The 67773-nt window shown below is 36.7% G+C and overlaps 2 protein-coding genes, 1 long non-coding RNA gene and 1 pseudogene across 7 annotated transcripts; 3 read left to right on the forward strand and 1 right to left on the reverse strand.

Annotated features, from left to right (window-relative positions):
- The first annotated feature begins 34584 nt into the window (after positions 1–34584).
- On the forward strand, positions 34585–37329 carry LOC131606368 (WEB family protein At2g38370-like). Of its 2 annotated transcripts, none has more exons than XM_058878605.1 (2): positions 34585–34939; positions 35650–37329. In XM_058878605.1, the coding sequence occupies exons 1-2, from the start codon at positions 34763–34765 to the stop codon at positions 37129–37131; spliced, it is 1659 nt and encodes a 552-aa protein (XP_058734588.1). In that variant the 5' UTR covers positions 34585–34762; the 3' UTR covers positions 37132–37329. The 2 variants fall into 2 exon arrangements, with proteins under 2 accessions (XP_058734588.1, XP_058734587.1); XM_058878604.1 differs by having other exon boundaries at positions 34586–34939; positions 35647–37326.
- A 7427-nt stretch (positions 37330–44756) lies between these two features.
- Positions 44757–49653, reverse strand: LOC131601442 (uncharacterized; annotated as a pseudogene).
- A 1492-nt stretch (positions 49654–51145) lies between these two features.
- Positions 51146–54373, forward strand: LOC131601443 (uncharacterized). Of its 2 annotated transcripts, none has more exons than XM_058873251.1 (6): positions 51146–51299; positions 51583–51669; positions 52960–53105; positions 53327–53521; positions 53818–53877; positions 53985–54373. In XM_058873251.1, exons 2-6 carry the CDS (start codon positions 51588–51590, stop codon positions 54147–54149), a joined length of 648 nt encoding a protein of 215 aa, XP_058729234.1. In that variant the 5' UTR covers positions 51146–51299; positions 51583–51587; the 3' UTR covers positions 54150–54373. The 2 variants fall into 2 exon arrangements, with proteins under 2 accessions (XP_058729234.1, XP_058729235.1); XM_058873252.1 differs by lacking the exon at positions 51146–51299 and adding an exon at positions 51336–51406.
- A 942-nt stretch (positions 54374–55315) lies between these two features.
- On the forward strand, positions 55316–58285 carry LOC131606370 (uncharacterized). Of its 3 annotated transcripts, XR_009284826.1 has the most exons (7): positions 55316–55820; positions 55914–56074; positions 56168–56328; positions 56422–56564; positions 56741–57183; positions 57278–57696; positions 57794–58285. It is a non-coding gene; the product is annotated as an uncharacterized LOC131606370 (long non-coding RNA). The 3 variants fall into 3 exon arrangements; XR_009284825.1 differs by having other exon boundaries at positions 56422–56576; positions 56741–57696; XR_009284824.1 differs by having other exon boundaries at positions 56741–57696; positions 57794–58284.
- Positions 58286–67773: the final 9488 nt, after the last annotated feature.

The following is a 67773-nucleotide window of genomic DNA, read 5'->3' on the forward strand; positions in this document are numbered from 1 at the left end:
ATTTTTGCGCTGAGTCCAAATCTGATTTTAGTTTTCATTGATTATTCTTCTAACTCATAAACCGCACAGATCTAAAAGATCCCTAACTTTGTAACTCTTCGCAAAGCACACGCTAATGACGACGAAATGATCCTCACGCCATACACACCTCAAATATACCATCCAATCATTCAGTCATACATCATTCAAAGCACAAACGAGAATCAATTTCAAAACTCTATAAGCTTCACGTAGATGCAGCACACACAATGAATACATGGTGGTTCTAATTGTCCTAACCCAATCCCTGATGACGGGTTCCAGGCCTATACATGCTTCTAATGCAAGGAAAAAGAATCTTACTTGGAAAGGTCTTGATCAAGATTTGAAGAAGAATCCGATTGTTTCCTTTGTTCTTTGAAGATGATGCTGGTGTCAACAATAGCCTCTTCGCTGTATAAGTCTTCCACTGAGAAATAAACTCAGTGTGCAATGGTTCTTGGAACTTGTAGTAAGATGATGGTGATGAAGTTCCTTGAAGTGTTGAAGATGTGGATGAAGGTTTGTGAAGGTTGTTGGGGTTGATGAAGATGGTGGAGGTGAAGGTTTATGATGGTTGTTGGGGAGAAAGTGAAGAGAGATTGAGAAGAAGAATGAGTGTGAAAGAGAGAGAGAGAGAGGACTCTTTGAAATTGTGCAAAAATGAAAAATCCCTTTGATTTGTGAAGAATGTGTGTTTATATATGGTAAGGGTGCACAGTGGTGTATTGTGGGTGCAAGTGCAGTGGATTGTTACTCTCATGCTTAATGAACAAGTTTGGTATATGAGGTAAGTTTTGGTGAGCTTTCCACGTTCAGTTCTATGCATGGTCATTTACGGCAAGCTGCATGGTAAGACCTTATGAAACGATTGCCGAAAGACTAACTTGGCTTGGCTTTACAAATACTGCGAGTGGCTTCCTTTGTGCTACCATAACTCCTCCAATGGGTCACTATTAGACTCAAACTCATGACCAGTGTGAATAGGGCATAGGATAGATTAACATTCATGTTTAGGCTCTATTGAGATAATGCCTGGAAGTGTAGTAAAATAGCTTGCAAACATGTTGACATACAATTGTGTGAATACTTGTGCGTGTGATTCGCTCCGGCTAGTTATGTTGACACATCCCATTGCCTCACTTTAAGGTTCCATAACTTGCTAAATGCATGATCAGATGACATGAGACCAATGCCAAATGAAAGATGGCGTAAGATAGAACATATCTCTTGTTGGATTAATCTTGAGATGAAGCTAGTGGTAGTGAGAGAAATGACCACAAACATGTGGAATCACAACTTAACTTGGCCTATGCGCGTGACATACTCCTGGCCTGGGATTTTTCACCAAAACGAGCCTTTGTAAGAGTGCCACTTCAAGACTCCATATCTCAATAATCATTCGACCAAAATCAAAGGTATTTAGCTTATCGGATAGAGGGAATGGAGAAAAACACGCTGGCATTAGGCTTGTCTCAATTAGATTCTTGAAACTCCCTAAATACTGACTTGAAAATGGCATGCCATGTGTTCGTGAAAATGCATACGCGTGACTTGGAAATTTTGCCCAGCAATATGACTTGCACAAATGAATTTCTTCAAACTTCTTTCCTTTATATGTCTCTATTCACACCTCTTTTGACAAAACTCCCAACTACAATATTGTAGAGGGCTATGAAATGAACATTTTTTATATTGACCTTGTTTTGAATTGAGGCCTAGAATTGCGTGTAAACTGGGGTCAAAGTCAGCTGCTTGACAATTTTCAAACTCTCAAGATTTTTCTAAGTATGGAATATGGTTTCCATGTGATTCTTCCAACTTTCTCGTCTTTTATCTCTTTAACCAGGCCTCGAATGAGAAAACTCCCAACTAGAGAATTGTAGAGGACCATGATTTGAGCAACTTTCATGTTGAGACTTTCTTGAAAAAATGTCTTGAGATGCATGCAATATCTGCATGAAGTGAGCTAGTCAACCAAATCTTCAACCTTTCAAGAATTTTTCTAAGTTTAGAAACTTCCACTTTTGGAAATTTCACATTTCAACTACTTTCCATTTTTGGTAACTTTGACATTTTCTTGATTTTATTTCATTCCATTGACTTTCTTTGACCGATTTTCCACCAAAAGTCAACATTTGACAACTGACTTTGACTTTGACCAAAAGTCGACATTTTCTGATTTTTCTGATTTTTGATGAATTTCCCGATTAATCTGCTTCTGCTCTAATTCTCAATCAGCTTTTAACCAAATAAACTCCGGTGAACGATATCTCTTCAAGACAGCCATATTTTGCATCCACATCCATTTTTCTGATTAATCAACGACCCGAAAGTCAACAGGGTTGGCTTTGGTCAGAAAAACCCTAATTTGACGATCCTGATGGATCTGAAGCCTGTATCATTTAATATGAACCCTGTCTTGGAGAGAGTGAAATCCTGATCTTTAGGGGAACTTCCATGAGAATAGTATTGTGCAGTCAAGTCCTCAATCTTTCTCTTTTGCTCACAGATACCCCACACATTGAACCTCTTTTTCTCCGGTTTTTCTTGGATAGTGACAGTGATATGCCTTGGATGAATGGCCTATATGAAGTATGTGTATGAATGTGATGTGAAAGCCATTTGGGAATAAATAAGTGGGCAAATTTTGGGGTGCAACAGGTAAGTTATACAAAGGGAAGGTGTAAGGCACCCTTTGCATCCATGGTTATCCATGGGCTCTTAATTGCTTAGCTGGCTTTTGTATTGTTTGAAATGTTTGAAAATGAGGTGTGAAAAGAAAAGATTCGTTTAAGGACTTTTGCTTGTAAATAAGCGTAGCCTTTTTGAAAATATTCTTTGAAAAGAAGTGGGAAAAGGTTTTGAAATTTTGAATTTGAATTGAGCTAGCAATTAAAAGCTACCTACTCTAAGTTTGAAAAATCGTTCTTTTAGCTTTTCGGGTGAAAGGGTCTATCCATACCATGAGAGGGCAGGAAGTCTTTCGGTTGGATGTTGAAGGGTCATCGAGAAATTATCGTTCGCCACAAGACTGTCCCTTACCATAAAGAAGGCAGGTAGTCTAAGGGAAGGATATAATAGTCATTTAAGGCATCATGCGAGGATACCTTAGCAATTGGGACAATCATCTTTTACCGAGGCAACTTCGAGGGACAAGATGATTTTTAATCTCTGTAGGCAACCTTGCTTTAGGTATCCTCGGAATCGAGGGACTTGACTATTTAGTACAATTTAGAGGCAACAGGCAACAATAATAAGGCAACAAGAGGGATTACCCTAAAGGTGTGTGTGTGGCACAATCACGTGGTTAAATTTAGATAATTTATCTTGTAATTATTGGTGATTCTATGTTCAATTCAAGGCTTGCACTCCCTAGGATTACTAACCACGCAGTTTAAAATGAGCAGAAATTAAAGGCAGAAATTAAAGTTCCTACGCTATTACAATAAACACCTGCGGGGATGGGGGAAATTAACAAACGGAAAAAATAAGAAGGATCAATAATTAGTTTTAAACATTGAATGCTTTGATCTTCGATTAACCCTGAAAATTAAAATGAAAATAATAGGGGTTAGTGTATTACAGATTCAATTACTATTGAGGTAAACCTATTAAAAGTCAAAAATAACGATAAAAAATAAAATGATATTTAAACAAAAGGAATTTAGAAACTTAGCTTTTGATTGGTAGGGCGCGTAGTCGGAAGATCTTGAGGTAACCCTGAAAAGTAGGCGCGAAGAAAAGAAGTGTTAGTGCATTTAAGATTCGTTAACTATGGGTACAAACCCTAATAGAATAAATAAATGGGATTGAACAAACCCTAAAAGGTTAATGAAATCGAAAGTTTGATCAGATATAACAAATAATTAAAATAAACATAAGATTAATCCTAATTATCAATTAATTAAAAGTGTATTCGAATTTTAATAATGTATATAGAAAAAACAATTATTCGTGAAAAATCGGGTTTTCGATAATAACAATTATAAAATTTTTATAAAAAAAACTAATTCACCAAAAACATATATAAAATACAAAAAAGAAAAAAAAAAGGAAAAGAATAAGAATATAAATAAACAAAATTAATTAAAACTAAATAATAAAAGTTAAAAGAAAAAGGCTTAGCTCTGATTAAGTGTGGATGGCCTGTGGAGGTCCACCATAGGGCGCTGCCTTCTGGTCCTTTGGATGATGCGCCAGTGTTGATCAGTGGTTGATGTAAGGAGAGTGCATAGTGAGCCTTCATAGGAGGGGCGCATGGGATTCACGAGTAAATGCTTTGAAAAATAAAATGCGTGGCCTTAGACTTCTAGGGGATGCGATTGTGCGTGCTTTAGGCTTGATCAATGATTGGATGATGTTCCTGGAGGTTGCAAGAAGTTGATAGAACGCTTCAAATTGATTGAAGATGGCTGGGATTGGGAAAACGAATATTCACTTCTTTTGGAGACTTGAGAAAATCGAGGGATGATTCTTGAGGCTAGGTTTTTCGTGTCCTAATGGCCTGAATACCTTCTCTACATATAGAGTGAGAGATTAGGTTAACAAATTAGCAAAGAATCCCTGATTGGAGAGAGGTGGAGATTTGATTCAAAATTTGAATAAAAAGTGTATATTTTTGCATTCAATCTTTCTCAATCAAGGGCAAACGAAATTTCCTTGATTTATATGAATATTAGGCTTAATATTTGATTGAGAAATCAACTAATATCATATCTTTTGTAATTATCATTATTTCTTTCATTAAACTTTAAATTATAATGAATATAACTTAAAAATAAAATAAATAATAATGATAATAAGGGAAGAATGGCATTATGGGCTTCTAATCATACCATGGGCATGCTTAGAAAGTCAAACCTTGGCCCATTACTAAAAAAACCAAAAATCTTCACTTTGGAATAGGTGTATTTTCTCAAAATTAACCAACTTGTACCAAGCATATCTCCCTCATTTTTTAAGGTATGGAAGAGTTCTAGTATTTTTTGGAAACCTCAAGATGTCCTCTACAAGCTAATTTGGAAGCTTTTTTTCCTTTGAAGAATTTATCTTAATGATATTGCTCCTGACAAAAAGCAGCTTTTTTGCGATTTTCTAGAAGGACCTGTAATGTATTGGCTCATATCTCTTAAATGGTGCATTTTTAGCCTTGGCATGTGAGAGACAAAGTTGTAGAGAATTCAATTTCCTTCAAATTGAGCTTTGAATGGGAAATTTCTGATGTTCCATGTGAAATTTATGCCTGGTCAAAGTTCAGTTGACTTTTCCTAGGAAAACCCTAATTTAGAAACTTTTGGATTTGTTGATTTCTGATCTTTCCTTGATGGACCATGATCAATTCTTGATCAAATGTTGAATGATACTTCATAATGAAGATGTTGACCAAACATCAGAAGTTTTGACTGTGGTTTGACCATAGTTTGATTTTTAGGTCAACTAGTCGATCATTGATTATTTGGGTCATTGAATGAGCAATCTTTTGAATCAGAGTCTGAAACTTGGCTTGAGGATCCTTTGAGGCATATGAGAGATTATGAGGTCCACTTGAATTGTCAGAAATTGATTTTACTTTGAAAAGATCAAAACCCTAATTTGAGGGTTGTTGTTTAGGAGAGTGTACAGTCAGTCGAGTCTTGAGCTTCTGATACTCAAATGAGCTTGAGTATAAAAATGTGGTGGGCAAATTTTGGGGTATGACAGTAGAGAAATCCGGAAAACTTTGTGCAAGCTAGCATCAACAACAACAAAAGTCAGAAGTCTAATCGTCCGACATAGGCATCAAAGCATCATCGATGTGAAAGTAAATCACAATCTGAACATATCGAATACATCCGAATATCCCACAATAAACTTGCATAGAAACTTAAATCCTGATAAAACATAAGCAATATATATCTCATGGAATGATACAAAATCGCATCGGAAGTGAAATCGAATCCACATATGAAGTGGAATGCAAATGCTTTTCAATCGAAATAAACGATCGAAAGCTCTCTGGAAATGCCTTGCACAAGTCAACAAACGCATTTGTAATAACAAGGAAGCATGAACAGAATCAATTATCTTATCCACAAATTAAATCAAAAGTAAATTACGAAGAATAGCAATCCAAACAAGCATTGGATCATTAACATTAAAAACGGGACAACATTGCATCGAATTTAAGGTGCACGAAAAGTCAGAATAAAACCACCGCACATGGTGCCGGTAACCACCAAAAGTGCCAACAAACTCAAATAATCGATCAAACGCAATTAAATCTCCACACAAGCGCCACTTACCAAGTCCGGACAGCAAATAATGTGTCCGAAAAGTCGGAATAAAAACAAGCAAAAGTGGTACCAATCTCCACCGAATATGCTAGCAAGTTCAAATAGCCATTGTCTGCAAATTAAATCGAAGTTTAAGACACATTTGTAAACTCCGGGAAGCAATGAACAAATGTCGGTGTTCTCCCACAAAAGGTTTGAAATCATGGTTTTATCGTACAAGAAACGAACAATAGACATATGACATTTCTAGTGAAGTTCATAAATTCGATGCGACAATTAAATCCATATCGGTAACACGGTTTCCAAAACGATATTGGTGGCCGACATTTCTTAGATGGGTCCTGATATGATTTTAAATTATGTAACCTTTGGATGTACAACTGCGAGGGTTCATCCTTCATTTGCCTTATTGAGCTTAATCTCTCCACCAATTCTGGTTGCCTTCGTGGATCGTAAAATTAGCAGTGAACCACATGTTCACCGTTCGTTATGTGTCGACAGATTCATGTCTCAAACCTCAGGACCATGCCATGGTTTTGGTTTTCTAGGTAAAAATAGCAGCTTACACTTCTCTGACCCTCTTGCCCCATTGAAGTTTAAGAGGACATCTACAAGTTCCAAATAGACATCTAAATCTATTGTTCTATCGTATGTCCCCACCCTCAATGGTTTATAAAACTCTTTATGAGTGTGGTACTCTTTTATCCTTTTTCTGAAGGCATTTTTGAAAGGAATATCTTTTCCTCCTTCTGAACCATTAGATGGAAAGGAGGGTGAGATATGTTGACGAGATTGATCAATGTGTCTAAGGTGATTCCCTCGTGATTTAGATATGGGGGGTAAGCGCTTAAAGTGTGTAAGAGAACGAGTCATATGTCTCTTATGAGCGTGTGGTCAATGGTGGCGAGATGATTTTGCCTAATCTTCATTGTAATATGTTACTACTTCACTATCTACCCAAATCAAACCTCTCACGGGTCTCCTGGGTTTTGGTGGGATTTGATGGCTTGGATTTACATTCTCAATCCATATAAGTTTTTTGTTATGTAGTTCTACAATTGTTGACTGCCTTTGGATGTCCACCAACAAACCCTTCAATAATTCATGTGTTTCTTCATTTTCCACTAAAGTTGATGGGCGTCAGATTAGATATAGGTAGTACGTTTTCGTACTCTTATGCGTTTGGAGGTGGTAGCATATTTTTTTCATTTGGCAAGAAGATTACTATACATATTTAGAATGTTTAGGCCGATCAGGCAAGCCGAACCAAAGTAAAAGGATACGGTCGGTCTAGAAAGGTTCTCATTCGGTAATAACTAGTAGCCCGGAGTAAAATCCTCACCCTAATTTGAGACCCTTAGCCGGCCCAGACAGTTACCACATGTCGGCAGATATAGACCCAAACAAGTCAGGAGTCGTCTAACCTGGGACATTCGTAACTATCATATACACATCAATAGCCTTCGCCGTTATGGAATTTATAACTCTTTAAGAGCCAGACGGCAGAAGTTATGATAGTTCACCCATTATGGAGGGAATCCTAAGTTCCTCCATTAATGAGGGTGATTATGGCTCCAACAATTATAAATAGGGCTCCCAGCCGAGGAATAAGTAAGACGTATATTTTTTTGAGCTCGCATCAGTTGTGCTGCTTAAATTCCTAAAGCTAACACCACAAACTCTTGTGTGACCTCACTGGAATCTTCTTCCGGGAGGTAATCAAAAGTGTTCTACAGGAATAATTATCAAAGGTGGTAGTTTTCGAGATTCAAGGGAAAGGATGAGAATGTCTTGATTGGTGGTGGTGGTGAGTTTGACGTTCCATGGTGAGGAGACAAATATGTGAGTTTGTCTCTAGAGCTATGGTTTACTCGAACAATCTCGCTAGCCATAAATCAACGAGGTTAAATGAAGGATGGTGCGATTTTTTCCCTCGATTCACCATTCTCACGTTGATTGATGTGGTGGAAAAGTTGACGAACAAATTTCACACAGATGGTGACAATGATCTTATAAAGATAAGATATGCTCACAAGCGTGGTAGTGAGCTAAATTATGTGTTAAAACCTAAGTGTGTTGGTGATATCTTCAAACTTTAGTGTGGTGTCAGAAATGATAACTACAAACACTAATGTTTAAGTCAGAGACTATCAATAACAAAAGGTATTTTAGAATTAAAATATGTGTGCCTTGCTTGATATAATATTGTACTTGTGTTTTTATAGCAAAGTTTAAGGGTTAAGAACCTAGAACCTTTGTTTCGAGGAACAAATTTTCAAGAGTGTGATGTTGTATTTGTCTTTTTTTAAAGCCATCACTTTCCCTCTCTTTCAAATTCTCAAACTAAGTATAAATTGACATGATAAATATGAATGAATCAATTTTGTATAAACATGAAGAAAAAAATAATATCAAAACATCACTTAAGTTTTTGGAAATTTCTTTATCCACCCCCATGTCTTCTTGGTCACCTCTGGTGAAAAACCCAAAATACCCCTTACTTCGGAAATGCATTTCCGAAATGCAAAAAAATGCTGTTTTCAGAGATGCATCTCCGAAAACGCCTTTTTTTTTCAAAATTTGTCTTATTTTGGAAATGCATTTCCGAAATACTGCGCGTTTTGCAGATTAAGCAAAACAGCCCCCTCCCCCATTCATTTTTACCCTAAATCTTAAATAAACTTCCTCTCTTCAGAATTTTTGCATAACCAAGTTTGAATCCTACAGTTAACCATTCCAAAAGCTACTCAATCTCAACCTAAAGCTACTCAATCTCTTCAATTGGTAAGTTTTTCAAACTTTAGATCTATGATTCAAATCTCTGTTAGGGTGTTTAGAAATTGCAAAAATGATATAGGGGTAGGTTGGTAGTGGTATTTAGGTTGTTTAGAATCATTAGAAGTTGTTTTAATGTTGGATTTTGGGGTCTTCCATGGAAGTTGCAGAAGTGAGCTTCGCAGGGGTGTTTCGGAAGTTCATTTCCGAAAACACCTCCATTCCCAGTTTCGGAAATGAACTTCCGAAGTGGTCCATAATTTCTTTTTTTTTGTTTTTTCAATTGTTTCGCATTCTTATTGATTGCAATTGTTTTCAGGAACATGGCAGGCAACCCAGCACGCATCAGACAGGGGAGAGAGACCTAGACAGCGTCGGCTAGACGCGAGCGGGCGGCGCAGCTGGCGTCGACGCAGGGACGGGGTCATGTGCGAGTACCCGTGCAGATGGACGAGGGTACTTCCTCATCTAGATCCAGGAGTCGTCTGGCTCGGGTCTCTTCTTCCCGCCAGCAAGAGGTACGAGAGGAGGAGGAGGAGGCAGTTACATACCAGGAGGCGGAGGAGGTACCTGATGTTGACCCTCCACACGGGGAGGAGGAGGAGGAGGGCTACCCGGGAGGGCCCAGTGACACGACCTTGCGGATTACCTACCACGAGCACGTCGCTCGACGTATCTGGGGGGAGAGGTATTTTTTATAATTTGCCCGGCTTTATTATTTAACCGTTTTTTATTTAGCTGTTTATTCAACATTTTCTTAACGGTCTAATTAACAGTGTTTTTTTTTGTTTTTGTTGTAACAGGAGAGACAGACTTTGAAACAGGTGAACCACGCCCGGAAGATTTTTCAGTCTCTTTAAACCAGAGGCGCAGTGGTTTAACGACGCGGTGACAGCTTCAGGGCTAGGTGGGCTGTGCATGACGGGGTATACCACCATCAGCCACGACATGCAGGGGGCCTTTGTGGAGAGGTGGCACAGGGAGACGTCTTCTTTCCACTTACCGGTTCGGGAGATGACGATCACCTTGCACGATGTGCAGTGTCTTCTCCACTTGCCGATTAAAGGGATGCTGCTGGACCATTCCCGGATCCAGAGGATCGAAGCCAGTGAGTGGATGGCGCTCTATCTGGGTATGGATCCAGATATGGCTGACTTTGAGTGCCAGACGACAAATGGGCCTCATATCCGGTTCACCACACTGAGCGTTTATTTCGAGAACCACCTGGTGGCGGCGGTCGAATCCGAGGAGGCGGATAACGCCCTATTTGTGGACTATCATCGTGACTGCGCTCTCCGGTGCTGGTTCATGTTTGTGGTAGGCGCTGCACTCTTTGTGGACAAGAGTGCAAGATATGTCGACGTGACCTACCTCCGCTACTTCATGGACTTGACTACCGTTCACTAGTGGAACTGGGGGTCAGCTATTCTGGTATACCTATACCAGAAGCTGAATGAGGCCTCCAACTGGAGGACCAGGCAGTTGACAGGATCCTGCACACTATTGACGGTACGTTTCATTTTAATTGTTTCACATTTATTTATGTTTCGTATTTATTTTTAATACATTATCGTGTTTGTGTTTCAGAGCTGGATCATCTCCTACTTCCCCCGCATCCACGGCTTCCGCGTTGATCCTGAGTACGAGGACGCCATGCCCAGGGCCACCCGATATGTTCTCCAGAGGGGGAATAATGCAGTGGGACCATACCATGGGTACCTCGACCGCACGATGCACAATGACATTAGTTGGAGGCCATTCAACGACTACACTAATGTTGTCGCCTTTGACAACATCTCGTTATATTCTGACTGGTTGGCATGCGGGACCAACACCATGGTGAGGTATCTCCCTGAGCGGTGCATGCGGCAGTTTGGATTTGTGCAGATGATACCCAGGTCACCTTTTGAGGCTGCTTCCGAAACAGTTACCCGAGTGCAGCTGTCATACCCCAATTTTTGACCTAAGATACCACCTCATATCATTTGCATATGCATCATTTGCATCTCTAACAAATTGCATAGTTTGTGTTTGCTACTTGTGACTCAGCAAGGTTTAATCTGGAAATCACTCATCAGTACAAGTAACAAATCAATTAGGGTTTTGTTCTCCCTTCATCTCAAATGAATCATCTTCATCAACAATCAACATTTGGTCCTCAGAGATTCATTTCAACAAGCTCAACAGCTTTGAATCGACTGAATTAGGGTTTTGACTGAAGACAGCACACTCCTGACTTTTGCTCAGAATTTGACCTAATGGCTTGGGACATGATATCAAGACCTCAAGTGCATTATTTTGACCTAATCCATTGACTCAGAACATCTCCTACACAAAGATTGATCAGACAAATCCTCAGATCAGGGTTTTGAACTATCAGGGACTGAAATCAGGGATCACATTTGGGAAACCCTAAAAATCCCTAGGAAGTCAATCAAAAGCTTAAATCATCTTCAAATAATCCCTATGACAACATCCAATGGAAATTACATCTCAATTCAAGACCTACAGTCATCAATTTCATCAGGTCGACAATTAGGGTTTTTGACCTAATTCACTAAACCACTGACTTTTTGATCAGGACATGGTGCCACAACTCAAACCATGGCTCAATATCCTCTAATGCTTCAATATGATCCATTCATACCATTCATATGGTGAGGATAGCCTGTTTCATTTGAAATCTCCAGAAACGCGATTCGTTTGAAAAAGTCAACTGTACAAGATCACCATTGACTTTTGGGGAATTTTGGTCAACCATGACTTTTGAAGTTTTGAATCATCAATATATGATATATGAAGTCATTTGATCAAGAAAAATCAAGAAAAACAATCAAGAATCAAAAAGTCAAAAGTTTGACTTTCATACTTAGAAAATTTTCTAAGTGTTTTTCAATGGTTTTTTCCAAACTTTGGAAGGGAATTTCTCAAAATTTCACCTACAAACTGAAAAAAACTTCCAACATGAAAGTTGTAGATTTTGATCCAATAAACAACTTTGACACAAATAAATTTTTTCCATAAGATCAACCATTTAAGAGATATGGAGCTTCAAAGTTGGCATCTTTGGAAAATTTCACTTGAAACTTCATTTTTCTCAAAGTTCATGGATCTTTTTCACCCATTTCCTTAAAGGTCTTGAAGAAACTTCCAACTAGGGTTTTGAAGTACATAACATGAGCTTTCCAAAATGTCCAAGAGCATGAAAAAATATGGAGTGTAGCCATGGTTTTGAATTTTGCAATTAGAAGCCATTATGCATAAAATTATAAGCCATTTTCACTAAGTTCAAATACTATATGGCCTATAATTCAAGTGATGACACACCAAAGCAATGATTGAATGATATTTTTCTGATTTGAGATCAGAATGGAAAGAGATAAGAAGCTTAGAGAAATAACCATGGTTAAGTCACTTTAACCATTTTGCATTAAATGGTAAGATTCCTTTCTATCTCCAAATGCCAAATCATCACTTCTTGAAGCAAGTTGCAAAGTTCTGAGTTCAGAACTCTTGGCCTATAAATAGAGGTCATTTCCACTCTTCAATTCACACCAAAACCTCACAAAGCATAGGTTTTCTCTTTCTTTCTTGAATTACAAGTTTCATAGTTTTCAAAGAGGTAGAAAACTCAACCTCTAAACCTTGCAAGTTCTGAGCAAAGTGATGCTTCTCACAAGCCACAAACATCATATGGGATGTGTTTGATCCATTCACACACCCCAAAATACCTCAAATCTCAAAATCACCACCTCACTTCCATATATGCACATAATAAGCCTTATCATGCCAAAATCAATTCCAGGCTATTTCTGTCCAAACTAACACTTCAAACACCATCCATATACTTCATATGAACTATCCAAACACTCACTATCAACCTGTAACCTCATAATCATCAAGCTCGATCCATACTTGAAGCTTCTGCAGATCGGGTTCCATGGCCTTGCTCAAGTGAATTCAAACTGTTCCAAGCATTCAAACATGTTCCATAAGGTCCATTGATGCTGTCCAGATCAAGAAACAACAACTGGAACACCTCCTTTGCAAAATTCAATCTCCATCTTGGTCGTTTTTGAGGTAAGTGCTCATGAACTTCAAACTCTATCATACATGCATCATAAATGAAAAACTGAGTTACCATCTTGTTTCTGCACCATCACTGAATAATAACCCTCAATCAATTGCATCATATCATGATCATACACGATTTCACATTGAATTTCAGTTTTAGGGTTCTTCGTGTTCATCACAAAATTGACCCCCTTAGAGTGAAAATAAATGAATTATGAGGGCACCATCATGTTCCTCGTGAAAAACCGAGTGAGATAGACCCTTTGATTGATCAAAACAACTCAGTTTTCAGAAAATTCAAAATCAAGTTAGGGATGTGTTCTTGGCGCCATTTTTTGTTCAGAAATTCAAATGGTTCGTTTTAAAATATAATTAAATGGAAGCGTGTTACTTACAAGCTGCGCGCGCAGCTCAGTTGGCAAGTGTTTTGGTTGGTAACCTCCAGGTCGTGGGTTCAAACCCTTGTGAGACCAAACCCTCTTTTTTAACACTATTTTCTTTCATTTTCTTTTACAACTTCAATTAATTAATTAACACATCAAATTAATTCATTTTTCATTCATTTTTTGTACACTCTTTATTTAACACACATATTTCATGAATATCAAAAAAAATCACAAAAAAAAGATTTATTTAATATGTTTTTAATTAGGTTTAAAATGATACATTTTTAAGTGTTTTTTAATACTTTAAATATTGTTTTTCATTTAATTTTTAACCTAATCACTTGTAAATATTTTTTGTGATCAAACCCTAATCATTTAGGTCTTAATTAAGCATTAAAACTTGTTTTAACTTAATTGAGTTGACTTTTGTCAAATTCAAATCGTTTTAAGACGAGCGATCGCGATTCTTTTTCAAAATGATAAACCACTTCTTTTTGATTAAATCTTTTTAATTGATCAATTGATTTTCAAAATGAAGTGGGGCCTCTCGAATATTAGAGAGTATAAGACCCACTCCTTTTTCCTTTTGTACAGTTTTTTTCTTTAAACAATAAAACTTCTTCAAAATAAAACCTTTTCAAACAATTTTCAAATCATTTTCAAAACAACAAAACTTCAAAGAAAACAAAACTTTCCAAAATACCATGGGCCTCCATGTAGGTATAAGTCCCAAGCCCCTTTTGTACATACCCATTCCTGTACATGAAATTAGGTATTTCATTGTACACACACTTTTGTACATATCTCGATCAATTAAAAACTCCAAAAAATACAAAAAAAAAACAAAAATGAAGGTTTCTTTAAATCTTCCCAAAAATATCATGGGCCTCCATGTAGGTATAAGTCCCAAGCCCTTTTGTGAATACCTGTTTACATAGCTTTGAATAGACTCAAGTGGACCTCTCCCCGAGTATGAGTCCCGAGCCCCCGTGTATACACATGGATCATGCTTACAGGTATATTTCCTTCATAAACTCCATTATATACACACACTTTGTCATATATATGTGCTTGTTCATAACTTGTTCATATTTGTTCATGTACTTGTTCATATTTGTTCGTACTTGTTCATACTTGTGATTGTGTTATATATACTTGTTCAACTTAGTACAACACTAGGTTCCCCATAGCCTCCTATTGGGCTTCGTGCAAAGAATCTCCCTAGTTTAGGTTAGGACATAGAGTATGGTTTCCCGGTGAAATCGCTCTAAGAGCTCAAACCAACTATACCATGCCTCCCCTTGGGCTTTGTACAAACGAGTGACCCTCCCATAGCCTCCTCTTGGGCTTACAATGCAAGGACCCTGGATTGTCCCTCCCATAGCCTCCTCTTGGGCTTACAATGCAAGGACCCTCGGATAGCCTCCTCTTGGGCTTCGTACAAGGACCCACGGGCTTCTTATAAGCATCCCCAATATCCAAATCAAATACCCTAGGAGATTAGACATTTTTCATCCCTATGATAGGAGTATCTCTTCTATATCATCACAAACAATCAATCAATCAAACTTTTTTGCCACAAGTCTGGCTAATCAATCAAACTTCTTTTTGCCACAAGGCTGGCTAATCAATCAAACCGTTTTGCCACCGTACTGGCTGATTAATCAAAGTTTTCGTCACAAGGCTGACTTCATTGAAACTTTTGCCACAAGGCTGGCTGATTAATCAAAACTTTTTGTCACAAGGCTGACTTCATTGAAAGTTTTTGCCACAAGGCTGGTTAAACAAACAAAAACATCTTTATCATTCTAAGCGCCATAAGTGGCATGGCCCAGGGCTTATAATGAAAAGATTTTCAAACAAAAACAAACAGATGTATGTGATGATATAGATTAGATACATCGAACATTTAGATGACATTTGTCTCTTTTCCTTTGCTTCCGCTAGCATAAGTGGAAACTACGATTGCTCTGACTTTCTCAACATCCCTTTGAGAATACGTAGGCACAAGGTCGATCCTTGGCGAGCAAAACAAAACAAAAAAAACCATTCAAACCTTAGCACCCGTAGACCCCGAGCTACAGATGCTCTGATTCCCTCTAAGGGATATGTATGCAGAGGATCGCGATGATCTTTGCGAGCATAATCAAACAAACACCTTAGGTCCCACCTATTTCACAATAGAACCTCCACCATAACATGGAATGAAAAACAAAACAAAGAAACCTATAGAGTACTATAGATACGTTGGGTGCTAATACCTTCCCTTCGTATAACCAACCCTCTTACCCAAGATCTCTCCCCCACTTTTAGGTTATTGCAGCTTTTTTCCTTTTCCTCCTTTGGAAATAATAAAAAGTTTGGTCGAAACAAAGAAAAATCATTTTTTATGAGCACTCGAGCCCAAAGAAGGCATCAGGTGTCTCATCCCACAAAAAAGAGGAACAAAACGATTTTTCGCCCGCGACAGAAAAATGGCGACTTCACTGGGGACCATCTTTTTCTTGTTTCCAAAGGAAGGGTTAATTCTATTTGCTTTATTTTTCATTTCATTTTTTGTTATATGTGTGGTTCTGGTTCTGTTACTTGCGTGGTTCTGTTACAAGTGATACATTATGGACAAATCCTAACCCGGATTAAGTACACATAAGAATTAGGTGGAGGGTATAGTCATGTGCAGGCGCACGTGAGAATCCTTCCGCTCAGTGGAGGTTCCTTGTTGGTAATATATGTTTAGCATGTTTCGTAGCGAAGACATTATTACTTTCATTGAATTGTAGAAGCTGAGTTGGCCGTAGAACCCCAACCCATCCTGGCCTTATTAGGTTGTGGTGCAGAAACTATTCAGGTGAAGACCTGGATTAGTTGTCATGCGGAGAACCACACTCAGACGAGTTTTTCTTGAGAATATTGCTGGCTCATGAGTTTAATTGTGGAAAGCCGGTAATATCCGAAAGAAAAATGTAGACTCTGACGTATCAGTAGAACATGTTGTGCAGGTGATTAACTAGAACTATCCCATTTTTGGTTCTCTGACCTCATGCTCGTGACTTTGGACCTTTGAACCTATGCGTTACCATGTTTGCGTTACCATGCTTGTGTTATCATGTTTGTGTTACCATGTTTGCGCTACCATGTTTGCTTTACCATGTTTGAATATGTGGCATCCATGCATCCATGCATTCATACATTCATTAAAAAACCCATCTTTTTCCATAAAAAACATGATTTTTCCAAAAAATTTAGAGAATTTTCTTTGCAAACATTATAGGATTAAGTTATGGAAAAAAGGTATACCAAAAAGTACGGTTTCAAAGCGCCTGATGTGGAAAAACTGAGAGAGTTAGCATCTTCTGTACAAGATCCTTGTAATTTTAGGAAAAGTTATGGAAAGCTTTTGCCTATTTTGAACACTCATGTTGATGAAGGACTTCTCAAAACTCTGGTTCAGTTCTATGATCCCGTCTACCGGTGTTTCACCTTTCCAGACTACCAGTTGGTACCAACCTTGGAAGAATATGCCAATCTTTTGGGTATTCCTGTGTCTGACAAAATACCCTTCAATGGTTTGGAAGCCATTCCTAAGTCACACGTCATTGCATCAAGTATCCACATGAAAAAGTCTGAAGTAGAGAGTAATTGGACTACCAAAGGAAACCTCCCGGGTTTAACTTCACACTTCCTGGTAAAGAAAGCCTTTGATTTCATCGAAACTGGTAGCATGATAGCTTTTGAAGCTATACTAGCCTTGCTCATCTATGGGTTAGTTCTGTTTCCCAATGTCGACAACTTTGTCGATATCAATGCCATAAAAATCTTTTTGAATGGAAATCCTGTTCCGACTTTGCTTGGTGACATGTATTTCTCTGTCCATCATAGGAATCGCCAAGGCGGTGGAATCATTGTATGTTGTGCACCTCTGTTGTTCAAATGGATTGTTTCACACTTACCTGAGTCTCCTATTTTCACGGAAAACCGAGAAGGTTTGCGTTGGCCTCGAAGACTTATGTCTCTTACTAATAATGATATTCATTGGTATACCTTGGCTCGCTGTGGTACAGAAACCATTGATAGTTGTGGAGAGTTTGCCAACGTACCCCTCATTGGTACGCAAGGAGGAATTAACTATAATCCGGTCCTAGCCCGACGACAACTCGGGTATGCAAATTCAGTTAAACCTGTTGGTCCTACAGTGGAAGGTTACTTCTACCGAGAAGGGGATAATCCTAAAAGGTTGAAAGCGAGAATGGTGAGAGCTTGGTACGACGTCCGATGGAAAGAAAGAGGCGAGGAAAGAAATTGCATTGCCATGGACGCCTACACCTGCTGGGTAAAGAAAAGAGCAAAGGAGTTTCAAATGCCTTATGCTTATGAAAAACCCATGTTTCCTGCAGTATCTCAACGACCCAACATTCCCACTATGAAAGAATACCAAGACACTTTGGCTAAAATGAGGACAGAAAAAGATGCTTGGGAAGAAAAGTTTCGTAGCACTGAGATGGAAAATAGAAAGTTGAAGAAAAGAGTGAAAGATCACGAAGAAACTCTCTATTATCAAGATGGATGGCTCATGAGTAAAGATGATAAGATTCGTCAGAAAGACGCTGCAATCAAGAGGTACATCAAAGAAAGCAAGAAAAATCTTGAAGGTTCAACAAGCAACGCTCCGACTCCTGATGATTGGAAGAATGTTGTTGACAAACTGAGGACCGAAAAGGCCGAATTGAAAGCTCACTATGGGAAAGAAATCATGAAGCTCAAGCTGCACAATGCATTTGGTTCTTCGTCTGATGAAGATGCTTAGGATTTGTTTAGCTTTTTTATTTATCATTTGCTTTTGTAAGGAGCTACGCTCCAATGTTGTAACATTTTCCATTATTGCAAAAAAATAAAAAAAATGAATGAATAAAAGATTTGTTTGTGTTCAAATATTTGCAAAGAAAATAATCTTTAAAATGTTTGGAAAAATCATAAACTTCTTGTTGCATACATCATTCTGCATATCGAGTCTGTTGTATAGAGTCTCATCTTTTGGATCTTTCTCCATTAGATCGTCAAGCTGTCGCGTCTCAAAGTTTCTCGACCGCGCTCGCAATCAGATCACAGATACAATACTCGTTCAAGCAGAAGAAGAATAATGGAAAGTTCTGAACAAGAAAATATTGAGCTTCGTGGTACAGTAACCACCCTTCAGGAAAAGTTGGAAAGTCTCACTACTCTGGTTGACTCCTTAATGGCCGCACAGAATCAGCCGCCGCCACCCAACAGTCAAGCAACAGTAACATCTGAAGTCACTACTCCAGTTTCTACAGTTGCATTCGGTATTCCATCTTTCTCCATGCCAGAAGGTTGGGGCACGCCTTTCAGCTTCGGTACAGGTTTCCGCCATAATGTTTCTGGGGTTCAAACATCCACAACTGAAGCGCCTGCTGCACAAGGTTCGGCGTTTATTCCACATTCAGGGGTAACTTTTTCCCAAATCACTATGGCACTTTCTCAGCCCACTATGACAGTTCCGACCCCTACGGTTCACACTGTTCCTTATGATGGCAATGAGATTTATCATGATCAAGGTGATAGCACAAATCAGCGTAATCTTGTGGGAGATCTCCAAGAGCAGTTTAACAAGATGCAGTTGGAAGTTAAAGCTATCCGTGGAAAAGATTTGTTTGGAAAGAATGCCCAGGAGCTATGTTTGGTTCCCAGTGTACAAATACCTGCTAAATTCAAGGTCCCAGACTTTGAGAAGTACAAAGGTAGTTCTTGTCCACAAAGCCATCTTGTGATGTATGCCAGGAAGATGTCTACTTATGCAGATAATCATCAGTTGCTTATCCATTACTTTCAAGACAGTTTGACTGGTGCCGCACTGAAGTGGTACACAGGCTTGGATAGCACTAATATTCGAACATTCAATGACCTAGGTGAGGCCTTTGTCCGACAATACAAGTATAACTCGGATATGGCTCCAGACAGAGATCAGCTTCGATCCATGGCTCAGAAAGACCATGAAGATTTCAAAGAGTATGCCCAACGATGGAGAGAAACTGCTGCTCAGATTAATCCACCATTAAAAGAGAAAGAGATGACAAAGATCTTCTTGAATACTCTCAGTCCGTTTTATTATGAACGCATGATTGCTAGTGCTCCAAGTGATTTCACCGAAATGGTAAACATGGGGATGCGTCTAGAAGAAGGAGTCCGAACCGGACGTCTGACTAAAGAAGGTGGATCTTCAAGCGGAACCAAAAAGTTCGGAAGTGGTTTCCAAAAGAAGAAGGAACAAAGTGTTGACATGGTATCCCAAGGGAGGCCAAGAGGAAACGTCAATCGTCAACGACAGGTTGCTGCTATCACACCAGTCGTTAATACAGCACCGAATCCGGGATTTACCCCGCAGTTTCAACAACAACAGCCTCGACCACAGGCTCAACAGTTTAACAATAATCAGAATCGTGTACAAAGAGCTCCACAGTTCGATCCGATTCCAATGACGTACACAGAATTGTACCCTGCTTTGATTGAAAGAGGTCTTGTCCAAACTAAAGCACCACCACCAGTACCTGAAAAACTCCCATGGTGGTACAAAGCTGAGGTCTCATGCCCTTATCATCAAGGAGCACCTGGCCATGATCTTGAGCATTGCATAGCCTTGAAATATGAAGTTCAGAGGTTGGTTAGATCTAATCTTCTCTCTTTCAGAAATTTGAATCCAAATGTGCAAGCAAATCCGCTGCCCAATCATGGAGGACATGTTGTAAACATGGTGTATGGATGTCCTGGTCCGTACCGAGTCTATAATATCAATTTCTCAAGAGCCGATTTGGTACAAATGCACGCCACTCTCTGTCGAGGGCCGAGTTTTCGCCAGCATCAATACGGTTCCTGTAGCATATGTTGTGTAGATCCTCATGGATGTTCGATTGTGAGAAGAGATCTCCAAGTGCTGTTGGATAATGGTACTATTCAGATCTACAGAAATAGGGATGAAAATGAAGTTAACACGATAGGATGTTATCCGCATGAGCTTTTAGTCTCAGATATCAACTCGGAAATGCCTACAGTTAACGTCATCGTTCCTCATTTCAACATGCCTGAGCGCATGGAAGTTACCTACAACAAGCCAAAGGTTCCTGTTACTCCTTTGATCATTTGTCTACCTGGACCTGTTCCTTATGACTCTGACAAGGCAGTTCCATACAACTACAATGCTACAATGATAAAGAATGGACAAGAAGTTCCTTTACCTACTCTTCCATCTGTTGTGAACATCGCCGATGTAAGTCGCGTAACAAGAAGTGGACGTGTGTATACTCCACTACCTCCGAAACAGCCTGTTGCTCCTACTACCGGACAAAATCCTGTGAATACACCAGTGGGAAATCCTGAGGAAACTCCTGTCAGTAATACAAACACTGATGTTGGTCAATCCAGTGGAACCAATGTCAATCCTGACTTTGACGAAATTTTGAAGCTTATCAAAAGAAGTGAATACAAGATTGTGGATCAGCTTATGCAGACTCCTTCAAAGATCTCAATACTTTCATTGCTTTTAAACTCAGAAGCCCACAGGGAAGCCCTGATGAGAGTTTTGGATCAAGCTTTTGTAGATCATGATGTGACTGTTGACCACTTTGATGGGATAATAGCCAACATAACAGCTTGTAACAATTTAAGCTTCTGTGATGAAGAACTCCCCGAGGAGGGTAAAAATCACAATCTTGCTTTGCACATTTCTATGAACTGTCAGTCAGACTCTTTGTCCAATGTGTTGGTAGACACCGGATCTTCCTTGAATGTGATGCCAAAGACGACTCTTGCTCGCTTGTCTTACCAAGGAATGCCTATGAAGTTCAGTGGTGTAGTTGTTAAAGCATTTGATGGATCGCGAAAATCTGTTATCGGCGAAGTCAATCTTCCCATGACAATTGGCCCACATACATTTCAAATCACCTTCCAGGTCATGGACATTCAAGCTGCTTATAGCTGTCTGTTAGGACGACCATGGATCCATGAAGCAGGGGCAGTGACTTCTACGCTCCATCAAAAGTTAAAGTTTGTAACAAATGGAAAATTGGTGACAATAAGTGGAGAACAAGCCTTAATGGTGAGCCATTTATCCAATTTCTCTTTCATTAGTGCTGATGATGTGGAAGGAACGCAGTTCCAAGGTCTCTCTTTAGAAGACGAATCTTCCAAAAAGAAAGCATCAATCTCTTCTTACAAAGAGGCAGTGAAAGTAGTAAAAGATGGAACTACCGCTGGCTGGGGGCAAGTTGTGATCCCTACCAAGAATGAAACTAGAGCAGGTCTCGGATGTTCACCAACATTCTCAAACTGCATCAAGAAGGATGAAACCCTTCGACCGATCAAAGAAACATTCATTAGTGGAGGATTCCTTAACCCAATTCCTCAAGAGGTTAATGTCCTTATCGAAGAATGTATCGAAGAAGGTCTACCCGATCCTGAAGAAGAATGGAAATGTTATCTCAATGACTCGGGATATATATCTCAGGAAGAACCATATCCTCCTTCAGAAGAATCCAAAAGCAAAGAAACTGAGCCTGTTCCTGCAGAAATCTGGGACACCTTGGGACAACCAAGTGGAAAATATGATTATATGGTGAAATATACTGCACCTGAAAGTTCAAAGATTGCGATTGAAGATATTCAACCAACTGGATGGGGAGATTCCTTTGAACATAATAGTCAACCAGAAGAGGCTTATCAGCCCTGTCAATTTTCTCAGCAACCTGAAATTACTGAAGATTTCAATGCATTTACCAAGGTTTATAATCCTGAAGATGGTTATTATCACATAAACGCCATTTTTGAAGATGAAGGGGAAGATGGTCCCGCAGTTGACTCAGAAAGTATCGCTGACAATGAGTCTCTTCATCCTGAAGACTGGGAAATACATCCTGAAAATTCTGAAGATTGTGACTCGTCTTATGCTCTTCAAGAAGTAGAAGAAGACTGTTTCAACTCTACAAAGAACAAGGTTGACAAACCAGGACCTTCAAATCCTGCTCGACCAGCGGTCAATGTCAATACTGAAGATAACTCTGGGGAGAATTTTCCTGAATATATAATACACAGAGGAGTTCGTTGCTACTGGAAAGTTGTCGACGTTCCGAATGTTGTTCGCCGCTCAAAGTAATCACCTCGCTGTTATTTTGACCTCCTGCCTTGCCCAAAGCAGAGAGATGTTTTATAGGGCTTTGCTTTTAAATGTTCCGCCCAAATAACTTTGTGTATAGGGCTTTGTTTTAAAAGTTTCCCTCTTTGTCCTGCCCAAGACAAATGAGTTTGTGTTTAGGGCTTTGTTTCAGAAATGAATCATAAATAAAGTGTCATTTTGAATTCCCTACATTATATGTTTTATTTTTGCTTTTTTCTGGAAATGGTAATCCTAAAAAACCAAAATAAAAAAATAAAAAAAACTTTTCCAAAAAAAATCTGCATACACTCCTGCATTCATAAATTTTCTGAAATAAATATAAATCACATGTGCAGATTAACTATTGATAAACCCATTGAATGCAATAACCCTATGCCCTCTCCCAACTTTGAGTTTCTTGTGTTCGAAGCCGAAGAAGAGGAAGAAGAGGAGATCCCAGACGAGATCTCTCGATTACTTAAGCACGAGAAAAGAGTCATTCTGCCTCACAAAGAGCCTTTAGATAAGATCAACTTGGGTTCTGAAGAAGACAAAAAAGAAGTGACCATTGGATCGCTGCTTGATGCTGATATCAAGAGTAAGTTGACAGACCTTCTCAAAGAATATGTTGACGTGTTTGCCTGGTCCTACCAAGACATGCCTGGGTTGGATACCAATATTGTTCAGCATTACTTGCCATTGAAGCCAGAATGTCCGCCGGTTAAGCAGAAATTGCGAAGGACTCACCCTGATATGGCTAACAAGATCAAAACAGAAGTTCAAAAGCAACTCGACGCAGGTTTTCTAGTCACCTCTGAGTATCCTCAATGGTTGGCTAACATAGTGCCAGTTCCGAAAAAAGATGGCAAAGTCCGAATGTGTGTTGACTATCGTGACTTGAACAAGGCCAGTCCAAAAGATGACTTTCCATTACCGCATATTGACATGCTGGTTGATAACACTGCTAAGTTCAACGTCTTTTCCTTCATGGACGGGTTCTCCGGTTATAATCAGATCAAGATGGCTCCCGAAGACATGGAGAAGACATCTTTCATCACCCCATGGGGTACCTTTTGCTACAAAGTGATGCCGTTTGGATTAAAGAATGCCGGCGCAACTTACCAAAGGGCAATGACTACTCTCTTTCATGACATGATGCATAAAGAAATTGAAGTTTATGTGGACGACATGATAGCCAAGTCCAGCACAGAAGAAGAACATATTGAATACCTTTTGAAGTTGTTTCAACGACTAAGGAAATATCAGCTTCGCTTGAATCCTAACAAATGTACTTTTGGGGTTAGATCTGGAAAACTCTTGGGTTTCATTGTCAGCCAAAGAGGTATCGAAGTAGATCCCGACAAAGTCAGAGCTATTCAAGAGATGCCTGCACCAAAGACTGAAAAGCAAGTAAGAGGATTTCTTGGACGATTGAACTATATCTCCAGATTTATCTCTCAGATGACTGCTACTTGTGGGCCAATTTTCAAGCTTCTCCGCAAAGATCAAGGGGTTGTGTGGACTGAAGATTGCCAGAAAGCGTTCGACAGTATCAAGGAATACCTGTTAGAACCACCAATATTGATTCCTCCAGTTAAAGGAAGACCACTAATCATGTACCTTACTGTGTTAGAAGAATCCATGGGTTGTATGCTTGGACAGCAAGATGAAACCGGTAAGAAGGAGCATGCCATCTATTACTTGAGTAAGAAATTCACAGATTGTGAGTCTCGTTACTCCATGCTCGAAAAAACATGTTGTGCTTTGGCCTGGGCTTCAAAACGTCTCCGCCAATACATGATCAACAATACTACTTGGTTAATCTCCAAAATGGATCCGATCAAGTATGTCTTTGAAAAGCCTGCATTAACCGGAAGGATTGCCCGATGGCAAATGCTGTTATCCGAATATGACATTGAATACCGTGCTCAAAAAGCGGTCAAAGGAAGCATTCTCGCCGATCACTTGGCACATCAGCCAATCAATGAATATCAATCTCTCAAGTTTGACTTTCCTGATGAAGATGTCTTGTACTTGAAAATGAAAGATTGTGACGAACCGTTACCTGAAGAAGGTCCTGATCCTGGATCAAGATGGGGCCTAATTTTTGATGGAGCAGTAAACGCTTTTGGCAATGGAATTGGGGCAATCATCATCACTCCCAAGGGTACTCATATCCCGTTCTCCGCCAGACTGCTATTTGATTGCACCAACAACATCGCAGAATATGAAGCTTGTATCATGGGTCTCGAAGAAGCCATTGACTTAAGGATCAAGATCCTCGACATATATGGAGATTCAGCCCTCGTGATCAACCAAATCAAAGACAAATTGGAAACTTACCACCCTGGCTTGATTCCTTACAGAGATTATGCAAGACGTCTGTTGACTTTCTTCAACCAGGTTGAATTGCATCATATACCTCGAGATCAGAATCGAATGGCAGACGCCTTGGCTACTCTATCTTCCATGTTCAAAGTCAATCATTGGAACGATATGCCTACAGTCAGAATCACGCGCCTTGAAAGGCCCGCTTATGTGTTTGCGACTGAAGCATTCATCGATGATAAACCGTGGTTCCACGACATCAAGCGCTTCCTTCAAACTCAAGAGTACCCGCTTGGGGCATCAAACAAAGATAAGAAAACTCTAAGGAGACTTTCTGGCAGTTTCTTCCTGAATGGAGATGTGCTATACAAAAGAAACTTCGACATGGTTTTGCTCAGATGTGTGGATAGACACGAAGCAGACATGTTAATGCATGAAGTGCATGAAGGGTCCTTTGGAACTCATTCAAACGGGCATGCAATGTCCAAGAAAATTTTAAGAGCAGGATACTATTGGTTGACAATGGAATCTGATTGTTGTAAACACGTGAAGAGATGTCACAAGTGCCAGATCTACGCAGATAAGATCCATGTGCCACCGACTCTACTCAACGTTCTCTCATCTCCATGGCCTTTCTCCATGTGGGGTATCGACATGATTGGAATGATCGAACCGAAAGCTTCAAACGGTCATCGTTTCATCTTGGTAGCAATTGATTACTTTACCAAATGGGTCGAAGCAGCATCTTATGCCAATGTTACAAGACAAGTGGTTGTGAGGTTTATCAAGAATAACATCATTTGCCGATATGGTATTCCCAGCAAGATCATTACTGACAATGGTTCAAACCTGAACAACAAGATGATGAAAGAATTATGTGAGGAATTCAAGATTGAGCATCATAACTCTTCTCCTTACAGGCCAAAAATGAACGGCGCCGTTGAAGCTGCCAACAAGAACATTAAGAAGATCGTCCAGAAAATGGTCGTCACTTACAAAGACTGGCATGAAATGCTGCCATTTGCTTTACATGGGTACCGTACTTCAGTGCGCACTTCAACAGGGGCAACTCCCTTTTCTCTAGTATACGGCATGGAAGCTGTGCTCCCCGTAGAAGTTGAAATACCATCAATGAGAGTCCTCATGGAGACTAAGTTATCAGAGGCTGAATGGTGTCAAAGCAGATACGATCAGTTGAACTTAATCGAAGAAAAACGTATGACTGCTCTATGCCATGGACAGTTATACCAAGCAAGGATGAAACAAGCTTTCAACAAAAAGGTTCGACCTCGTGAATTTCGAGAAGGTGACCTCGTGCTTAAAAAGATCTTGTCTTTTCAACCAGATTCTAGGGGCAAATGGTCTCCTAATTACGAAGGCCCGTATGTTGTCAAAAGAACATTTTCTGGCGGCGCCATGACTCTTGCAACCATGGATGGTGATGAACTCCCATATCCTGTGAATGCTGATGCAGTCAAGAAATACTTTGTCTAAAAAAATACAAAAGAACAGCTCGGTAAGTCGAAAACCCGCAAAGGGCGACTTAGGCAAAAATGAGCGTCTCGGTGGATTGAAAACCCGAAAGGGCGGTCCAGGCAAAAATTAGAGACAATAAACAAAAAATTCATCCTGGTAGATTGAAAACCTGAAAGGGCAATCTAGGCAAAAATTAGGGATTTATGACAAAGTAACTGCATCAGTCCGTACTTCGTCACCTGAAGAGTCTGTACTTCATCAAAGGATCTTCAAACAAATCATTGCCAATCTGAAGCGACAAGCACAGTTGGAACTCAAAGTTGTTAGGGGGAATAGTGGTTATTGCTTTCAATGTAGCCTTTTCCGCATAATTACCATTTCCAACTTTTGTAAATACTCCATGGGAATCACGCCTTTAGCTGATTACCATCCTATTAAATAAATTTGAGCCTTGTGCCCATTTGTTTGCAATCTCTAATTTCTTTTAGCTTGCAAAATGACGCTTTAATTGTGTTATTCACTTTTGAAAGAAAAAGAAAAAAAAAGTTTTAAATGAATTTACTTCACTTTTTCAAAATAAAAGCGAAACTTTCCTTTGAGTTGTGAACAACAGAAGGAACATCAACAGCTATCTCCACAGGATGAATCAAAGATTATGATAGGAAAAGCTCTTCTATCCCCAGTGAAGAAGCTCTTCTACCCCCATTGAAGAGGATCTTTTATCCCCAGTGAAGAAGATTTTCCATCTCCAGTGAAAAGGTTCTTCCATCTCAATAAGAAAAGATGCTCATCTTCCCCAGAGAAGTTTAAAGCACGCAACACCATTCATCACCTGTGTTATCTACACCGTGATTGAAGAACATTTGCCAAGTATCTGGTTGTATTGCGACGACAGTCCTTCTCCAGTATACACTTCATTATCTGTCAGTATTGTTAGCATGCATGCTACATTCATGACATTCATCATTCATACATATTTGCATCATTTATGCATTCTTGCATTTTTCAATGTTTGCTTCAATAATCACTTGTTCAGGATATATCTATCCCAAAAAAAAAAGAAAAGAAAAAAAAAAGAAGAAAAGAAACAGGTACGGGCGTGTCATCTCTCCAGTAGATTGTCACCCATAAGCAAAAAGAACATGTTCTTTCTCCAGTTCCCCACTGAGATCATTCCTCGTGGAAGAAGGTTGCTTTAGTTTCTCCTCTCAAAACAAAGGAGAAAATCCCCATTCGAGTTCATTCCTCATGGGTACAAAGTCTTGTTTGACTGTTTCTTTCCAATTCATTCTTGGTTAGAACCCTGTCTTTACCAAAAATTCAAATTCCGATTCCTCAAACAGAATTGTGAAAAACAGACAATAAGCAATAGCCTCATCATCTGAGCAGCTTATGTCTCTTTCAAAAGACTTTTCCTCTCTAGGAAATCAATCATGAAGACCATTTGACAATCAGGGCCTTATTACTGTTCACAAGGCTGAATAACCAGTAATTTCCCTAGCAAAGTCTCCAGAATCATTTTATCACTCGGCTGATAATTGATCATGTCTTCAAAACCACTATCACGAGGCTGGTAGTCGGTAACTTTTTGTTCTGGTTATATTATTAAACATGTCTATCACCATGCTGATAGTCGGTAATATTAACCGAACCTTTGAAACTCTTTTACCTTGTCAAGTCTATCACAATGCTGATAGTCGGTAATACAGTTTCATACCTTTCACCTTCGCATTATTAAACAAGTCTATCCCCAAGCTGATAGCCGATAATGTCGATAGGTAAGCTTTTCTTACAAAGCTATCATTCCCCGGTGAAGCATACACTTGCTTTCCCGAAAAAAAAGAAAAAACGGATTCTCTTCCTAAAACGGATTGAGACATCCTTCCCAACCTCTTTTCCCCAGCGGAGTCATTTTTGATATTCCCTCGGTAAAGATATCCTCGTATCATTCGCAATTTTGGTATCTTAGGTCCAAAATTCGCGTCTTCCGATATTTAAGTCTCTTCCACCCTATCAAAACGAAGATTTTCAATCTTCATGTCTCAGGTTGAAGAAACTTAAATAGGGGCATCTGTCATACCCCAATTTTTGACCTAAGATACCACCTCATATCATTTGCATATGCATCATTTGCATCTCTAACAAATTGCATAGTTTGTGTTTGCTACTTGTGACTCAGCAGGGTTTAATCTGGAAATCACTCATCAGTACAAGTAACAAATAAATTAGGGTTTTGTTCTCCCTTCATCTCAAATGAATCATCTTCATCAACAATCAACATTTGGTCCTCAGAGATTCATTTCAACAAGCTCAACAGCTTTGAATCGACTGAATTAGGGTTTTGACTGAAGACAGCACACTCCTGACTTTTGCTCAGAATTTGACCTAATGGCTTGGGACATGATATCAAGACCTCAAGTGCATTATTTTGACCTAATCCATTGACTCAGAACATCTCCTACACAAAGATTGATCAGACAAATCCTCAGATCAGGGTTTTGAACTATCAGGGACTGAAATCAGGGATCACATTTGGGAAACCCTAAAAATCCCCAGGAAGTCAATCAAAAGCTTAAATCATCTTCAAATAATCCCTATGACAACATCCAATGGAAATTACATCTCAATTCAAGACCTACAGTCATCAATTTCATCAGGTCGACAATTAGGGTTTTTGACCTAATTCACTAAACCATTGACTTTTTGATCAGGAAATGGTGCCACAACTCAAACCATGGCTCAATATCCTCTAATGCTTCAATATGATCCATTCATACCATTCATATGGTGAGGATAGCCTGTTTCATTTGAAATCTCCAGAAACGCGATTCGTTTGAAAAAGTCAACTGTACAAGATCACCATTGACTTTTGGGGAATTTTGGTCAACCATGACTTTTGAAGTTTTGAATCATCAATATATGATATATGAAGTCATTTGATCAAGAAAAATCAAGAAAATCAATCAAGAATCAAAAAGTCAAAAGTTTGACTTTCATACTTAGAAAATTTTCTAAGTGTTTTTCAATGGTTTTTTCCAAACTTTGGAAGGGAATTTCTCAAAATTTCACCTACAAACTGAAAAAAACTTCCAACATGAAAGTTGTAGATTTTGATCCAATAAACAAATTTGACACATATAAATTTTTTCCATAAGATCAACCATTTAAGAGATATGGAGCTTCAAAGTTGGCATCTTTGGAAAATTTCACTTGAAACTTCATTTTTCTCAAAGTTCATGGATCTTTTTCACCCATTTCCTTAAAGGTCTTGAAGAAACTTCCAACTAGGGTTTTGAAGTACATAACATGAGCTTTCCAAAATGTCCAAGAGCATGAAAAAATATGGAGTGTAGCCATGGTTTTGAATTTTGCAATTAGAAGCCATTATGCATAAAATTATAAGCCATTTTCACTAAGTTCAAATACTATATGGCCTATAATTCAAGTGATGACACACCAAAGCAATGATTGAATGATATTTTTCTGATTTGAGATCATAATGGAAAGAGATAAGAAGCTTAGAGAAATAACCATGGTTAAGTCACTTTAACCATTTTGCATTAAATGGTAAGATTCCTTTCTATCTCCAAATGCCAAATTATCACTTCTTGAAGCAAGTTGCAAAGTTCTGAGTTCAGAACTCTTGGCCTATAAATAGAGGTCATTTCCACTCTTCAATTCACACCAAAACCTCACAAAGCATAGGTTTTCTCTTTCTTTCTTGAATTACAAGTTTCATAGTTTTCAAAGAGGTAGAAAACTCAACCTCTAAACCTTGCAAGTTCTGAGCAAAGTGATGCTTCTCACAAGCCACAAACATCATATGGGATGTGTTTGATCCATTCACACACCCCAAAACACCTCAAATCTCAAAATCACCACCTCACTTCCATATATGCACATAATAAGCCTTATCATGCCAAAATCAATTCCAGGCTATTTCTGTCCAAACTAACACTTCAAACACCATCCATATACTTCATATGAACTATCCAAACACTCACTATCAACCTGTAACCTCATAATCATCAAGCTCGATCCATACTTGAAGCTTCTGCAGATCGGGTTCCATGGCCTTGCTCAAGTGAATTCAAACTGTTCCAAGCATTCAAACATGTTCCATAAGGTCCATTGATGCTGTCCAGATCAAGAAACAACAACTGGAACACCTCCTTTGCAAAATTCAATCTCCATCTTGGTCGTTTTTGAGGTAAGTGCTCATGAACTTCAAACTCTATCATACATGCATCATAAATGAAAAACTGAGTTACCATCTTGTTTCTGCACCATCACTGAATAATAACCCTCAATCAATTGCATCATATCATGATCATACACGATTTCACATTGAATTTCAGTTTTAGGGTTCTTCGTGTTCATCACAAAATTGACCCCCTTAGAGTGAAAATAAATGAATTATGAGGGCACCATCATGTTCCTCGTGAAAAACCGAGTGAGATAGACCCTTTGATTGATCAAAACAACTCAGTTTTCAGAAAATTCAAAATCAAGTTAGGGATGTGTTCTTGGCGCCATTTTTTGTTCAGAAATTCAAATGGTTCGTTTTAAAATATAATTAAATGGAAGCGTGTTACTTACAAGCTGCGCGCGCAGCTCAGTTGGCAAGTGTTTTGGTTGGTAACCTCCAGGTCGTGGGTTCAAACCCTTGTGAGACCAAACCCTCTTTTTTAACACTATTTTCTTTCATTTTCTTTTACAACTTCAATTAATTAATTAACACATCAAATTAATTCATTTTTCATTCATTTTTTGTACACTCTTTATTTAACACACATATTTCATGAATATAAAAAAAAATCACAAAAAAAAGATTTATTTAATATGTTTTTAATTAGGTTTAAAATGATACATTTTTAAGTGTTTTTTAATACTTTAAATATTGTTTTTCATTTAATTTTTAACCTAATCACTTGTAAATATTTTTTGTGATCAAACCCTAATCATTTAGGTCTTAATTAAGCATTAAAACTTGTTTTAACTTAATTGAGTTGACTTTTGTCAAATTCAAATCGTTTTAAGACGAGCGATCGCGATTCTTTTTCAAAATGATAAACCACTTCTTTTTGATTAAATCTTTTTAATTGATCAATTGATTTTCAAAACGAAGTGGGGCCTCTCGAATATTAGAGAGTATAAGACCCACTCCTTTTTCCTTTTGTACAGTTTTTTTCTTTAAACAATAAAACTTCTTCAAAATAAAACCTTTTCAAACAATTTTCAAAACAACAAAACTTCAAAGAAAACAAAACTTTCCAAAATACCATGGGCCTCCATGTAGGTATAAGTCCCAAGCCCCTTTTGTACATACCCATTCCTGTACATGAAATTAGGTATTTCATTGTACACACACTTTTGTACATATCTCGATCAATTAAAAACTCCAAAAAATACAAAAAAAAACAAAAATGAAGGTTTCTTTAAATCTTCCCAAAAATATCATGGGCCTCCATGTAGGTATAAGTCCCAAGCCCTTTTGTGAATACCTGTTTACATAGCTTTGAATAGACTCAAGTGGACCTCTCCCCGAGTATGAGTCCCGAGCCCCCGTGTATACACATGGATCATGCTTACAGGTATATTTCCTTCATAAACTCCATTATATACACACACTTTGTCATATATATGTGCTTGTTCATAACTTGTTCATATTTGTTCATGTACTTGTTCATATTTGTTCGTACTTGTTCATACTTGTGATTGTGTTATATATACTTGTTCAACTTAGTACAACACTAGGTTCCCCATAGCCTCCTATTGGGCTCCGTGCAAAGAATCTCCCTAGTTTAGGTTAGGACATAGAGTATGGTTTCCCGGTGAAATCGCTCTAAGAGCTCAAACCAACTATACCATGCCTCCCCTTGGGCTTTGTACAAACGAGTGACCCTCCCATAGCCTCCTCTTGGGCTTACAATGCAAGGACCCTGGATTGTCCCTCCCATAGCCTCCTCTTGGGCTTACAATGCAAGGACCCTCGGATAGCCTCCTCTTGGGCTTCGTACAAGGACCCACGGGCTTCTTATAAGCATCCCCAATATCCAAATCAAATACCCTAGGAGATTAGACATTTTTCATCCCTATGATAGGAGTATCTCTTCTATATCATCACAAACAATCAATCAATCAAACTTTTTTGCCACAAGTCTGGCTAATCAATCAAACTTCTTTTTGCCACAAGGCTGGCTAATCAATCAAACCGTTTTGCCACCGTACTGGCTGATTAATCAAAGTTTTCGTCACAAGGCTGACTTCATTGAAACTTTTGCCACAAGGCTGGCTGATTAATCAAAACTTTTTGTCACAAGGCTGACTTCATTGAAAGTTTTTGCCACAAGGCTGGTTAAACAAACAAAAACATCTTTATCATTCTAAGCGCCATAAGTGGCATGGCCCAGGGCTTATAATGAAAAGATTTTCAAACAAAAACAAACAGATGTATGTGATGATATAGATTAGATACATCGAACATTTAGATGACATTTGTCTCTTTTCCTTTGCTTTCGCTAGCATAAGTGGGAACTACGATTGCTCTGACTTTCTCAACATCCCTTTGAGAATACGTAGGCACAAGGTCGATCCTTGGCGAGCAAAACAAAACAAAAAAAACCATTCAAACCTTAGCACCCGTAGACCCCGAGCTACAGATGCTCTGATTCCCTCTAAGGGATATGTATGCAGAGGATCGCGATGATCTTTGCGAGCATAATCAAACAAACACCTTAGGTCCCACCTATTTCACAATAGAACCTCCACCATAACATGGAATGAAAAACAAAACAAAGAAACCTATAGAGTACTATAGATACGTTGGGTGCTAATACCTTCCCTTCGTATAACCAACCCTCTTACCCAAGATCTCTCCCCCACTTTTAGGTTATTGCAGCTTTTTTTCTTTTCCTCCTTTGGAAATAATAAAAAGTTTGGTCGAAACAAAGAAAAATCATTTTATATGAGCACTCGAGCCCAAAGAAGGCATCAGGTGTCTCATCCCACAAAAAAGAGGAACAAAACGATTTTTCGCCCGCGACAGCAGCTCACTGACATATTTGCGGATTGGGAGCGTCATGTGGTCCCGAAGGAGTATCGTCGCATGCAGGTCACCCAGGACTGGCACAATGTGGAGGGGTATGTCATATGATTCTATCGGGTGTCACATCATCTGATGACATCCGACGCTCCCGGCGCCCCTAGGCCAGCATACGAGGAGATCCTGGAGAACCAGCAGGCCGAGGATGATCATGCCATTGCTCTCCTGCCGATCTGCCAGTGGATAGAGCTGCTTGGGCGGGACGCGTTGGATCGAGATATCATTGACCAGGGCGGTCCAAAGGCAATAGCCGTGGTGGAGAGGATCGTCGGTGATGTGGGCCGTGCGGCGGCATACAGGCGGCAGAGGAGGTCCCAGAGAGAGAGGGTTAGGCATACCCAGTAGGGGTTTGGGTTTTTTTTTTGTATTCGGATTATATATTTCGCACACTATGACTCGGTCTGTATATATTATTTGAATTTTATTTATTATATTAATATTTTACGTTGATATGTCGTTTGTTTTGTTCGGCGTTTTCTTTTTGTTTATATTACTCGTTTTGTATATATTTCGTACGGGACTATTAGAAAAAGCATAAAAAAAGAGACTTCTGCATAATTCGGAAATGCACTTCCGAAACACCCTAAAATCTGGAAAAAAAAAGTATTTTCGGAAGTGCATCTCCGAAAACACCCCCAATTTGGTGTTTTCGGAGATGCACTTCCGAAGTCTGAAAAAATTTAAAAAAAAAATACTTCGTAAATGCATTTTCGAAGCAGGGGTAAAGTGAAATTTTCGCTGGAGATGACCCCATAGGAAAGCGGATAAAGAAAAAACCTAAGTTTTTATAAAATGTAAGACTACTCTTGTTTTTCCTTGTTGACAAAACCATCATATAAAAGTAAATTTTATTTTCACTTTTGATGTTTGTTACCGTTGACACTGGCCAGTCCTTCCTAGTCATAGTGTGTTCAGTAGGCCCCACAAAATTTCGAAAATCAAGGCAATGATTCCGGTTCCATTTCAACATCAACAACTCACAACAATACTCAAAAAAGTTGACTAGACAAGACCGTTTGTTTCTAATCTTTATGTTTATTTACTTCTCACACTTTCTTCATTACCACTAATCCCAATTTCCCAAACACTTCACAAACAACACAACAACCTTTTTCATTTTCTTGTCTTTTTTCTCACTACTGTTTTTTCTTCTTCTTCTCATTCGATGGAAACTCCTGATAATGTGGTAATGAACCGGATCGAACCGGGTTCAAAGGAGAACGGTTTGAGAGCAGAGATCGATACTTCGGCGCCGTTTGAGTCTGTGAAAGAAGCTGTTTCGAGATTCGGTGGTGTTGGTTACTGGAAACCTACTAACAATGTTAACCTCATTGCTCCTCAGGTATGTTTATCTCTGTGCTATTGAATTTAATTTATTTTTTTTTCTAATTATGGAAATCAATTTAATAGTGTTTTGGAAATCTATTTATTTAAGATTTAAGGGTCAATTGGATCTAGTGATCTATAAGCTAAATATAAATAATAAAAATGTGTAAATGCACAATTTAGTCCTTGATGTAGTGTTTTGGTATCAATGTATCTTCCTAGTCCTTATGTTTTTTCTGGATTATATACTTTTTGTATGAGAATTAAATATTATATCTTCACATTGTGAGTCTGAATATGGATTTTAAAAATTGGCCCAATAGTTGCAGTCGCGTAAAAGCTTTTGCGATTTTGTTGATACAAGCATTGCAACACTAATTATTGTTGTCGTTGTTGTCGTGGTGTGAATTAAGGCATTGCGACACTGATTACGACCGTCATATCGTCGCAGTGTGAATATGAATTAAGGCATTGCGACACCGATTGCGGTTGTTGCTGTGTGAATTAACATAATTTTTCTTTATGGTATAGGCACCCTCTTATACCATATACCGTTACGTCATGGCCGTTTTTGCAGGATCAGACCGTTTTTTTAAACCTTGGCTACCACATTGGTGATATTGTAGTTGCTAATTGCGGTTGTGGATTGCATTTTTAAAATTATGAATTTAGGAATATGTTTTGTATGAAATAATCAAAATTTCTACTTTTTTTTTTCTTTAGCAGCAAGACACAAGTGAACTTGATGCTGAAAAATTGGAGGAACAAACAGTGGGATTGGAGAAAGAGCTTATACTCAAAGAGAGGGAAACACTTGATGTCTTGAAAGAATTGGAAAGTACAAAAAAGCTTGTTGAAAATTTGAAATCAAAGCTTCATGCAGAAGAATCTGAAACAAATTTGAACATTAAGATGAATTTATGCGACAAAAAGGAGAATGAGAAAGAAGAAGAAAAGGAAAATCAAGTGAGTCGGGTTTCTTACAATTCAACATCGCCCGGTTTAATATTAAAGGAATTGAAGCAGGCGAAATTGAATCTAAACCGATCCACAAACGATATAGCTGATGTTCGAGTTTCTGTTGAGTCGCTCAACAAGAAGTTAGAGAAGGAAAGAATCTCACTTGAGAAAACTTGCGCGAGGCTAACTCAGAATTCTTCGAAAATAACTTATCTAGAGGAAGAGCTAAACCAAACAAGACTTAAGCTGCAAGTAGTGAAAGAGGCTGAAATTGAATGTGGTTCGGATGAACCTTCTGATGTTACGAAAGAGCTTCAACGGTTGAGTTCCGAGGCAGAACGTTTCAAGAAAATGGGAGAGGCTGCGAAATCGGAAGTCATGAGAGCAATGTCTGAGATTGAACAAACAAAAGCCATGATAAGAACATCTGAGATAAGGTTGGTTGCTGCTCGGAAAATGAAGGAAGCTGCTAAAGCGGCCGAAGCTGCTGCAATGGCCGAGATAAAAGTGTTATCTTATCACGATGGAGATTGTATGCTAAAGCGCAACGGAGTTGACGGAGTTACTCTAACCTTTGAGGAGTATAATGCTTTAACATGCAAAGCTCGGGACGCCGAGGAACAATCTAAGAAGAGAGTTCTTGATGCAATGGCTCAAGTTGATGAAGCAAATTTATCGAAAATGGATGTTTTAAAGAGAGTTGAGGAAGCTACATTGGAAGTTAAAACAAGCAAAGTGGCTCTTGAAGAAGCTTTGGAGAGAGTAGAGGCTGCAACTCGAGGAAAGTTAGTAGTCGAAGAAGCGTTAAGAAACTGGCGATCAGAGGGTCAAAAAAGGCGATCATCGATACATAACAATATGAAGTTCAAAAACCCTTCTCATATTCATAGACACACTCGGTTATTCGATGTATATGCGATGAATCAGGTTGACGATGAAGCCAAAGAACCGGTGCTTAAGCCGACTCTATCGATAGGACAAATATTGAGCCGGAAACTGATGAAGCCGGGAGAGTTTGAAGGTGGGATGATACGAGAAAAAGGTTCGATGAAACGGAAAGTGTCGTTGGGTCAGATGCTTGGTAAACAGAACTATGATCCATCATGTTTTGAATATGATAAGCAAGTTGAGAAAGAAAATGGACAGAAGCAGTTTTCTGCTAAGAGGAAGAAATTTGGATTTGGTAGATTTTCTCTTCATTTGACAAAACAACAAAAGAAGAAAAAACCAACTTTGAACTTGAGGTGATTATGAAGTTACTTGATATTTTTTTAATCTTACTACCACTAGTGATATATTGTGATTTAAATTTATGTTATTTGGGTTTGTATTTGTATGATCTTGTTTGAATACTAATTTATTATTTAATTAATGTGTGACTATTGTTACTTGCTATGCTAATTTGTAGAGGTGTGGTTGTTTATATGAATTTAACAATTGTAAGCTTGTGTTATAATTGCTATATGTAAGTTGTTGTATTTTATTTATATTAGTTTAACTATTGCAATGCTTGGAGTCCAAGTAATCTGATACATGGTAACAACTAACAAGTGTCAAAATTGATTTTTATAAAATATATTGAAAGATAAGTAATTTTATTTTAAAAAAAACTTATTTAAATTTATATTTAATTTTAATGAAATTAAAAACAATATGTTGATTACTCAAATTAAAATGTTTGCAGAAAGTATATGAGTAAATGGAAAAAGAGAAGGTTTGAGTGGCTACCATTAATCCTTCTTCCCATAATGAAAATGACATTTTCGGTTTTCAATCCAAAATATAGAATTTTTTTTTTCCAAATAACCAAATATTTTAAAGAAAAACTGAAATAACATTATTTTAGAAAAAAATACCAAAGTAACCACTTTTCAAATAAAAGAAATTCGTCATATAAAGGAGGCGTCTTATTGTGTGGTGCATGTTAGGGGTGTTCAAAATCAAATTGGTCTAATAGAAATACAGTTGTTATCCAATTATGATAAATTTTGTTGTTATTTGATAACGCATAAATGACTAAATTCAAAGTTATGCTGTCACCAATATGTGTATGTATGACTTAATAAATTTTGTATAAAAAAATCGAACCAATTCAAACCGCATTGGTTTGGTTTGGTTTTATTTCTAAAAGTCAACCGAACCAAACCGAACCGCACACTTTTTCCTCTTGCGGTTTGGATGATTTTTTTTACATCAAAACCGCCCAAACCGCACTGCGAACACCCTGCCACATGCTTTTAAATTAAAGAGGAGGCGCCACACTGAATGGCACATGCACTTAAATTTTAAGAGGAGACGTCATTCAGTGTGGCTACTTAGTTGTTGCCAAAACAACTGAGTAGCCACACTGAATGGAGACTCCTCTTAAAATTTAAGTGCATGTGCCACATTGCATGGCATAAAAGAGGTGCATCAGTCATGAAGTGTGGCGCCTCCTCTTTAATTTTAATGCATGCGCCATACAATGTGGCATCGATCTCCTCTGTGTAGCGAATTTTTGTTTGTTTGGAAAGTGATTACTTTGGTTTTTTTCTGAAAGAGTGGTTATTTGATTTTTTTTTTAAAAACTGGTTATTTGGAAAAAAAATCCAAAATATAACTACTTTTGTCTCATTATAATCATTTCTTTCCAATTTTTGATGTAATATATTAATATTACTAATATATTAATATTACTAATATTTTGTCGGTTATGATTTACTATATGTTGTGATAATCGACGTTAAGAACGAAGCAATATTGTGAGAAAGATAGATTTTCTTGAATAAACACAATAAAAACGGTTCAATTCACGAAGAGAAGAGAGGGAAACAAAGTTTGTTAGACAATTATTTTTTATTGACTTTCTCAGTCAAGGTTAAAAGATTACATGTGAATAATAACCAATCTCTCTCAACAATCTGAGATAGCAGCCTATTTATAGACTACTAAATATGTATGTCATGTATGATGATAACATTCATACATGACATGCATAGCTACTGCATAATAAAATACATATACAACTTTGACTACTGCATGCTCAAATAGACTTCGACTACAACATGCACATCCTAGTCAAACCATGAAGTTACCCCTATTGAGACTAAAGTTCGATCCAAAATGCTACAAATCTCCACCTTGGAACAAACTCTACAACATCAAGGAAACAAACTAGCTATCATCATGCAACTTTATCAAATGTATAAAATATAATAACTTGCTATTTAACAATGACTTAGTGATCATATCAGCAGCATTGTAATCAGTCGAAACCTTCATCACTTTGACTTCTCCCCTTTCATTTTTCTCCCCGACAAAATGCAACCTAATATCAATGTGCTTTGTTCTCTCATGATAGGCTGAATTCTTTGACAAATGTATGGCAATTTGACTATCACATTTACCAGTGATTGCTTGACCTTAAATTTTCAGTTCCTTATAAAACCCTCAAGCCACAATACTTCTTTTATAGCTTTAGTGAGGGCAATATATTTAGCTTTAGTGGTTGATAAGGCTACAACCTTCTAAAGTGTCACTTTCAAACTTATTGTTATACCAAACATAGTGAAAACATATCCAAAAAGAGACTTTATGTTGTCCACACATCATGCATAGTCAGAGTCAACAAATCCTTCGACTTTGTTATCGTCGCTTTTGGCTCCACCATAAACCAAGACTCTGCTTAGAGATCCTTTTATGTATCTTAGGATCCATTTCAAGGCTTGCCAATGCGCCTTTCTAGGGATGGCCATTTATCTTCTTACAAGGCTCACTGCATACATTATGTTTGGCCTGGTACAGATCGTAGCATACATTAAAGAACATACAACGTTAGCATATGGTATGCTATTCATACAGGTTCTTTGGAATTCAATAAGAGTTTGAGTTATACTTTGCTCGAATTGTTGAGTTGTTGGCGTTATAACAAGTTTTGATTTCGAAAAATCAAACTTGTCGATAATCTTCCTTAGATATGAATCTTGAGATAAGCATAATTTTGAATGATATCTATCTCTCTAAATGTTGATACCTAAATCTCGGTTGCAGCTCTAAGGTCATTCATTTTGAATTCCTGGTTAAGTTCAGCCTTCACCCTCATTACTTCTTCAACGTGGTTGCTAGCTATGAGGATGTCTTCCACGTAGGGTAAAAAGATAACGAGTGAATTTTCAGGTGAGAACCTAAAATAAACACAATGATCGAAGTTGCTCCTTGTGAAATTTATGTGTGTAATGAACTTGTCGAATATCTTGCTCCACTGCTTAGGAGATTGTTTCAGGCCATATGTTGACATGTTCATCTTGCACACATAATCATCCTTACCCTTTTCTTTATACCCTTCAGGTTGTTTCATCAAATATTTTTCATCTAGATCACCATATAGAAAAGCAGTTTTGACATCTATTAGTTCCTGTTCTAAGTCAAACCTAGCCACCATAGCAAGAAGCATTTCAATGGATATCTGGTTCACAACAGGAGAGAATACATCATTGAAATCCACTCATTTCTTCCGAATGAAGCACCTTCCAATCGGTCTTGCCTTGAATCTCTTTGACATAACGCCTTTGACTCCTTCCTTTACTTTGAAAATTCATTTACATCTGACTAACCTGGCTCTCGCATGTTTTCAATCAGCTTCCATGTGTATTTATCATGAAGAGATTTCATCTCATCATCCATGGCTTTCAACCACTCCTTCTTATGTCAACTTTTCACAGCTTCTTTGTAATCTCTAAGTTCTTCCTCGAGTACCTCGCTAGTAGAGATTAAAGGAACAACTATAAGATCTGCATAACCAAGTCTATGAGGTGGCTTGATGAGTCTTCTTGACCCTTATCTCACTAGCAGGTAGTCATCACCAGTTTCCTCAGTTTCTCTATCATCTTGTGCTTCAACTACAACTTCATATTGGTTTTGAACAACAGCATCAGTATGCTCCACCTAAACAGGAAACTCTTCCTATTCTTTCTCTTTTTCATAGATCTTTGCATTTCGACCAATGTCACTAGTTTTCTTGAACACCATCTTAGCTTAATTCAGAAATACATCACAACTTGTGAACACCTTTTGTGACCTGGTTCTAGGCACCACAACATGTAGGCTTTAACTCCCTCAGGGTACCCAAGGAACATGCATCTAAGAGCTCTAGGTTCCATCTTGTCTTGCCTGATGTGAGCATAGGCTACACAATCAAATACTCTAAATTTTTTTGAGATATGGTGGATGACCTGAAAAACTTCTTCAGGTGTCTTCATCCCCATGGCAATCGAGGGACACATATTTATCAAGTATGTTGATGTTATGAAAGCCCCATCCCAATAAACCTTCTTTAATCCAACACTGACCAACATGCATCTAACCCTTTCCAGGATTCTACGATTGAACCTCTCAACTAGGCAATTTTACTTAGGAGTACATGTTGCAGTCTTGTGTCTAGAAATACCACTCATAGCATAATGACTTTCAAAATCTTCATTGCAGAACTCAAGGTTATTATCGGTCCTCAACTTCTTGACCTTCCTGTCAGTCTGATTCTCGACCAGAGTCTTCCGACTTTTGAAATTTTCAATAGTTTCATCCTTAATTTTTGAAGTGAATACCCATAACTTTCGTGAATAATCATCAACTATGGATAGGAATTATCTTGCACCGAGTTTTAAGGACTTCTTTTAGGCCCCTAAAGATCAGCATGAATGTAATCAAGGGTTCTATGTGTTTTTTTGCCTTTGTTGAACTTAACTCTGTAAGATTTTCCATATACCCAAGGTTCACTGAACTCCAACTTTTCGATCTTGTTACCACCAAGAAGATTTTGTTTCCCCATTTTTACTAGATCCCTTTTATTGACATAGCTCAATCTCATTAGTCAAAATAGGCTTTGTGGATGCAAAATCTGTTGAACCACTAGCAACCTCAGCCTCAAGGGTATATAAGCCTTGTCTCTTGACGCCTATCAAGACTTCCTTCGACCCTTTTATGACTCTCAAGATACCTTGATCTCCTTTTAAAATATATTCTTTCTTGTCAAATTCACCAAGAGAAATCAAATTTCTCTTAAGATCAGTTGCATACCTTGGATTTTCGACCCGATATTTTAGAACTATGATCCTAAAGGATATGACTCACTAAATGTTTCTATGAAAGCGGAAATACCTTTAGTGACAGGTTAAATATGTATGATATTTTTGATGAATTTGTCTCAAATAAGATGGCAATCCATCTCAATATGTTTGGTTCTTTGTGAAAAACAAGGTTGTTTGCTATATATATATATGGTGTTTTGGTTGTCGCAAAAAATTGTGATGGGTGTGGGATGAGGAAGATGAAAACATTGAAGTAAATAAAGGAGCCATTTAGCTTCACAACAAATGTTTGCAAGTGCTCAATATTCCTTTTCTAAAAATGACACAGAAACAACTTGTTTTGTTTTACTTTTTCAACTTATGATGGAGTTTCCCAAGTAGAAGCAGAAGCGTGTTGTGGACCTTCTAGTTTATTGACATGAACTCCAATTCGATTAAGAGAATGAACTAAGCTTGAGATCATAAGCTGTAGGGAAGAATAAGCCATTTGCGGTTGAATTCTTCAAATACCAAACTATCTTGAGAGCTGTTTGTGGATGTGTAATGGTTAGTTTGGCAAGAAATTGACTTAACCTACAAACAGAAAAACATATGTCAGACCTTGAATGTGTAAGGTATAATAATTAACCTATTAATCTCTTTAATTGAATGGAATTAGATATGAGATTTTCATGTACATATTTTAAATTTTAGGTTGGATCCATGGGGGGTGGAGGCTGGTTTGCAAGCCAAAAGACAAGTATCTTGCAAAAGATCTAGGTAGTATTCATGTTGGCATGGAGAAATTCCTTTAGTAGACCTTGTTATTTCAAATCATATAAAGAATTTAAGGATTCCCAATTATTTAATTTGAATTTTGAGTTCAAAATATTTTGACCTACGTAATTTCCTCAAAGTCTGTACTTACAACAATCACATCATCAACATACACCAAAATAGCAGTGAAAGAGATATTATGCTATTTAATAAATAACGAGTAGTCAGATTTCGATTGGGTGAAACATATATCAATGATAACGGAAGTTAACTTAGTATTACATTTCATGTTGGTCTGCTTAAGGTCATATATGGATTTGTTTAAGTTACAAACAAGATTAGGATGCTTTGGTAAAATTCCAGGAGGGAATGTCATGTAGACATATTAATCTTAGTATCCATGAATAAAATTGGTATTAATATCAAGTTGATGTAACTATCAGCCTTTGGAAGAAGCGAGAGAAAGAAGAAGCCTAATGGTTGTTATTTTAATGACCGGACTAAAAGTTTTATGATAGTCCAATCCTTCGGTTTGGGTTTACCCTTTGGCAATGAGGTGTGCCTTGTATCGGTCTATGGTTCCATTAGGAAGGTATTTTAATTTAAAGATCTATGTGCAACCTATATCTTTTTTTATTAAGAGGATGGATGTCAAGTCCGAAGTTTTGTTATCAATAAGGGATTTTAATTCAATATATAGCATGCTTCCAGTTAGGATCCAAAATAGTAGTAGAGAAAGATGTGGGTTCAGAGATGGAAGAAATAGATAAATTAAAAAACTGATGATCGGGAGATAAATTGTTGTAGGAAATAAAATTAGATAAAGGATAAGGATGATTACTTAAGATGAAAGCAAGATCATAATTGTTTCCTTGAAAAAGATCACAATGATTGTCATTAAGATAGGTAGGAGGTTTGGAAATGTGAGTGGACTTTCTAAGGGGTAAGGGAGTGGGAAGCATGATGGGGGATTATTAGAGGTATGAGTGTGGTAAATTTGGTGGGAAGGTATATTATTGCGAGAAGAGGTGGATTGATTAAGATGAGGTATACTAGGTGTGAAAGGTGTGTGGTTGTTAGGATGGTAATAAAAAATGAAGTTATTTGTGGTGTTGTAAGGTATAGGGCTCAGTGTGTGAGTATGGATGGGTGGTTAGGGTGAATAAGGAATGATATATTCTATGAAAGTGGTGTCCCTAGAAATAAAAATATGTCTAGTGGTAAGATTGTAATGAATATGGCCCTTCACATCCTATTTATTTATAAGATAAATGCACTTTTGAGATCTAGGGTCTAGAAATTTGAGATTAGAGTAATTGGGATTATCATTGTAAAGAAATTGAAAAGGAAACTTTTGATGTAAAATTTTTGAAGGAATAATATTGATAAGATAAATGGCATGAGATAAAGCATAATTCCAAAAATAATTGGGAGATGAGATTGAAAATGAAGAGCGCGGGTAACACTCATAAGGTGTTGATGCTTTCGTTCTACAACCCCATTTTTTTGAGGTGTGTCATGACAAGACACTAGTGCAGAAAGTACTTTTTACATCGGGCGAAAAGTACTTTTTACATCGGGCCTAGACCCGATGTAAAGCCAGGCGATGTAATAAGTCAGAGACATTTTACATCGGGTCGAGGGCCGATGTGAAAAATTAACATACCACATCGGTTGAATTCAGATGTCTGATGTGAAAAATAATGCAATTTTTTTATAAAAAAATTATACGCCATATTTTACATCGGTTGTCTTGTCCGCCCGATGTAATAGATAGTTTTTACATCGGTTTTCCATTTTGCCCGATGTAATAGATAAGTTTATACACCGGTTTTCCATTTTGCCCGAGGTAATATGTTTTTAACTTTTAAGTTTATAATAGCTATTTTTCCTATTTTAACCTGTAATTATTTTTTACTACCTAAGTTAAGTCTCTATTTTGCACATTTTTCCCACAGCACACATACCACATTTAGGTCACTATTTTCATATTTTTCTAATTTGCGAAGGATATACTTTCATTGCACCAAATATCTAGGATGCACATATATATTCTTCAATATAAAAAATTGATTAACAAAAGTATTAATCTAGGATACACAAGTATACAAAATTATAAGGAATTTCACACGGTGGACTACAACAACAAAATAAATGAAAACATACAAAAATATCCAACCATTTATAAGTCCTTTCTCACGCTTGAAATACCAACATTTCTCTTAGTGTTCTTGAGGGTCAATGTTAACCAACTCGAAAGCCTTTTCATATGCATCTTCTTTTCATATGCATCTTCAAACGATTTGCAGATAATCGGTGTCTTTGGAAGCACCATATCAGAATCACGATATGCATCTTCAAATGATTTGCAGATAATCGGTGTCTTTGGAAGCACCATATCGGAATCAGGCCGGCGTGTGTACTCACAGAAATAAAAAAATTCATCGCCATTTTTGTAATTAGGAGGGCTGATGCCATCAAAAGGATTCAGAGTATCAAAGCTTATAGTTCTTTAAAAACAATCCTCTAACCCAAGTCTGTTAAGCACTCTTATCTCATTTCCCACGTCAACATTAGTAAAACCCTGCAAAAAAAAAATAACACATATCACACACAAGCATACTACAAAATAGAGAGTTGCTCCAAACCTTCATTATCAAGAAATTATCAAAGAAACTTACCACTTTCCTAAAAGGCGAGCTTTGCAAAATCCCCTTGAGAACGAGGTCCGGTTTCAATAGATTTTACGGAAATCTCCCATGAACAGAACTTTTGAACACAAAATAGTATGTCATATGACAATCTCTTGGTTTTAAATGAATAAGACAAATACCAATATGTATAATAAAGGGTAGACAAATTGAATGAAAAATTACCTATGAAAGTAATCATAGTTAAAGTCATAGCCAATTGCCTAGCAAGAAGAAAAAAAATGACAAATTCATTAAGCATCCCATTTGCTTAAAAAAAGTGTTTTTCGTAGCCTAAAATTGATTGAAATGTTGATAAAACAAAATTGTACCATAAGACCGGCCATTGTTGTCCCATAAGTCTTGTATAATGAAGAGCACAACTCAAGAACTTTAGCAGCATCCATTCCAAGATTTTGAAGCATATACACTACGCATTACACTAATTTAAAATAAATAAATAACTAACTTCATACTTGAACAACAATTTATCAAATAATTATAATTATGCCACTCAATCCCTCAAACATGGAAAGCTAATGTGGTAAAGTCATTCAGTACCTTCAATATTTTTTGCTTATTAAAAAAAGGTGATTTGAAAGGCAGTGATAAAAAGTTTAACTTCAGTCATATAGTACTAACCTCAAAGGTGATATGAAATTAAAAATCATTATGAAAAGTCTTCGATAACGTAAATAACTTCAGCTTCTCCCGATGCTCTCTTGAACCAAATTAGTTCTGTCATCAACTCCAGCCTTAATGTTGGTAGAGGTTTCACACTCATCTTTTCTAGCACGGGCGAATAGAGAAGTAGAAATCGGATAAAATCTAATTCATATTTGTAACCAGAGATGTTATTTAATGTCACATGTCGCACTTGGAAGGGAGTGGCTGGCCTTGAAAAGGTGTCTTTCCAGCAATAGGTTTCAAATGCCAAAGGTAGAGCTTCGGCCTCAAACTATGCCTACATGTAATTGTTTCAAATCCATGTATTAAAGGGGAATGATAGTGTGCAAGTGAGATACAAATCATTCTAGTTAAAATTCAACTGATTCATAACTTATGTTAGCAATATCGCAACTCAAATATGCAAGTCTTAGAAAGTAACTTTAAAATCTAAATATTAGACAAATACTCAAAGCAAACGTACAGTTTGTGATATCTAAAGTTTAATAATCACATAACTAAATAAAAACAAAAACATGGTGTGCATGTGCAACCACAAATCAGCAAACAAAACAAATCAAAGCAAAGGCAAACTAAACTGAATGAGTACTCACTTGTATTTCTAATTTTTGAAGATTAGGTGAACTTCCGAGTAAGCAAAGAGCCGCCAAAATTTCCTCCAAATTATCAAAGTTTATGCTCAAGGAAAGATAACTTAGATCAATACAAGGGGTAGGAAGCTTTTCCTCCTCATTGTGAAGGTAGCCATCAACCTATGCAGCATACAAGGGATAGTCAGCATGGTAGCAAGTCACGCAACGTAAGAATAGCAAGTCACAAAATGACACAAGTACTTAAAATAATTGACAAATTGCAAAATTGTCAAGAACTTTGATAAAAATAGAAGATTACAATTTCCTCGGGATTTAAATCAAGCTACAAGAAGAATAAGATCTCAATATTGACTCAACATCCTGAATCTTCTAGAGAATAAGAAATAATGATAAATATTAAGGAAGATAAGAGCACAAATGCAAGAACAAGAAATGGGTGTATTTCTGTTAAAAGTTGGTTGTAAAATCAGGACTTCTTTCTAGATCCCTAACTCGTTCAACTAGGGATTGAAATCAAGCTACAAGAAGAATAAAAACTCATCCAAAAGAGAAAAACTCATCCAGTTTACACTAACATTGATTATCAATGAAATTGCACATAAAAAACAAGCTAAAGCTAAATCCGCAAATAAATAATGAATTCAAAAGTGAGTAAAACAAAACAGCCGTAGAAATTGAATATTACCGTCCATAGCTAGAGATATTGTATTATAATCCATGAAAGTTCTTGTTGCTCTGTTTTGAGATGTTTGGATTAGAATAATTGTGTCTCGATTATCATTATCCTGAGAAAAAAAATACTCGATTAGCATGAATGAGACCTAATTTGATTGAAAAAATGAGAGTTGAAGAATCAGGTGAAGGAAATCTTACCATGGCATAAGAAGAATGATGAAGAGGAGGAAGAAGCAACTCTCGGTCTCGCTTGACGTTGGTTTTTCTCGTTTCTGACAACACAACACAATACAACGTTGTGTTTGAGTTGAATGAAGAATGAGACATACCCTAATAAGAACCTGTAGAAGAAGGCGGTGGTGACGGCTAGGAAGGCGGATGAGGTTGGCGCGAAGAGGGGAAGGCAAACGGAGGAAGGCGGAGGAGGTCGTGACAGCGAACAGAGTTGTGACGGCGGAATAGGGTTTCGGAAGATAACATAGACGAATTTTGTGTCTGCATATAGAAGGAAATGAGTTTTAGGGAAAATTGGGGAGTAACATTTTCCATCGGTTCTTTAATTGCCTGATATAAAGGCCAACTAATTTTACATTTCCCATCGGTTATTGTCTAGACCGATGTGAAGGCCCACTATGCGTATCATTTATTACATCGGGTATGGCCTAGGCCTAATGTAAAATCCCGCATAACAAAATTTTCATTTATTTACAATTCTGCCACCGTCTTTTTTTTCTTCATTTTATTTACAATACTGCCACTGCGTTATACATTTTTCATTTTTTCATATATTTTTCATATCATTGCAAATAAATAGCTGATGTAAAATCTTTTAACAAGTATTTTTCACATCATATATTTTGATACCTGATGTAAATTCCTTTAAGCAAATGTCATATTTTTAGTAGTGAGACGTCTGATGATGAATTCCATGGATTTAATAAAAAAAATTCATAAGAAATTCAAGACCGCTATCAAAACGAATTGGTATGACAACCCTATAAATTGAGTTTTCACATATTGAATAAAATATCATATCAAATGAGAAGTTCCAAGTTTATGTTTCATTGAGAAAATTCAATAAAACCTAATGTGGTCATCAACAATAGTCAGAAAATATTTGTGTCCAAGCATGGATGGAATGGAAATAGGTCCCCATATATTCATGTGGGCAATATCAAAACAAGCAACAACAATGGTTATATTATGTTTGAAAGGCAATCTATTTTGTTTAGAAAAAAAACGCGTGTCACAAACAAATATAAGTTTCAAATAAGGAAATTATTTGAAAATTTATTGATATGAATAAGAGTCTCATGGGAGGGATGTCCCAAGGGACTATGCCAAGGATTAATATCACTAATGATATTATTACAAGGATGAGCATGGTGATTATAAATGATATTCCCATGTCTAATAGGATGAGGAACGAGGTATCTAAGAATATTGAGCAGGTAAAGGACATGTTGCAGATTAGTTGTACCAATCGTCTGCAGGGTATGGTTCTCCTGTACAAGACAGTGAAAATAATTAAGATGGATTGTGCAATTAAGAGAAACTGTAAGTTTAGGTATGTAGATGAGGTTGGTATGAAATGTGGGTATATCTAAAACATTATTGAGGTAAATAAAGAGAGTGATAGGTAGTGGTGGAGGCTCCATTGGGAAACCTTAAATTAATAGGGTGAATCTCATGTATGAGTAAAAAATGAATGGAGTGACACGCATGATATGTGGCTCCAGTGTCTAAGATCCATTTTGTGCTAATAAAATTGAAAGAAAAACAATGTTCAGTGATACCTTAAGGTTCAATCACTGTGGTGCTCATGTAAGGAGTGTAAGATTGAGAAGGAACTTAATTGATGAGAGCTAAGATTGTCTTTTTTTCAACAGTAAAACTTGCAGGAACATTTGGGCTATGAAGATCTTCACCAGTCTCTTAAAGGAGGACATCAAAATTATCGCTAATTTTTGTAGTTTGAGCAAGATTCAAATTTAGCAAATGAGGAGGCAAACCGTGTTTCTTAAAGTATACTTCGATGGTATGCCGAAGCTTGTGATAGTAGGAACAAATTTTTATTCCACGACCACGACTAGCAGAGAAGGGCTTAGAAGCAGTGCCATGAGACTGGCCTTTGCAAGCTGGTTTCAAAACATAAGCTACAAGTTTGTCATAATTATTTGAAGTAGAGAATGGGGAGAGAATTAACAGAAGATGGAGAAAGAAAAATAGAAAATGAATCAAGAAAATGGATAGTGATAGTTATTAAAAAAAGAGAAAGATAGAGAAGAAATCTGTGGGACCAATCAGATTAAAGATAGAGACCTGCAGGAGAACAACTTAAGTTGCAACATAAATAAAAAAGATAAGGATGGAATCCTTTCTTTCACTAGCAATGCAACATTATCAAGAAGGAAGATATGCTAAATTGTGATAGCCTTTATCACAAATTATGGTGAATGATATCAAAAAGAATTATTCTTATTAAATGGATAATATTTCAATATTGATACAAGAGAAGTACATTAGCTTTTATATATATATATATATATATATATATATATATATATATATATATATATATATATATATATATATATATATATATATGGATGAGAATATATTCGATCGAGTTAGGCTTCGTTAAACCTGCTAGAAACTTTAAAGTTCATGCCTGACTTGTAGCCTGTCATAATGTTATTTTTAAACATTGACCTACTAGTTTACTTAAAAAAACCTATTTCAGTTGAATATTTATAAATATGCAATTGAACTAATGTGTCATAGACTAACAATTTAGGCATTGACCTACTAGTTTACTTAAAAAAAACTTATTTCAATTGAATATTTATAAATAGGCAATTGAACTAATGTGCCATAGACTAACAAATTAAAAGAGCATTGAAAAAAAAAGATTGATTGGAAAGAATTGAAGAATTTTAATTGGGAGAGCTTTGGAGGGTTTGCTGTTATTCATAATACCAAAAATTCCTTAATTTGGTGAACTCAAAATTTATATTGAAGAAGAGTTTAAATAATTTGTTCAAATATAGCTTTTGTTGTTAAAGTATTTCAAAAATTAAAAATACATTAATCATAAACATTATTTTACCATTCTAAACAAAATATTTTTTCAAAAAATATTTAAAATTTTTTTAAATTTTTGAAAAAAAATATATTTTTCAAAATCCTCACTTACCCTCCCCTCGAAACTCTCAAACAAAAGCCTAAATACTTATTTTCATTTACTTATTCGAGTTTACCTATTAACATAAGTTTTGTGATACTATTTGTTTAAGAAAACAACTTATAACATTATTCATAAAAATATTTTAACTTATATTTATAATAATAATAATAATAAAATTATTCATGTTTATTTAAATAAATCAGTTTGATAAATTTAAAAGATTTTCTTATAGCTTGTGCCGTAGTCATTTTAGATTAAATAAACATAAAACAAACTAAACATTATCAATTCAAGAAAATCTAATTTTATTTAAATTTGTGTAGGTTAGATCGTATGTCCCTCTTAGGTGACCTAAATTATTCTCATCCTAATCTTAACTAATTAAAGAGATAAATACTCCACCTAACCGAACAACCTACTAAAAAAACAGACCTAAAATTATTATAATTTAACATATTTCTAAAATAAATTTTTAATTTTTTTCTATTTTTTTATTAAATTGATTTTCTAAATAAATTATTTTGATTGTATTCATCTAAAGAGATTTATTAAAATTTTTAAATAAATATTTTTTTTTTCTGTTTTTCAATTTATGGATGAATAATAGGATGTCGGTTTATTGATGAAGTTGCCACGACTATATAAATTGTGTATTTACCATTCTGCCACGCTTTGCGTTCTCTTCTTCTCCACCTTTTCGTTAGTTGGCACCAAACGCAAACGCAGGTCTCCATCATATTGCCCTAAAACTCCTTCCCAAAAGGTATTCATCTTTTTCTTCTTGTGTCAATTAATTCTTCTACTAATAATATTCTTATCTTTTTTCTTCCATCATAATTTTCCTCATCCCACTTTTATTGTTTTGATCATGTAATTCAACTCATTCATGAATTTTGTATATTTTGATTATAATAGATAATATTTTGTTGATTATGTTATTATGTGTTTATTTCAGTTCAATTTTCATATGTTTTGATCATAAATTTTTATTTTTTTTTCTAAAGGTGTTGTTAATTGACACTGTGTTGTTTGATTGTTTGTTACAGAGACTATGGAGGGCAAAATGGGGTTTTTGTTTCTGATTGTGTTGGGTGCTGCTTGGGTTTGTGATGCAAGAGAATTAGTAAACCTTGGTAACTATATTGGCAGAATTTAATCTCTTGTTCTTTATTTTTCTTTTTCTTATAGTATTCACTTTTACTTTTATTTGTTAATCTTTGAAGTTAAAAATTTAAGGATTGTTTGGTTAATTTTAGCATGTAGACATCACAATGGAAGAAGACATGGAAAAAATTGAGAGAACTTAGAACTAGTTAGTATAGAGGGTAGCGTAACACACGAGGCTGCTAAGAAGTGAGGTCGGGGAACCAAAGAGGGAGGTTGTTTCTAGGATTTGAACCTCTAACCATGGTTTTAAATTGTAGTTCGCAACCGCAATTACGGTCGCAATATTGCTAATGTGATAGTCTCTGCAACCGTATTGGACCGCTATTGCAGTGTGATTTAAAATCATGCGTCTGATCCTACGATCCTATTAGGAACTGCATTAGACAACTTCGCTCATGTTTCTTCAAGTATTTTCATTAAAAATAAAAATTTTTGCCCCGTTAAGCTAGTTCAGTTGGTGGCTGTGTAGGGACATCAGAAGCAGGGCGCCGGTTGGAACCCGCGACATCCCACTCCTTCATCTTTGAAGGATGAATTCTCAGCCACTAGGCTACTTGACCAAAAAAAAAAATTCAAAAAATTTCAAAACCCTCAAAACTCAATTTACTTATTATGTAATGACCGCAATGGCAGCAACACCCCTACTGTTGCACTAAGGATAGTATATCGGGCAATCAACCACACAAAAGTCCCTCTTACTAAGTGAGGTTGGGGGCCGGAGAGTTTGTGTCTAGGATTTGAGGTTGAACCTGTTACTTCCAAGTTACAACTTACAAGGCAACAATCTTTTACTGTTTCGTAGAGATTCATCCTCAGAACCAGTATATGATTTTGCCAAAGTTAAGCTCAGATCGATATGATATGTGATTGGAAAAGTTTAAAGTTTGTAGTATTCAGATATGTTCTTTTGATTAGTAAGGTACTAACCAAATGAGAGAGGTAGCTAAAGCCTGAAAGAATAGGATGAGGAAAAAAATATATAAACCTCTTCATATGAAGCATCCTGAAAATGTTTTTGAATAGAAACTGGCAGTAGTCATCGACATGTGTTCTTATGTTGCCGGTTTTTATTCAGTGTAGCTTATTTGCCACAAAAGAAAGTTTCAAATTTAAGCACTTAATGTAAAAACACTCCTAGACTAAATATCTTGTGTAAAATTTTAAAGAAAAATTTATTCTAAGCACAATAATAATTTCGAAACACTAATGTAATGTAACATCACTATTTAATCTTGTTGGTATATTTTCGTATGCAGAATTACACAGAAAACCAGACTTGTGTTCAGCTTGTGAAGAATATTCAACTCAGGTACTTGATTATCTAAAGGATAACAACACTCAGGTAGAAATCATTGATTCACTTCGCAATACATGCCTTCAACTCCGGTCTTTAAACCAGCAGGTTTGTCTCCTTTTCAGAATTCTGTTTTATTTAGATTTGTAGTTATTCTTCTGAGTTGTAAAAATTGAGTTTGTAGCTTAACATTTTCTGTTTAACATTTTACTGGTGGAACAATTATTAGCACTTTTAAGGAACTTTTCGGGTACATATGTGAAGGAATAAGAGCTTATCTAGCCGTGTTTTAACTCATCTCTGTTTGTTCTGTATTACACAATTTACAGTGCGGTAAATTGGTGGATTATTACGCTCCACTTTTCTTCTCAGAAATAGCTCAAATAAAGCCTGGTGAACTCTGCGAGAAGTTCAACCTTTGTGAGTCTGCGAAGGTTTTTTGGAAAGTTCAAAGAAATAGCTGTGGCCTTTGCAAAGAAGCTATTGAAGCCTTATTGGTTGAGTTGAATGATCCTGACACTAAGGTTCGTGATTTGACCGACTTACTTTATCCCTCCTTGACATCGCGAATCAAAAGAGCTCTTTTCCGAATCGTGTGTCAAGTCTTATTATGAATTCTAAGACACATTACTTACAAATAAAAAATATGAGCTTATTTGAGCTTATCTACTGCCATAAGTTTTGTGACACTTAGCTTATGACGTTTTTCATAAATTTTTCGATCTTATTTTTATAAATTCGTCCAGATAATGAAAACTAGTTTTTTTTTCCCTTCACATTTTGTTGTGTACACAACTAAGACTTTATTGTAAAATGACAGCTCGAGATACTAGAGAAACTACTGAAGGCATGCGATTCTGTGGAGAAGTACAAGAAGGAGGTAAAAAAACATATGAGAAATTCCAATTTGAACAACTCGCAATTGTTCCGCAACACATTACTTCCGCTTTATCTATGATTTTGCTTAATCTTCGAAATTTTTTACAGTGCAAGAGGGCGGTTTTCGAGTATGGACCTTTGATTCTGGCGAATGCAGAGAAGTTCCTGAAGACAACAGATATATGCACTGCATTACATGCCTGCCCTGCTTCCACTATTGTTAGTCAGGAAGCTACAACCATGGAAGAAACACCATTGCTTTCTGACTCTTGATCATCTGAAACTACATTATAAAAGAAATTATATATTTACATTGAAGATCAATGTGCTTGTACCTAAATGTGTTCTTTTGCTGAAAAGGAATAACTGATTATTTGTTAAAGGTTGTAATTATGGGATGCAAACTTTATGTTATATGAATTTCTTCCATTGTGTAAGTAGTGAGAGTGTTTCTGTATGAAATTATGAATTTATAGAAACTGTTGATCTTCTTTTTATTTTCTTCATTCTTCTTGCAATGTCATTAATGTGCCATATTATTTGTCCAGCATTATGTCCAGGATTGAGTAGTACAGACAGATACAACTTTTAAAGATGTAGGTAGTAGTTGGCAAATTTTAACTCAACCGGCAGAAAGTCGATATTGTTCGGTAGAACTCTATTACTAGAGGTTGAAGTCTATTATACCATTTGTGTGTATGTGAGTTTTTAGTAGTTATTACGATTTGAATTCTATTATACCATTGTGTGTGTATGGGAGTTTTTAGTAGTTATTACGATTTTGTCTGTAGATAAAAAGAAACGTAGTCACTAGTTTCAGCTTATTGTAAGACACAGGGTAATATTTCTAGGGGACTTTAGCTTCCATAGGTTTTTTCAATTGTATAACTTTCTTTTAATTGGTAAAATTTCCGCTAAACTTTATTCTGAGTGATAGTGATTGGCACTTAATTTTATAAGTTGTCCAAAATTCTCGTAGATATTAAATATTCTTTGAAGTTTCTTTGCTGAAAATTTTACTTCGTACACATATAATTAGTCTTATACTCTTATTAAGGATGGACATAGGTTTGGCCCAACCTTCGGGTGATAGTTATAGGCTCAATTCCGACCAAACTATCTATCGGTTTTTCAGGTTCGGATTGAAACGGATTCGAGTAACTATGCCGGTTTATTTCGGATTTAATTTGCAAATTGGGCTCATACGAAATTCAGCCCAAATAGTGATACCGGTTTATTTCGGTTTATTTCTACTTTTTAAATCTATAAAATAAGAAAACACAAGTACCTTGTTAATACTAATATGCCATTTGTTTAAAAAATTCCACCTATTAATTTTAGGGTTAAAATGTGTCCAAATAATACTTTTGGTGACTAAATTCTGACTTTGACTTGAATCTAACTATTAGTTTATTCTGTTGCTCTCTCTATTGGTCAAGTTATGTACTATTTGTCCTTTTATTTCTAATCTAACTGAACCGGGTGAGGCAATGTCCTCCTCCAAATAGAATCTGTACCCATTTACAGATTTTCCTTACTCCCAATGTTGCTTTCCAATCACAATCCCATATGCAATCTTTCGTTTTTCTCCCTCTTCCTCTGCCGTCACTCTTCATTCTTCACCTTTTCCCAGTCTAACTCTTTCTCTTTCTCTTCCATCTTCATTCTTTCCAAATCTGAAAATCAATCCCTACTTCTCTTTTTATTCATCTTCATCCACAATATCTTTATCTTCATCTTCATAATGGTTTAGATAAAGCTAGGTGGAGTTAGGGTTTGTACTGATGACGAAAATGAAAGGTTTGTTAGGGTTATGATCAAGATTTACGGGTTTGGTTGAAGGAAATACACAGTTGGTTACTCAACCATCATGTAAGCTATTCTTTCTTTTGAGTGTTCACAAAGCTTATGGATTTGCGCATTCGAAGGCGGAATATGTATCAAGTATGTTTTTACCGGTTACTTTCTTTTATGTTTTTCTTATGTTCTCAACATTTATTGTTTTGTGTTGCTGAAGCTGGGGAAGCTTATGTTTAGTTTTGCAGTTTCGCAAAGAGTTTTCTTTTCCATAGGATCTAAAGGATGTTTGGTTGAAGGAAATACACAGTTGGTTACTCAACCATCATGTAAGCTATTCTTTCTTTTGAGTGTTCACAAAGCTTATCGATTTGCGCATTCGAAGGCGGAATATGTATCAGGTATGTTTTTACCGGTTACTTTCTTTTATGTTTTTCTTATGTTTTCAACATTTATTGTTTTGTGTTGCTGAAGCTGGGGAAGCTTATGTTTAGTTTTGCAGTTTCGCAAAGAGTTTTCTTTTCCATAGGATCTAAAAGATGTTTGGTTGAAGGAAATACACAGTTGGTTACTCAACCATCATGTAAGCTATTCTTTCTTTTGAGTGTTCACAAAGCTTATGGATTTGCGCATTCGAAGGCGGAATATGTATCAGGTATGTTTTTACCGGTTACTTTCTTTCATGTTTTTGTTATGTTCTCAACATTTATTGTTTTGTGTTGCTGAAGCTGGGGAAGCTTATGTTTAGTTTTGCAGTTTCGCAAAGAGTTTTCTTTTCCATAGGATCTAAAGGATTGTGTCAATAAAGTCACTCCAACATAGAGTTACTGTCAATGGTGCATATCATTTAAGTTGTTTGTGTGGATTAGAACATGAAGATTTCATAAGCAGGTAGAGGATAAGGTTTGTCTCTTGATATGGCTTTTATCATCTTGCTAAAATTTGAAAATAATTGAATTTGTCAAATACAATTTTTCACTACTACATTCATGTCACTACTACATTCATGGCTCTATGTTGATGTTATTATTTGTTTGCGTCTTCATCCCTCAATCTTTTGCTAATAGGTAACAAGGTGGGTGAAAGAATGAAATGGGGGACCGCGCGCATTATCAAGAGGTGATGGTGTAACTGATGTCGGCATGAAAAAAAGATAAGTATTAATTTCACTAAATATGACTTTTTGCTGCAATGAAATCTTCTAAAATTTCGGTTAGACTTGGTTTCGCGAACTCTTTTCAATCACGACGGGAAATCTCGGGGCTCTACGTCGTCCCAACCCCACAAGGGTCTTAATTTTGATTCTCTTTTGATGTTTCATTTTCAATGAGAATGATTCACATGACAACTGAATCTCAAATATGCAGAACCACATTAATTCATGTGTTAGATATATCGATATCGTTTCTACCATGTCCATTTGTTGTTGCATCTTCTGCGGAATAATTATCTCTTTTTTGGTTTATATTTTCACATTTTCTGACTGGTTCACATCTTTAAACTTTTCCAAGTAGGTTTGATTTGAACAATGTTTACATTTTCACTTTGTTAAAACTTCACACAAATTTATAGCTAATGTGGTTCCTTTTTTTTTTCATCTTAAGATTTCTTTGGTTGCTACCGACTCAAAAACACCATGATTCCGTGAGCGATGGAGACATATATGCTGGTGTATTATTCTATGGAAGTATGATAATTTTGTTGAATGAATTTGCTGAAAGAATATTTCACTTGCTGTATCTAAAGAGGAAGCCAAAGAAGTTGGAACATCAAAGATAAATGGAATCCAACAAAGCAGCAGTGATGCGGCAGTTATGGTGGATTCGTCTTAATAAGAAGAAGAAGGAGCTCCATTAATCAAATAGAAATGGGACACCGGATAGAAGAAGACTTCTCATTTGCAGGTAGATATGGTGGAGTTATCTGATAAGATGGATGTTCCACCAGAAGAGATTAAGGAGGAAAAACAAAGATTGTTTGAGGGCAAGGCAGTAGATGTAACTGAAACATGTGATGATATCTGGTAACAACCTTCGCAATATATTATATGTTATAATTTACCTATTCAATCGTTAAATTTTAAACTGCGATAACAAGTTAACAACCATGCCTTTTTCCAGTAATACTTCAAGTTCTCAACACTCTTCGCAATTTCTTCAGAAGCAGCTCAGTATGCAACAACAACCTGCAACAGCAAATTGAAATAAAGCTTAATCCACCAATACCGCTTCTACCATAATATTTGCTATCAATGGCCCTGTTTTCTCACAAAGTCACACTCAATACAAATGTTCTAACCAAACTTCTCACTCTAATATTTGAAGACATTTCCTCATAATTTCACGTGTGTGTAATGAAAGTTGTCCGAAGAGCTGTGCTAGATGGATTGTTGGAAATAACATTTCAGAATTTGTTACTGAAAATAAATGCAAGAACCAAAAGCTTTACTCTTTAATATGAACTTCTGAAAGTTGCATGTTAGACTGTCAAACGGTAATGTTAAATGTTTTGCAGTTTTTGAATACTTGAAATAATCAAACAGTTCAAAATAATGTTATTTGTGTGGACATTTAAATAATGTAGTTGAAGAAGAGGAGGTTGGTGACATGCCACCTGAATTCAGAAAAAAAAACTCTCAAATAATATTCCCGCACTACAACTCAAAATTACGACCTTCAAGAATAGTTTAGTCTAATCCCAAGATAACATTATATGTTTCTGTTGCATTGTGCAAACAGTAGCTGCAGGATAAGTCCTAGAGAATTTGAAGTTGTCTACTCTTGATTTTACAATTAAATAAGTTCTTATGTAACATAAAGAAGAATTTTCAGTGTGTGGAATTTTGTTTCATATTCTTTATAAATTGGTCACCTCTCATTGGTGTTTCCATAAAAAAAATTCATGCAATAAAATTAGAGGTATTATGAGATTATAGGATTTTAAAAAGGAGTTGCATTTATCTTTTGTATCAAAGTGTGACGAGACTTTCATGTAACTTCTCAGAGAACTAATAAAATAAACAAAATAAATAAAGTTGTCTTTTTAAGAACCTAATATTATAATTAATTTACTATTGAAGATGTTTTATACTATTTTTGTATGATTGAAGGTGCTTGATAATGTTTTTTACTATAGAATTTTTTAAGGTGTTCATCAACTTAGGATTTTTTTCAAATTTATATTTTTCTTTTAAAAATTACATTTTAAAAAGAGATGCCGTAAAAGACTATCCTTTAATCTGTTAAGGAAAGATTATTTTGAACCTTTATAACATGTAAAGAAAAGAAGTTGCGATCATGTTATTGCAAATACTTTTTATTTTACGTAATTGTAATTTAATATATATAAAATGCTTTTCCACCTAATTTTTATTGGAATTAAACACGGCATTTTTTTACAGTTAAATATATTTTTTATTTCGTTGTGAAAAACAAATGCGCGCACAACACCAGTATCCATGCGGATGCACGGGTATCCCACTAGTTCTTACTAAAAAAACTAGTAACTAGACCACTCAAATATGATTTTTTATTTAATTTTTAAAATGGAAAATTACTTATTTTTTTATGAGAAAAACTTTTGATTATTTGAATAAAAAGTACTAATTATTTGTTCAAAAGAGCTATTTTAAGCCATTTTAGTTCATCCTTCTAAGGATGGATAAATATAGAATATTTTCAATAAAATTGGATAATGTGCAGGGGCGGAGCCAAGGCCCAGCTAGCCCGGGCAAGCGTCCGGGCTCAACCCCTATTTTCTATGTACTCCCTCCAATTTAATAGTCAATTTTTAAACAAAATCATGGGCAAAATAGGGGCAAAATTAATAAAAATAGGGTGTGAAAATTAAAACAGATGAATAATTAATGGTATAAAATTTTTGCCCAGGCTGCATAAAATTCCTGACTCCGCCACTGATAATGTGTCTATATCATCCAAAAACAATATTAAATAACAAATTTAATATTACAAATTTAATATAAAATTGAAAACTAAATCTTTACCTACATAAATAACAAATTTAATAAAATATACAAAACTAAAATTAATATAAATTTAGAGTTATTCTTGATATCAGTAGTTTATTAGACAACAAAAACAAGGCTACTCAAACCATAATTCCCTACCTAAAAAAAAATGAATTAAAAAAACTTTATATAACATAAAGCCATACTCTTCTCATTTACCAGATACTCCTACTTCTTTTTTAGATCAACAAGAAAAATAGAGGTTAGAAACACTAATAAAAGCTCATTACAATAAAACTCAATCAATTTAATAACTAATCTTTGAGAGTTAAAAATATGACCACATAAAATTCTTTATATTAGCTACTGTAACTTTCGAAATTCTTTAATCAAAATTAGTTTATGATATTTTATAAGAACTACAATTTACATAAAGAATTTAAACAAAATACTATTGTATTTTTTAGGCTTTTTGTGTCTAATATCTCAAAAATGAAAGGTTAAGTAAAATATTTACCTTGACTAAACATGGATCTTTGAAATAAAACAAAATAGCCTCTGTTAGTTCTCTGTTTTTAGGGTTGGCTTAATTTTTGTAAAACAAATAATAGTATCAGCTATATAATATATAAGAAGAACAGGTACAGTGAAGAAGTCCCACTTGAAGGATAGAAAAACACTTAGAAAGGGGGGGGTTTGAATAAGTGTAGCTTTAAAAACTTGACAGATAAAAATAAATTGCACAGTTATTTTTATCCTGGTTCGTTGTTAACTAAACTACTCCAGTCCACCCCCGCAGAGATGATTTACCTCAACTGAGGATTTAATCCACTAATCGCACGGATTACAATGGTTCTCCACTTAGTCAGCAACTAAGTCTTCCAGAGTCTTCTGATCACACACTGATCACTCCAGGAACAACTGCTTAGATACCCTCTAAGACTTTCTAGAGTATACTGATCCACACGATCACTCTAGTTACAACCTGCTTAGATAACCTCTAAGACTTCCTAGAGTATTCTGATCCACACGATCACTCTAGTTCCTTACAACTTAATGTAATCAATTCTAAGAGTATTACAATTGCTTCTTAAAAGCTATAATCACAAACTGTGATATTTCTCTTAACGTTTAAGCTTAATCTCACTAATATATTACAACAGCAATGTAGTGAGCTTTGATGAAGATGAAGATTCTGAGCTTTGAGTAGAACAGAGTTTCAGCAAGTTAATATGAGTTGTTTTGTTCAGAATCGTTAACCTTGCTTCTCATCAGAACTTCATATTTATAGGCGTTGGAGAAGATGACCGTTGAGTGCATTTAATGCTTTGCGTGTTCCGTACAGCATCGCATTTAATGTTATACGCTTTTGTCAACTACCTCGAGCCTTGTTCACGCTGTGTCTACTGACGTTGCCTATAATAGCTTTTAACGTTCCTTTTGTCAGTCAGCGTAGCTTGCCACTTGTACTTCCTTCTGATCTGATGTTTGTGAATACAACGTTTGAATATCATCAGAGTCAAACAGCTTGGTGCAAAGCATCTTCTGATCTTCTGACCTTGAAGTGCTTCTGAGCGTGATACCATCAGAACTTCAGTGCTTCTGATCTCATGTTCTTCTGATGCTTCCATAGACCCATGTTCTGATTCTGCTTCGACCATCTTCTGATGTCTTGCCAGACCATGTTCTGATGTTGCATGCTGAACCCTTTGAGACAAAGCTTCTGAGCGCTGAATTATGCATACTCTTTATATATTTCCTGAAAAGGAAATTGCATTGGATTAGAGTACCATATTATCTTAAGTAAAATTCATATTATTGTTATCATCAAAACTAAGATAATTGATCAGAACAAATCTTGTTCTAACAATCTCCCCCTTTTTGATGATGACAAAAACATATATAAATGATATGAATTTGCGATCAGAAAGAGCAGACGGCAAAAGACAAATTACACAGCTATAGCATAAGCATATGAATATGTCTCCCCCTGAGATTAACAATCTTCCCCTGAGATAAATAATCTCCCCCTGAAATAAATACTCGAAGAACTTTAATAAAAGACTTCCCTGATTATTTCGGTAGAGACGATCACATAAGCTTCTGTCTTCAGAGAATTCATAGCTTCTGACTTCTGCTTCCATTGGACAGCTTCAGAACTAGAATTTCTTTAGATCCCTAGAACACTCACAGCTTCTGATTCCTGCTTCCATCTAGGACAGCTTCAGAACTTGAATTTCTTTGATCTTCAAAACATTCACAGCTTCTGATTTCTGCTTCCATTTAGGACAGCTTCAGAACTTGAATTTCTTTGATCTTCAGAACATTCACAGCTTCTGATTTCTGCTTCCATTTAGGACAGCTTCAGAACTTGAGTTTTCTGGATCTTTAGAACATTCACAGCTTCTGATTTCTGCTTCCCTCGGATAGCTTCAGAGCTTTGAATTTCTACCAACATCACTTCATGCTAGATTTGTATCAGAACATTGTTGAATGTACCAGAGCATCATCAGAGCATCTCTACATCCTGAAATGTTACAGAACAAAAACTAAACGACAAAAGTCAGCATGAACGAGTCAGAACATAAAATGTATATTAGAACACATGATATGTATCAGAGCCATATAGGCTAAAATAATGTATCAGAGCAAATAGAATTTTGTCAGAGCAAATAGACAAATATGGATCAAATTCTATTATCAGTGCTTCTGATTCATTCTTCTTTCTTGCTTCTGATTTCTGAAGCTTGACAGCACTCAGCTTGCTTCAGTTTCCATGAGCTTATTCTTTTTACAGAATAACACTTCTTATGGTTTTGCTTCTTGTGTTTGCTTTGAAGATTCTCTTCACTTCTTTATATCTGCAAAACACTTAAACCATATAGAACTTGCAGTTCTTGTTAGTAAAAACAACTGATTAAATCAAATCATTTATCACATATTTATGGTTTTGCTTCTTGTGTTTGCTTTGAAGATTCTCTTCACTTCTTTATATCTGCAAAACACTTAAACCATATAGAACTTGCAGTTCTTGTTAGTAAAAGCAACTGATTAAATCAAATCATTTATCACATATTTCTCCCCCTTTTTGTCATATCATCAAAAAACAGAAAAGATTCAGAGACAAACAAAACGAAACACACGGAGGAAGAAGATGATTTCATTGAAGTTCAAACAGCAGGTACAGAAGTACATGAAGATAAGTAAGATCAGATGCACAAAGACAGATGCAACGAAAAGAAAGAAACAACACAGACTCAATCTAAGATGGCCCTAGCCTTGACAAGATCTTGGCCAGCATCTCTTGAACCTCATTGTTGTGTCCATCTTGCCTCACCATGAAAGCTCTATACTCAGCATTGAGTGAGCTTTGCTCATCCTGTCTCTTCTGAATTTCTTCCAGAGTCCTTGCAAGACGAGAAGATTCATCAGAAGAAGCTTCACCGCTTTCAACCACAGGAATCGCAACTTGATCTGTAGCTTCCATGGATAGATCATTTGCAGGGATTTCCTCAACAGGATCTGATTCAGCAACATGATCTTCAGCATCTGCTTCTTGCATAGAAGCATCTCCATATTCTGCAGCAGGAATTTCCGAGTCTCCATTCTCAAGTGCCTGAAGAATGGCAGCTAGATTCCTGGGAGCAGAAGGACCTTCAACTTCTGGTGGGTCAACAACTTCTGGAATGACCAAGCTTGGGTCTTTCTCAGAAGGGTTTTCCCTCAGATAGTTAAAGAGAGTCTTAACGTCTCCAAGCAGAACAGGATAATCAGGAATAAAGATAACGATATCCCTGCATGGATTTGCTTCCATTTCAGCAGCCAGTCTTAATTGTTCCATCTCATCCAAGAAGGGCTTCTCTTCCAACAGATGTCTTCCTTTGAGACTAGCAAACCAGAAGTCTTCATAATTCCTCAGAATTCCACGAGGCCGTGGGGCAGCAGCTACACAGGCTTCCTGAAGTTCTAAAAACAGAGCATCTGATTCTCTGCGAAAGATCCTCCAGAAGTTCCGCATAGCAACATCATTCAATCCAGAACTTTCAGCAATTATGAGAGTATCAAAGATACTTCTGAGATTCCTCTTTATGTTTTCAAAAACTACACCAATAGGGTATACAGGGCGGAATTTTATTTGGGTTTTTGAAAAGGCAGGGTTGGAAGTGAAGTACGGATGAGGTTCTCTATCCAACCTATAAGAAGATTCTGCTTCAGTATCAGAATCTAACACTACCACTTCAGATTCAGGACGAGGCTTGGGAGTGTAGTTGCAATCACGGAGCAGCTGCTCATGTGATGCAGAGGTTGGAAGAGGAGAATCACAAAGATTGTTTTGAGAGGTGGAGGGAGTATGTTCAAAGGTGGCATTGAGAGAAGGTTGAGATGGAAAGAGAGTTTGAAGGGGTGGTATATCCAGAACAGGATTTATGGTAGGTGGAGAGGAAGGAAAGGTTATAGGAGAAGATGGAGGTGTAAGAACATGGACAGAGACAGGTGATTCTGATGTGGCTTTTTCTGGTTCAGGTGTAGGGACAACCTTTATTGGTGCAACTTCTGAACGAACAGCAGGAACAGAATCAGGTTCAGAAATGCATATACCTTTGGAACCTCTCAGAAAAGCTTTGGCCACATCCTCAGTCTTCTTCTGCTTCTTACTCTTCGGCTCTTCAATAATCTTTGCTTTGCCGCTAGAGATTTCTTTCCTTCTGACATATGCCAGAACTTCTGGTTGATTCTCAGCCTCTTGAGAAAGATTTTCTTCATCAGACTCTTGAAGAATCATCTTCCTTTTTCTTGTTTTCTTCTTCTCAACAGCTTCTTTCCCTTTCTTCTCAAACTCATCAGAGACAGACTTAGCAACCTTTGCGATGACCTCTTTAGAAACATCTTGTTTCTTAGAGACAGCAGAAGGATAATCATGCTTTCTTTTAGTCCTTTCTTCCTTCTTCTTATTTATTTTCATTGGAGCACCCTTCTCTTGATTTTTGAGATATTTATTTTCTTCTTGTGATAACAGATACCTAGTTTTGACTACAGGTACCTCACAGTTGAAGAAGGTTTCAAACTCAGCAAGAACAGGTGCTCTTCTGATTCTTGTGTCAGTAAGAGGTTGAGGAGTCTTACTGATAGTTTTAATTACTTTCATCTTCTTCAAAGTGAATGCATTCAGACAAGCCCCAGATGTGACAGCAAGGTCTTTCACAATACCTTCAGATTCCAAGCTTTCAACAATCTTTGAATGCACCAAAAGATTTGAAATAATCCTTCCAAAAGGAATGATTGTTCCACCTTTTTCTCTGAAAGCGTTTCTGGAATCCTTTACTGCTTTCCACAAATGGTTGAAGATGATGTAGATCGCATCAACCTTCTTCCTAGTGGCAATGCAATAAAGAATATACCTTTGCTCATTACTGATGAAATCCGAGGCATGTGTTCCTTTCCTATGGTAGAAACACCCAAGAATGATCTTTGTCCAGATTTTGTAGATATCTCTCAAATCCTTGACGTGTTTTGTTTTCTTGACATTTGGATAGAGAGTGGATAGAACATCTTCCCAAACTGCCCTTTGATCAATCTCAAAAGCCCCTTCAGGGTTTTTCAGATCAAACATCACTCTTAGGATGTTTTCAGTAATAACAACAAACTTTCCATGGACGAAAGAAAGTATTGATTTTGGAGCAACCACAGCATGTGCCCAGAATTCCTTGACAAGATCCGGATAAACTGGGCCAACGAACTCAGCGAACAACGAGGTCCATCCTTGAAAGATGATGTCTTCTTTAAGATGAAATCCATGTTCTTCAAGGTTGTCAAAATCAACAATAAGTTCACATATAACTTCTAATTTGTCCTTGGGAATAGAGCATGCAACAACAGGAGTAAGTTGCAAAATTTCTTCTTGGAGATGGTGAGGAACAGATGTACCAACATTTTGGGATGAGAAGGCAGCCATGGATGCAGAATGAACAAAAACGAACAGGAGAAGAGAACTGGGTTTTTGATTAGGGTTTTAGAAAACGGCTAAGAACTTTTCAAACGAGAGAATGCAAGGAGAAAGAGAGACAAGGGAGCGAAAAAGATGTATGATATGATTTGAAAAGAATATAAGGAGACGAATATAAAATAGAAAATGAAAAAGAATAAATAAACAAAATGAATAGTTTCAGAATCAAAAGAAATCATTTTCATTAAATGACGAGTGACGTGAGGAGAGAGATCGTGGTAAAAGAAATGATTTAAAACAGTTACCTAGGTAGGCATCTTTTCAACTGCACGCTTCGTACTGACCGTAGAGACACGTGTTCATCATCAGATAATGGATGACAGGTGTGAAATATTCAATAGGCTTTACGCCTTCTGATTCCGATCACTGCTTCTGAATTGATCAAGTTTCTCTTCTGGAAACACTCCTTCTGAAGTGTGCTGATATAAGTCTTGAATGATCTTCTGATCCATTACTTCTGATATACACAGCTTCTGGAGATTCACTTCTTTGTTCTGCAGCTTCTGATAAGACAAAACTGTATCTGCAGAAATTCTTAAGCTGCTTTGTTTCATCAGAAACAAGTTTATCATCAAACCAGATATTTATTGATTCGTTCACAATCAATGTTTCAATATTGTATATTCTGTAGCATTTAGAGCATTCAGAATACTCAAGAACGAAACATCAATGCTATAGAAACAAACAAAACATATGGTTCCAAGACTAATAAACTTTCTTTTCTGATCTCCTACGAACATAGTTTCTTCAACAGATTTAAGTACCAGAACTTGGAAGACAATCCTTCTTCCCTTCAAGTGTTGAGACCAACTTGAGTCCAGGTGACATGACATGTTGACTTTTATCTTCTTTGTCGCCAAGTGAATCTGCACAAGAAATAGTCTTTTTCTTTGGTACCCACATCTTCTTGGGTCCTTTCTTGTTAGATTTTCTCAAGTTCTGATTGAACTTGGGTTTAACATTGTAAGCAATAGGAGGAACAGCATGATAATTTTTAATGTGAGTTTCATGATATTTCCTAGGTTGTGTCACATGCTTTTTGGTGTGTGTTATGTGAAAACTTTGAGCATGTGAAGTGTGCCTAATATCATGGGAGTGGCCATACTTGAACTGATCATACAATGGCTTGTATGTGAATTTCATTTCATCAACAGGTTCAAGTTTGTATGGGGTTTCACCCTCAAAACCAATGCCAACTCTTTTGTTTCCAGACACAGCATATATCATAGAAGTTAGCTGACTTCTGCCAATACTTCTAGATAAGAACTTCCTGAAACTTAAATCATATTCTTTCAGAATATGGTTTAGACTAGGAGTGGATTTTTCTGAATCAGAAGGAGAACCAACATTATTGGATAATTTTAAAAGTTTTTCTTTTAATTCAGAATTCTCCAACTCAAGCTTCTTTGTTTCAAATTCAAATAGCTTTTTCAGCTCCTTGTATTTGAGACTAATCTGAGACTTGAATTCCAGAAGTTCAGTTAGACCGGAAACTAACTCATCTCTAGTAAGTTCAGAAAATACCTCTTCAGAATCTGATTCTGATGTAGATTCTGATCCGTCATCTTCTGTCGCCATCAGCGCACAGTTAGCCTGCTCATCTTCAGAGTCTGAATCATCTTCTGACTCATCCCAGGTTGCCATAAGACCTTTCTTCTTATGAAACTTCTTCTTGGGATTTTCCTTCTGAAGTTTTGGACATTCATTCTTGAAGTGTCCAGGCTCATTGCATTCATAGCACATGACCTTCTTCTTGTCAAATCTTCTGTCATCAGAAGATTCTCCACTGCTTGGTCTTCCAGAGTTGATTTAGCCTTCTGGAGATCAAGGACAGTTCATCTTCTTCTTCAGATTCTGATTCTTCAGGATCTTCTTCTCTAGCCTGAAAAGCGTTAGTGCATTTCTTGATATTGGATTTTAATGCAATAGACTTACCTTTCTTTTGAGGCTCATTTGCGTCCAGCTCTATTTCATGGCTTCTCAAGGCACTGATAAGCTCTTCCAGAGAAACTTCATTCAGATTCTTTGCAATCTTGAATGCAGTCACCATAGGACCCCATCTTCTGGGTAAGCTTCTGATGATCTTCTTTACGTGATCAGCCTTGGTGTATCCCTTGTCAAGAACTCTC

The sequence above is a fragment of the Vicia villosa genome, linkage group LG5 (assembly GCF_029867415.1).
Source record: "Vicia villosa cultivar HV-30 ecotype Madison, WI linkage group LG5, Vvil1.0, whole genome shotgun sequence".
Classification (NCBI taxonomy): domain Eukaryota; kingdom Viridiplantae; phylum Streptophyta; class Magnoliopsida; order Fabales; family Fabaceae; genus Vicia; species Vicia villosa.

Bases quoted from the DNA above. Each gene is read 5' to 3' on its own strand.
- LOC131606368 (XM_058878604.1), top strand. From the start codon at position 34,763: ATGGAAACTCCTGATAATGTGGTAATGAACCGGATCGAACCGGGTTCA. The intron at 34,940-35,646 runs GTATGTTTATCT...TTTTTTCTTTAG, and splicing joins TTAACCTCATTGCTCCTCAG to CAGCAAGACACAAGTGAACT.
- LOC131601443 (XM_058873251.1), top strand. From the start codon at position 51,588: ATGGAGGGCAAAATGGGGTTTTTGTTTCTGATTGTGTTGGGTGCTGCT. The intron at 51,670-52,959 runs GTAACTATATTG...TTTCGTATGCAG, and splicing joins AAGAGAATTAGTAAACCTTG to AATTACACAGAAAACCAGAC. The intron at 53,522-53,817 runs GTTCGTGATTTG...GTAAAATGACAG, and splicing joins TGAATGATCCTGACACTAAG to CTCGAGATACTAGAGAAACT.